Source organism: Sturnus vulgaris, chromosome 13 (genome assembly GCF_052056855.1).
Source record: "Sturnus vulgaris isolate bStuVul1 chromosome 13, bStuVul1.hap1, whole genome shotgun sequence".
Taxonomy (NCBI): domain Eukaryota; kingdom Metazoa; phylum Chordata; class Aves; order Passeriformes; family Sturnidae; genus Sturnus; species Sturnus vulgaris.
In genome coordinates, this window is record NC_142255.1 from 437498 (window position 1) to 498445 (window position 60948).

A 60948-nucleotide genomic window follows, 5' to 3' on the forward strand; every position below is an offset into this window, starting at 1 on the left:
ATCCCATCCCATCCCATCCCATCCCAGGGATCTCATCCCATCCCATCCCAGGGATCCCATCCCAGGGATCCCATCCCATCCCATCCCATCCCATCCCATCCGAGGGATCCCATCCCATCCCAGGGAGCAGCTAGAGCGAAGCGAGAAGGACGCGAGGAAGAAAAAAGCGTTCTTAAAGTAGTCCCCTGGCAGCAGCCCTGAAAGGGCACATAACACACGGCGTCTCGCTGCCCTCCGTTCTACATACTCGCGGCTCCCTTTGCCGAGTTGCAAAAGTTGCTACCAGAGCAGAGGCGGCCAGATAGAAGAGGCAGTGCCTAGGTTCACCTTCTCCTTACTGCACATAAGCCACGTCCAGCTCCTCGCTGCACTCTGGATTTCCCTTCTCCGAGGCACTTACCGTGGTGCTCTGTGTGTGCAACTCGGCGCCTAGAAGCGACCGCCAATGCTTTCCCAGCGGGCTGCAAGGGAACCGAGGAGCAGCACAAGCAGCAGTGCTTCAGCTTGCTCCTTCCGACTGCTAAGGGCACTTGGGAAGGCAAGCGAGAGTCAAGCACCTTCCTCTCCTCGTAGCCTGTAACGTGGTGCACACAAGCACGGCACTAGTGCCGCTTCGTTCACCGCCCTCGCCCAAGCGTGGAGCCGCTTTCACTTGCCGGCGGCCAGAAGCCGCTGCAAGGGCGCCACACAACCACAAGTGCGCCGGCAGCCAAGAGCTCGAGAACGCTGCTTCTGCCCAAGCCCGCCTAGGGCGTGCACCTTTGTTCTCAGAGCTCCGTGCAACAGTCTGCCTCTCTCGCAGTTCGAATGGAAAACGAAAGCTTTTCGCCTACGCCCTTCACAGAGATCCGTTGCCAGGACGAGAATGTCTTGTGGCCGGAGCTCGCCCCCGCCGCGAGGAAGCTGCTCTTAGCACCGCATTGCAGGGACACGTCTCGCTTCTTGACTTCGTGCTTAGCGCTCTCCGAATTCGCTGCTAGCTCCACGGTCCTTCTCAGCTGCAAGTAGCAGCGCTCGCAGTACATAGAGCTTCGCAAGGACCGAAGACCCGGAGGGACATATCGCACACGACAATGTGCCAGGACAGAGACGTATTCTACATTGTCCCTTTGCTGCCCGAAACCCCAAGTAAAACACAAACTAACAGAGTGTCAGTTTATGCGGTGCTTTATTCAGGGCCCGGGGACCTGCGGACTCGCGTCCCAAGTCAGGATCCCGCTGGTTCCCTTTTTAGTGGGTTTTTTTATACCCTTTTTACAAATGGTTTATGTGCAGAAGTACACATTCTTCTGTAGATACATTCACCTTGAAGATAGCATTTTGGCGTCATAAATCTTACATGGTTGCTTATCTTAGGACTATAGTGTTCTCCTCCTCAATCTCTCTCTGGCGCCACTGCCTTAGGACTATAGTGTTCTCCCCCTCAATCTCTCTCTTACGCCACTGCCCACCACCAGTACTTTATTTATGTTTATACTTTAACCTTATCACTAACGGTTCTGCATGCTCTTAGCACAGCACATTCCTAAGTTAGTTTCCCAGGGCCTACTCTGGGGACTGCAGTCTTCAAGCCTTAGCATTACTACTACTATTATGGTTTATACACTTTATATTCTAATATTCAGGATTTCTAGTCCATACGGTAACAACTCCCCCCTTTTGAGCATTCTTCAGAGTCTTCTGCAAGGATGCTCAATTCTTCCAAGTGATAGTTTCTAGATATGATGGTGGAGGGTTGTTTCAGGAAGTTGGTTGAATCACTTCTTTTCGAGTCAGGGCCTTCATGATTTGCCATGTGTGTGTTCCTTCTTTAGCAATTATTCCTAAAAGACATCTATACATAATCACAATTACTACAATGATTATTACAATCATTATTCCATTTTGAATAATTGAGGATAACCAACCAGAGACCTGGATTCCCAAAGAACTGAATAAAGCTCCAACCCAATTATGTTCTGCATCCTTTTGTACTTCATGTATGTTTAGTTCAATTCGCTCCAATTGACCTATATCCTTTTCTACTTCCTTCGTGACATTTGGGATATGTACACAACAGTGATCATCCCTTCCTTGTAAATATCCACAAACTTCGTGTTCCTTTAATAAGAGCAGATCTAATGCCATTCTATTCTGGATTGTCATCCTGGTTGTGGCTTGTAATTGTAGATTAAGGTCTCTAAATCCCTTTTTTGTTACTGCTGCCAATCTTTTTGTCTGCTCTAGTAATTTATATAACATGTCCCAGTTTCTATATGTAGATACAGGTGCAAATAAAGATTCAAGCATCCAACCGAATTTTACACTTTCCCCCGGCTCGTGCCATTCATTCTCTAGATTTACTGTTTCGACTGTCTCAGGGCTTAATCCTCTTTTCGTCCTTTTCTCTTGGTCTTCCTTGGTTAATTTGGACTGTTTCCAAAATGGACATAAGGTTGGTATCCCTAACGTTATTTGAGTAATCGGACCACCTATCGGTAGATGTGTAGTCCATTGGCCATGTCCCATTACCCAGACTGAATTTTCGGGGCTTCGTACTGTGGTTGATTGACAATCTTTTCGAGCTCCTTTTAATTCTCCCGTTATTGTATGGTTGTATCTCTGACATTCACATCCCCATTTCAACAACACCCGAACGGGTACCAATCCAATTTGGGATTCTGGGGTATCACAGGTTATGACTTTACTACAGTTTCAACCTGATATTTGGGCTAGTCTGTTGTGGTGCACTGTTTCAGCTTCGAGGGCCCCTGGATGTTCCTGTTTTCTTGACCACTCGATACACTAGTGTATTGATCCGATATAACTATAGGGTTCCAGTAGGCTAGGACCCCAAATTGCTTTCCATTGCTCCCACTCTTCTTTCCCTTCTTGACACACTATCTCATGATAATAATCTACTACAGGTTTTCTTCTTTTCTGATTTACTTCAAATGTGCACCACCCAACATTTTTGTATTGACCTATTTCAGTGAATACAGAATTTGGTAATTTTAAACATTCCGATCTTTGCCTTGGGGTTGACCATCGTCTTCCATAGGTATAAACCTCTTCTACTATTCTAGTGCGATTTCGTAGTTCTTTGTGGCATTTCCTCGTTCCATTTACTATTTTTGGGGGCATTTCTCCTAATGGGATGATTCCCCACGGTATAGGGTCACTTGCTGCCTTTGGCAAGGGCAAACACACTGTTATCGCTGTTACATTTTGCATTTTCCCAAAATCCCTAATTAATCCCACTACCAAATTCTCTTGCCCCAATTCCTGTTTCACATTTTCCATTTCTTTTGCTTGTTGGACCATTCTAGTTTCTCTCATCCTGCAAAGATTCCCTAATTTGAGAGTGCAATTGATTCTCAATGAAGGACCATCCCACATGTCAATTCTCATACTTGTGGGTGTTACTTGTATTGGATAAGAATACCCTTTTGTCTTAAAACCCTCCGTCAAAATTTTTACATCTAAGTTCCCATAATCGAAGCTTTCCCTGATCCATACCATGCATGAAAATTGACCAACCTGAGCTTTTTGCAAGTGTGAGATCATTAGGGTAGTATTACCTTTCTGCTGTTTCATATCCTAAATTGTCACAATCCCTTCTGAAAATACCTTATTTGTAGTGATCAATTTCCATTTCGTCTTTACTTCATCGAATCCAGCTCCCTGGTCATCAGAAAACAAACAGGTTAGATTTACATTTGCCCCTTGTGGTACAATCACTGTTGGTTTAGGAACAGTAACTTTAACAAAGGCATCTCCGATATGAGCAATGTTCAACATTAACATCGCAATCAAGGCCTTGCCCTGAATACCAGTTTTGTGTTGGTTAAAGGTTGGACTTCCCATCGTGACGGGACTTTCTTGATTCGGGTGTAGTGTATCCAATTGTCGATCCCTTGGACCTTTACGGCTGTGTATGTAGTCATAATCACTTGTCGGGGACCGTCCCATGTTTCTTTTAGTGGTTCCACATTCCAGTTTTTTATGTAGACTTGGTCTCCAGGCTGTATATCGTGGACGGGATTCTCCAGAGGCAAAGGTCGATTCCACTGCAACGCCCCCCGTAGTGCTGTAAGAGTCTAATTGAGAGACAAAATGTAATTTAACAGTACTTGATCTCCCACCACATTAGGGTCCCCTTTGTAAGTTGCAGCATGATAGGGTTTGCCGTATAAAATTTCATACGGACTTACTCCTACCTTGTCTCTAGGTTTGATCCTGACCCTTAACAGAGCTAAAGGTAATGTTTGAGGCCATTGTATCTTTGCTTCTTGGCAGATTTTCTTAATTTGGCCTTTTAGTGTCTGATTCATCTTTTCTACTTGTCCACTAGACTGAGGTCTCCAAGGTGTATGGAGATTCCATGTTATCCCAAGTACCTTAGCCACTTCTTGCACTATTCCTGCCACAAAATGAGGTCCCCTATCTGAGGACATCCCTAGTGGGATTCCAAACCTAGGGATGATCTCTCGAAGTAAAGTTTTAATCACTTTTTTTGCTTGGTTTGTTCTACATGGGAATGCCTCTGGCCAGCCTGAGAAGGTACATACATAGACTAAAACATACTTATAGCCCTGTGCTTTTGGTAATTCTGAAAAATCTATCTGCCAATAATCTCCTGGTTGTGGGCCTATTTGCAATTTTCCCATTTGCACTTGCCTACGTGTCATTGGGTTGTTCTTAATACAAACTGGACACATTGCATTGATCCTTTTGGCCATTGTTAACATCTGATTGGAGATTATTTCTTGTTTTAGAAATTGCACTAAAGCTTCTGCTCCCCAATGGCATTTGTTATGTTCAATTTCTAATATAATTCTCATTATTTTTGTTGGCAATATCACTTGTCCTATGGCAGTTACATACCATCCGGCCGCATTCTTCTTAGCTTGTACTAGCCGTGCTAATTTTTCGTCTTCTGGTAGGTATACTGGTACTTCGTCCATAAAAGCTTCTGCAGGGTTGGTACGTGCTGGTAGCAACGCCATTTGGATCCATACTTCACGAGCAGCCTGTCTGGCTGCTCTGTCAGCCAGACGATTTCCCTGGAATGCTCTTTCTTCTCCCTGCTGGTGTCCTTTTACATGCATTACTGCTACCGCCTGGGGTTTATGTACTGCTTCCAGTAGTTGCACAATTTGTTCTCGGTGTTTAATTGACGAACCCTGTGAATTTAATAGTCCTCTCTCCTTCCATAATGCCCCATGTACATGTATTACCCCAAATGCATATTTAGAATCAGTCCAAATATTTACTCTTTTCCCTTGACTTAATTCCAAGGCTCGGATGAGGGCTTGGATTTCAGCTTTTTGTGCTGATGTTCCGGGAGCCAAGGCTCTGGGTTCTATAACCTGTCTTAGAGTTACCACTGCATACCCAGCGTACCTGGTTCCATTCTCCACGAAACTAGATCCATCGGTATACAGCTCCCATTTGGGTTCGTCTAAGGGCTCATCCTTTAGATCCTTGCGGGTAGCGTATACCTGTTCGATGGTCTCCACACAGTCGTGTACCAGGTTGCCTTCTTCTTGGGTGGCTCTAAGAAATTCGGCTGGATTGAGATGGTTAGTTACCTTCATTTCAACATCATCATGTTCTCTAAGGATTGCCTGGTATTGCAGCATACGGCTGGAGGAGAGCCAATGCCCCCCTTTTTGTTCCAAAACTGCTATTACCATATGTGGGACAAACACTTCCATTTTTTGCCCCATAGTTAGTTTTCTAGCTTCTTGTATCAGAAGCACTGTTGCAGCAACAGCTCTAAGGCAGCCAGGCCATCCAGCGCTTACTGGATCCAGTTGTGTTGAGAAGTACCCCACCGGGCTCTTCCATGTTCTCAATTTTTGTGTCAACACCCCAATCCCCAGTCTTTGCCTCTCATTTACATATAGTTGAAAGGGTTTTGTGAGATCTGTCAACCCTAATGCAGGTGCCTCTTTTAGAGCTTGCTTCAAGTTCTGAAATGCCTTTTCTTGTATTTTATTCTATTTAAATTCAGGATTCTTGACTGCCTCATACAGAGGTTTTGCTTTTAGTCCAAATTTTGGAATCCACAACCGGCACCACCCTGCCATTCCTAAAAAGGACCTTAACTCTTGTGGATTTCGAGGTGTCGGTATAGCACATATTGCCTGGATCTGGTTCACCCCTAATTTCGGAACTCCTTGTGATATCTCGCATCCCAAATAAATGACTTGTGTTCTTACCAGCTGGGCCTTTTCTTTTGACACTCGGTATCCAGCTTGTCCGAGCATGTTGAGGAGTTCAATGCTGAGTCTTCGACAGATGTCTTCTTCTGTTGAGGCTAGAAAAATATCATCTACGTACTGTAAAAGAATAAATGAGGAAGGTGACTCCTTTACCTGGGTTAGTCTCCATTCTTCCAGTTCCCGGGCTAGTTGGTTTCCGAAGATGGTTGGAGAATTCTTGAATCCTTGTGGTAAACGTGTCCAGGTGAGCTGTCTTTTTCGTCCTGTGGCAGGGTTTTCCCATTCGAAAGCAAAAATTTTCCTACTTTCGAATGCCAAAAGGATACAGAAGAATGCATCTTTCAAGTCAATTACTGTGAACCATTTAAATTTCTCCGAGACAGCTGTTAGCAATGTATATGGATTTGCTACTACTGGATGAATATCCTTTGTTATATTATTAATTGCCCTCAGATCTTGAACTAACCTGTACTTACCATTGGACTTCTTTACCGGAAATATGGGGGTATTGAATTCTGATTCACATTCCTGTAATATCCCTAAACTAACAAACTGATCTATTAAGGGTGCTACTCCTTTCCGAGCCTCTAGTTTCAGAGGGTACTGCCTTATCCGTACGGGTTGTGCTCCTTCCTTCAATTCCGCAACTACCGGTTGTGCTGCTTTTGATTTTCCAGGAATCCCTGTTTCCCATACCCATGGTACCACAGCCTGTTCTATTTCTGTGGGGATTTCTGTTGCCTCTACTTCTTTCACTGTAAATAATTTGGCTATATTATCTTCTGGAATTTCTAATTTTACTCTTCCTTTTTCAAAGATTATTTTTGCCTCTAACAGTGATAACAAATCCCTCCCCATTAATGATTCTGGGCTATTTGGCATGTATAAAAATTGATGATCAAATTCTTTCCCCCCAAACTTTATATCCAATGGACGTAAAAATGCCCTTTCTTCCACCTGTCCTGTAACCCCTACCACCCGAATGGTAGAATCACTTAGAGGTCCTAATTTGGTGTTAATTGCAGAATATGTAGCCCCCGTATCTACTCTAAATTCCAGTGGTTCCCCGTCTACTTCTAAAACTACCTTCAGATCCCGATCTAGTCAGCTTTGATTCTGGTAGCTTCCCATCATAAAGGCTTGGGCGACACCTTGTGGCCCTCCCTGAACTGCACTTGAATTATTTATCAACCCCTCCCCGCTATTCAGCCCGAATCCCATACCTTGATTAAGTGGACATTCGTTTTTCCAGTGTCCTCTGTTCTTGCACAAGGCACACTGATCCAATCCCAATCTCATTTTTCCTTGTCCCATTTGTAATTGGTTTGGGAATCCCCTTCCACCCATCGAAATTCCTCCCCTAGCCATTCCTCGCCCCCGTCCGCGCCCCCGGCCACCTCTCCACATATCATTCCCCGTTATCTGCTGTAGTACTGCCAACATACTAGCTTGTTGCTTCTTAGCAGTCTCTTTTTCCCTATTATTATATACCTTCCACGCAACTTCTAAAAGTTTATCCAAATTCCGTGTATCTTCCCCTTCTAATTTCTGCAACTTTTTCCGAATATCCTCTTGGGATTGTCCCATAAAAATTAAAGCTAGCTGCAATTTCCCTGATTCCCCTTCAATTTCTAAACTGGTATATTTTCGAGCAGTTTCCTTAAGCCTTTCTAAGAAAGCTGACGGGGACTCATTTTTCTCCTGCCTTACTGAATACAGCTTGGACCAGTTTAACGTCTTAGGTATCCCGCTCCGTATTCCTTCTATCAACAATTCTTGATAAGCCTTAAGTCTATGGTAACCCCCTGTTGAATTAACATTCCACTCTGGATCCTCCCGCGGCACCAAATCATTTAATGTACCATCCGCTATTTGCAACCTAATCATTTCTCGTGCCTTTTCCCTCATAGCTTTAAACACCATCTCTTTCTCAGTAGAGTCCATTATTGTATCCAGTAAGACCTGTAAATCATTCCAGTCTGGATTCTGTGTTTTAATCACCATTTTCACTACCCTTGCCGCCCGTTCAGGATCCTCCCGATAAGCCCCCACAGACTGCTTCCAAATTAACAAATCATTAGGAGAAAAAGGAACTTTCACCATTACTCGTTCCCCGTGGGGTCCGACCGCTTCCCGCAACGGAGCCATCAATTGTGCACCCCTTTTCCCCTTCTTCTCCCGCCCGCTACGGGTCCGTTCACATAGAGGAGTACGCGGCTTATCAACGACTTTTCTTTTCTCTAAATCCCCCCCTTTTCTTCCTCATTCACCTCTTCGTCCGACTCACTCGATTCACTCTCTTCCGGGGGGGGGTGCACTAGGTGCTACCAACAGAGAAACATCCTCCTCAGGGTCTGACAACTTAACAGAATACTCCTTCCCTTTTTGCCACCCTTTGCAGCCCGCACAACCATCTGTTGCTGTTTTTAAGACCATAATGCCACACTCCTTCTGCCATTCTGGCTTATTTTTCAAATAATAAAACAAATCAAGATAAGGAATTTCTTCCCATTTCTCATTATTTTGTAAGAAATGCATAAGAGGAGTTATAATATCAGGATTTAGAGTACCATTTCGGGGCCATTGCATACCCTCAGGTTCGTATTGGGGCCACACATGATTACAAAAACCAATCAATTTCTTTTTACTCAGTTCTTGACCAAATTTCCCCACCTTCCAATGTTGCAACAAACAGCCCAAGGGTGAATCATTCGGAATTTCCATCCCCGAACTAGCCAGAACTTTAAAGGTTTTAAAAGGCATCATAACACTCACACTCACACACTTTACTATTATTTCCACACTCACACACCCTTTACCACAATTCTTGCCTTTCTCGTCGCCGCGAGTGGCAAGTGCTGGATCTGCGCAATCACTGTTGCGTCTGACGACCAGCGCCTTGGCTTCCTTTTCCACAACCTTTAAGACGTCCTTTGCCCCCGGTGCGGGATCACCGTCCCGTCTTAATCGGTGGGCTTTCCCTTTCAATAAAGAATAAAGCACCTTGCGGGCTTACCTCACAGTCGTCCGTCAGGCGGGGGGTCGGGCACGAGTTGATGTCTCCCCAGAAATCACCTGGTGCCGGCGTGGAGTAGATCAGCTCGCGAACCGCCCCTGCCGCCTCCGGAGTCCTGCCGCGGTCGCCAAAACTGCTGCCCGAAACCCCAAGTAAAACACAAACTAACAGAGTGTCAGTTTATGCGATGCTTTATTCAGGGCCCGGGGACCTGCGGACTCGCGTCCCAAGTCAGGATCCCGCTGGTTCCCTTTTTAGTGGGTTTTTTTATACCCTTTTTACAAATGGTTTATGTGCAGAAGTACACATTCTTCTGTAGATACATTCACCTTGAAGATAGCATTTTGGCGTCATAAATCTTACATGGTTGCTTATCTTAGGACTATAGTGTTCTCCTCCTCAATCTCTCTCTGGCGCCACTGCCTTAGGACTATAGTGTTCTCCCCCTCAATCTCTCTCTTACGCCACTGCCCACCACCAGTACTTTATTTATGTTTATACTTTAACCTTATCACTAACGGTTCTGCATGCTCTTAGCACAGCACATTCCTAAGTTAGTTTCCCAGGGCCTACTCTGGGGACTGCAGTCTTCAAGCCTTAGCATTACTACTACTATTATGGTTTATACACTTTATATTCTAATATTCAGGATTTCTAGTCCATACGGTAACACCTTCTCGTCATCCAGTTTGTGCCTCTGCTGCTTCTGCTGTTAGGAATCGCTCCTTGAAAGACGAGCGAGAGCGTCTTTCTGGGTGCAATGCACTGAGTGAGTGCTCGCTAGGGACTTTGCACTCGGAGCCAAGGCAACAGGGCGTGCTTGTCCGCAGAACTGAGAGCACGCTGTTGGGCAGAGCTGAAACTGACCACTGGAGTTCAGCTCTCTCCGGACGGCAGAAGGCGAAGAACGAAGCCGCTTGCGAGCGGCGCAGTGCAGCGAAGAGCACACGAGCAGCCAAAGAGCTCCTTCACAATCGCTTTCACTTCTCAGTGCTCTTGCTGCTTGGAAAAGCAGCACACAGCCGTTGCGCGCCAGGGCAAATGTTGGGGCTGTGCCCGTCCTCACGCCTTCGCTGTGCTGTACTCCATGCAGCTAAAGCGAAGCGAGAAGGACGCGAGGAAGAAGAAGGCGTTCTTAAAGTAGCCCCCTGTCAGCAGCCCTGAAAGGGCGCATAACACACGGCGTCTCGCTGCCCTCCGTTCTACATACTCGCGGCTCCCTTTGCCGAGTTGCAAAAGTTGCTACCAGAGCAGAGGCGGCCAGATAGAAGAGGCAGTGCCTAGGTTCACCTTCTACTTACTGCACGTAAACCACGTCCAGCTCCTCGCTGCACTCTGGATTTCCCTTCTCCGAGGCACTTACCGTGGTGCTCTGTGTGTGCAACTCGGCGCCTAGAAGCGACCGCCAATGCTTTCCCAGCGGGCTGCAAGGGAACCAAGGAGCAGCACAAGCAGCAGTGCTTCAGCTTGCTCCTTCCGACTGCTAAGGGCACTTGGGAAGGCAAGCGAGAGTCAAGCACCTTCCTCTCCTAGTAGCCTCTAACGTGGTGCACACAAGCACGGGACTTGTGCCGCTTCGTTCACTGCCCTCGCCCAAGCGTGGAGCCGCTTTCACTTGCCGGCGGCCAGAAGCCGCTGCAAGGGCTCCACACAACCAGCAGTGTGCCGGCAGCCAAGAGCAAGAGAACGCTGCTTCTGCCCAAGCCCGCCTAGGGCGTGCACCTTTGTTCTCAGAGCTCCGTGCAACAGTCTGCCTCTCTCGCAGTTCGAATGGAAAACGAAAGCTTTTCGCCTACGCCCTTCACAGAGATCCGTTGCCAGGACGAGAATGTCTTGTGGCCGGAGCTCGCCCCCGCCGCGAGGAGGCTGCTATTAGGACCGCATTGCAGGGACACGTCTCGCTTCTTGACTTCGTGCTTATCGCTCTCCGAATTCGCTGCTAGCTCCACGGTCCTTCTCAGCTGCAAGTAGCAGCGCTCGCAGTACATAGAGCTTCGCAAGGACCGAAGACCCGGAGGGAAGTATCGCACACGAAAATGTGCCAGGACAGAGACGTGTTCTACATTGTCCCTTCTCGTCATCCAGTTTGTGCCTCTGCTGCTTCTGCTGTTAGGAATCGCTCCTTGAAAGACGAGCGAGAGCGTCTTTCTGGGTGCATTGCACTGAGTTGAGTGCTCGCTAGGGACTTCGCACTCGGAGCCAAGGCAACAGGGCGTGCTTGTCCGCAGAACTGAGAACACGCTGTTGGGCAGAGCTGCAACTGACCGCTGGAGTTCAGCTCTCTCCGGACGGCAGAAGGCGAAGAACGAAGCCGCTTGCGAGCGGCGCAGTGCAGCGAAGAGCACACGAGCAGCCAAAGAGCTCCTTCACAATCGCTTTCACTTCTCAGTGCTCTTGCTGCTTGGAAAAGCAGCACACAGCCGTTGCACGCCAGGGCAAAAGCTGGGGCAGTGCCCGTCCTCACTCCTTCGCTGTGCTGTACTCCATGCAGCTAGAGCGAAGCGAGAAGGACGCGAGGAAGAAAAAGGCGTTCTTAAAGTAGCCCCCTGTCAGCAGCCCTGAAAGGGCGCATAACACACGGCGTCTCGCTGCCCTCCGTTCTACATACTCGCGGCTCCCTTTGTCGACTTGCCTAAGCTGCTACCAGAGCAGTGGCGGCCAGATTGAAGAGGCAGTGCTTAGGTTCACCTTCTCCTTACTGCACGTAAGCCACGTCCAGCTCCTCGCTGCACTCTGGATTTCCCTTCTCCGAGGCACTTACCGTGGTGCTGTGTGCAACTCGGCTCCTAGAAGTGACCGCCAGTGTCTCCACATTTCCATGGATCCAAGGGAACAGGTAACAGGTCTGCTTGGCTTGGCCTGACTGGTCCAACTGCCCTTGGCATGTCAAGGGTCTCTTCCCATGTGTCCCTGCAACATTGGACCTCTGGGCTTTCCATAAAATTGAAAAGACCTGTCCTTCTCCTCCAGGTGCCTATGGCCAAAATGGGATTCTGCCTCCAAAATTCTCTATATTCAGAGATTGTTCCTAAACCAGAGCTGCCGTTACAAACAAGTCTGGCTGCCCTTGGCTTCCTGAGAGCCAGCTCTCACCTGCCTTCACACACTGGGGCCATGGTCTGTCCTTCCTATGGAAAAGAACTGTCCTTCCTGCTCAGATATCCTTGGCAAAATTGGAACTTCTCCTCCAAAATTCCCTATATGCAAGAGTTTCTCCCAGATGGAAAAAGCTTCCAGGACAGACAGGCTTGTCTGGCCTTGGCCTCTGGTGGGCACCTCTAATTTGCCCTGAAATACTGGATCTCTGTTCTTTCCTTCCTATGGGAAAAAAACTGGGATTCTGCCCCCAAAATTCCGTATATCCATGGGTTGCTCCTAGATGAAAGCTTGACAGGACAGATGGATCTGGTTGGCCTTGGTCTCTGGTGAGTGTAGTTCATCAGCCCCTGTAATACTGGGGCTCTGTGATTTCCGTCGTGTGGAGACCATGGTGACACTGTGGGGCCTTCTGAAATGAAGAGGCCATTGGGGATCCCGTGGAACCAAGGACATCGTTGTGGCCCTGCTGGGCCGCATGGTCCCAAGGGCCCAGTGTGAAGCAGCAGGGCTTTGTGGAACCAAGAGGCCATTGTCGCATTATAGGGCCTCGTGCAGCCCAAGGGCCGTTGTGGTCCTTCAGGGCACCGTGGATCCGTGGAGATATTGTGGCAATGTAAGGTCCCATGGAATCATGGAGACCATTGTGACACTGTGGGGCTCCTCAGAACCAAAGGGCCATTGTGACCCTGCAGGGCCTCATGAAAGCAAGGGGCCATTGTGACTGCAGAAGAAAAGAGAACATTGTGACACTGTGGGGCCAAGGGGACATGGAACAGATCTTGCTGATTTTGCTTCCCAGGGGTCACCTGACAGGTCCAGCAGACTTTGGCATGTCAAGGGCTGCCTCTCAGCCTCATCAGCCCCTGAAAAACTGGGGGTCTGTGCTTTCCTTGCTGTGGAAAAGACCTGTCTTTCCAGGTGCCCATGGCTGAAATTGGTACTGTGTTAAAAAGTTCCTGATATGCAAGGTTTCTCTCAGACAAAAGCTGCCTGGACAATCTGGTCTGCCTGGCCTTGGCCTCTTGTCATCTACCCAAGAAACAACGGGGCTTTGTTCCTTCCTTCCTTCCTATGGAAAAGAACCAGTCTTCTCATCCAGGGGCCGTGGCCAAAATTGGGATTTGGCCTCCCAAATTCTATCTACCCAAGGATTGCTCCCAGACAAAAGTAGCCAGGACAGACAGGTCTTGCTAGCGTTGTTACTCTGCTGGTTTCATAGACTATGAGCAGAATGTTTTCATTTGACAACACCTTGCAGTGGGCCCAGAGATCTCCCAAGTTGGGGTTTGGATGCTGCAAGCACATGAATACTCTATAGGAATAAAGGATCTCTGTGCTCAGTGGAGTGGAGACTGAGGACAGCAGATGAGAACCCTGAGAGGGATTGAAGGGTGGTTTCAGAGATAGTGGATCCTTCTGATACAGTAGAGAACAGTTGGAGAATAAAATAATTAATGCCAAGAGCAGCTGGGGAGGCCCAGACTGGATACAAGGAGAAAGGAATTTCTCTCTCAGGGCAGGACTGTGGTGCGACATGTACCCCAGAAGGAGTCTGGGTCAGCTCAAGGCTCTGTGTGCCCAGGCAGAGGCAGGCAGGAGGCAGAGCTGTCAGCAAAGGAAGGGGCCAGCAAGGTGGGGCAGCCGGGGGATGACAACAGCCTGCAGGGACAGAGGCGCAGGGCATGGACACCGTAGGACAGCCTGGGCTGCAGAGGGCACAGGGATGGGCAGCAGCTGAAAGGCCCTGACAGAGCCAACTCTTGCAGCACTTAGGCCATGCAGGCTGGCCCTGGGCCTGAGGCCAGCAGGGGACAAGTGAGCCTTGCTGTGCTGGGGCCTCATTGCCTCCTTGTCCCTGCTCAGCAGCCTGGCAGGGGCCGCCCCATGGTGCTGCCCTTGGCATTGCACATCCCCCGAGCCCAGTGTCCCTGGAAGAGCCCTGACCAATGAGGGAGGGACAGGATCTGCCTTGCCAGGGGCTGGGGCTCAGCCCTTGGCCCTTTGCATTCCTGAAACACATCCAGGTTTGCTCAGCATCAGAGACACCTTTCCCTAGTTTGTCCCCACCTGTCATCAGTGCCTCCAATGCTCTGCTCTCACAGGAACCTGTGGATACTTTCTCAGTTGTGTCCCTCATTGGGACCCAATAAAACTTAGAAACTTTGGAGTTTGAATCTGACTTTGAGTCCTCGAGAAGTTTTTTAAACACTCTCTTAGGGACTGAGTCTGATATAAACAGCACCAAAGCCCTGAGAGGATCATTACAGTCCTTATGCTGGGTCTGTGCTGAGCTGGGCTGGGCTCCTGGCACAGAGGCTGCTCCCAAGGTAAACCAAGAAGAGCTTCAAAAAGATATTTCTGCTGATGAGCAGTTCCTCTCCCAGCCCAGCAGGGCTGAGGGCACTGCCTGCAGGCACTGAGGGGACAGGAGCCAGGCACAGTCAGGCTAAAGGCAATCAGGACTGGGAAGACATTGAGCTGAGACTTCACTTGGGGAAACATCTTCACAGCCCTGGACATGGTGAGTGTGTGGGTGCAGGGCAATGTCCCCTGTGCTCCTGGAGGGAACTCCTGGAGCCAGCACAGCCCACAGCCTGGGGGATGTGTCAGGAGGAATCTCCCAGTTTATCTGAGGCAGAGGAGGAGGAGGAGGAGGAGGAGGAGGAGGAGGAGGAGGAGGAGAAGGAGGAGGAGGAGGAGGAGGAGGAGGAGGAGGAGGAGGAGGAGGAGGAGGAGGAGGTGGAGGAGGAGGAGGAGGAGGAGGAGGAGGAGGAGGAGGAGGAGGAGGAGGAGGAGGAGGAGGAGGAGGAGGAGGAGGAGGAGGATGTGATGCAGAGCAGGGCTGCCCTGGGCGCTGTCAGAGGGACAGGGCAGGACGGCTCCTGCTGCCAGGGACAGCTGCAGGGGCTGAAGCTGGGGCTGCAGCCAGGGCTGCCCAGGGCTGTCCTGCAGAGAGCTCCTGCAGCCCTCAGGGCTCTTGGACAGCCCAGGGGATGTGCCACCTGCCAGGGGCAGCTCTCAGCCTGCCTGGGAGCTCCCCATAGACTGTGGGGAGAAGTTGGAGGTGGAAGGAGCGACCCCCATGAGGGAAGATTCCTCCTGCTGTGGAGATGATGCTGCATGGCCAGGGCTGCTCTCAGCTTTCTTCCCAAGGGAAGGGAAAGGGGCTGTCAGGTGTGTCTGTGTCACTGAGACTCCTGCACTGTCCCACTGGGCTTCAGCAGATCTGCCTCACATCTCGCTCACAAAGTGCCTCCTCACCCTCCTCTGCCTACAGTCAACAGCAGCAGCAGCACCTTGGCTTGCAGCATCTCTGTCTGAGCTGCCCTTAAGGCCCTGCTGCCAGGGAGATGCTGCTGGGCAGTGCCTTGTGCTGGAAGGGGTCTGCAGGGCAGAGCTGAGCCCCCAGGGCTGGTCTGGGCTCCAGCAGCACTGGCAGGGACAAGACTTGGATAGAGAGAAAGAGCTCCCAGTAGGCACAACTCCAGGCAGTAGAGAGCCAAACCAACCCTGGATAGCCCTCCTTGTCCACCTGTACAGGGAAGGAGGGGAGGGTTTAGAGAGATTGTATTTTAGACTGGAGCCTCAAAAGGTGCACTTCATTTTTCAAGCATGTGTTATGTTCAGCAACACTGAAATAGATGGAAGTGAAATGAGCAAAGGGCACCTGTGTGGGACCAGGAGGTCTGACTGCACTGGGACATAGGGAGCCTTGTTTTTCCTCTGGGCTCCCCAGCATTCGGGTTGGCAACAATGCCAAAGATGAAGCAAGAAGTCAGCAGCAGCACTAACCTGCACTCAGAAATAAAAATCTTTAGTGAAATTTTCCCACAGCAAGAATTTTGAGAGGATTCCTAAACTAGTTCCAGAGAACTGAATCAAAGAGGTTGGTCGCAGCTTGTCAATTTCTTCTTTCAACAGTCCACTAGGCTGAGAGACAGCAAATGTCCAACAGCAGCTCCATCAGCCACTTCTTCCTGCTGGCATTGGCAGACACGCAGCAACTGCAGCTCCTGCACTTCTGCCTCTTCCTGGCCATCTCCTTGGCTGCCCTCCTGGCCAACGGCCTCATCATCAGCGCCGTAGCCTGCGGCCACCACCTGCACACCCCCATGTTCTTCTTCCTGCTCAACCTGGCCCTCACTGACCTGGGCTCCATCTGCACCACTGTCCCCAAAGCCATGCACAATTCCCTCTGGGACACCAGGAACATCTCCTACTCTGGACGTGCTGCACAAGTTTTCTTATTTCTTTTCTTTATGTCAGCAGAGTATTTCCTCCTGACCATCATGTGCTACAACCGCTACGTGTCCATCTGCAAACCTCTGCACTACAGGACCCTCCTGGGTAGCAGAGCTTGTGCCCACATGGCAGCAGCTGCCTGGGCCAGTGGGTTTCTTAATGCTCTGCTGCACACGGCCAATACATTTTCCGTGCCCCTGTGCCAGGGCAATGCTCTGGGCCAGTTCTTCTGTGAAATTCCACAGATCCTCAAGCTTTCCTGCTCCAAATCCTACCTCAGGGAACTTGGGCTCATTGCAGTTAGTGCCTGTTTAACACTCGGCTGTTTTGTGTTCATAGTTTTCTCCTATGTGCAGATCTTCAGGGCTGTGCTGAGGATCCCCTCTGAGCAGGGACGGCACAAAGCCTTTTCCACCTGCCTCCCTCACCTGGCTGTGCTCTCCCTGTTCCTCAGCCCTGCAGCATTTGTTCACCTGAAGTCCCCCTCCATCTCCTCCCCATCCCTGGATCTGGCACCGTCAGTTCTGTCCTCAGTGGTGCCTCCAGTCCTAACCCACTCATCTACAGCCTGAGGAACCAGGAGCTCAAGGCTGCAGTGCAGAGAATGATCACTGGATGGTTTCAGGAATGTTAAACTGCTTTCCAGTTTCTGCAAATCACTTGTAATAAAAGTCGACTTTGATAGTTCTTTTTGGTTTCATTTCTGAGGTTTTTTTCTTTATTTCACTTTTTTAATATTGTCCACAAAAAAAATGTACCAATATGTATCAATTTGTAAAAAATTGTAACAATTCTTGTTTTGTTTCTCTCCACGTTTACTGTGACACACAGACTCTGTCAATGAGGAGCTGCGCTCTTGGTGGCTTTAAATGAACCAGAGGATCTCATTCCCAGCAAAATTTTCTCCAGAGATGCCCCTTTTGTTCCCTTCTCTGGAGCTGCAGCAGCAAGGTCTGTGTGCAGAGCTGGGGGCAGATCAGGGCTGGCACAGAAGCTGTGCCCAGCAGCAGCAGCATTTGGTGTTGCCAGTGCTGCTCCTGTGCCACTGCCCCGCTGCCCTCCTGTCCCTCGTGTTGCTGCAGGGCCTGAGTGCTCTTGGGGCTGGGCACAGCCCCGGGGGTGGCAGTGCCAGGGCTGCAGCAGGGACAGGCCATGGGCACTGCTGGGGCAGCGCTGATGCCTCAGGGCATCAATGCTGAGCAGAGAAAACCCCCGTGAGCAGCCACAGGCTGGCCATGGGCAGGCTGGGGCCAAACAGCATGGCTGGTGCTCTGCAAGGTCCCTGCAAGGAGGAGACCCTGGCAAGGAGCAGCAGAGAAGGGGCTGATCCATTCCCACTGTGCTGGACACCCCAGGGCAGCGTCCCAGAGCGTCCTCATGCACCTGCCAACAACATCCCCCCTCTGCAGCCCTGGCCTCTCCCACAGCTCACGCATGAGCCACATCCTTGCAGGCACAGGCACGGCAGCACTCGCCCAGGAGCCCCTGTTTGCATTGCACACAGCAGGAGTCAGCCCCCCCATGGTGCTGCTGGGGGGACATGGAGCTGAGTGAGCACAAATGCCATCAGCCCCTGGGGCCCGCAAGGGCTGGGGACGGCAGGGAAACCACTCAGCTTTGTCATGGCCTCTGAAGTCAGCCAGAAAGTTTGTTCCCATGAGCTGTGAGTTTCCTGTGCTACTGCAGATGTTGTTGGTCAGAGCCAGGGCTCCCAGTAGCCACCCCCAAAATCTTCCTGAGCATTTCCTTTGCTTCACCTTTGCTTTCTTCATTCTTCCTTGTCCAGATTTCTTCCTCTTGCCCATCCTTTTTTCCCTCCCCTACAAACAGCCCATCCCTGTTTGCCCTTTCCTCTCTGGACCCACTCTGCATTTCAGTGCCTCATCTGACACCATGGGAACTTCCCTTGGGGAGCAGGATCATCCTATATGTGCTTCAGGACTTGTCTGCAGGGACTGGCAGGGTCTCGTGCTGCTCCCTTGCCAGAGGCACCACAGGCCAGGGGGGCACATCTGGGCTGGTATGTCTCGGTGTGGGGCTCCCTGTTCTGGGCAATGAGGAGGGCTGGAGAGGCTCTGCAGGACTGACAGGATTGGCTTTGGGGCCTATGTGAAGAAGCTGAGGCACCCGGGCTGCTGGACCTTGTGAAGAAGAGGCCCAGGGCTCATCCTGCAACTGTTCTAGGGGTGTTTCCAGGGAATCAGCAAGGTGGGAAAAGACCTTGGAGATCATCAAGTCCAACCTGTGCCCTGACACTGCCTTGTATCCCCTGAGCCTCCTCTTCTCCAGGATAAACAAGCCCAGCTCCCCCAGCCACTCCTCACAGGTCTTGTGCTCCAGATCCCTCACCAGCCTTGTTGTCGTTCTCTGGACACGCTCCAGCCTCTCCATGTTCTTCCCAAACTGGGGGCCCAGAACTGGACATAGCACTCGAGGTGCTGCTCAATCAGTGCCAAGCACAGGGGAAGAATCACTGCCCTGCTCCTGCTGGCCACACCATTCCTGATCCAGGCCAGGTGCCATTGGCCTTCTTGGCCACCTGGGCACTCTGCTGGCTCATGTCCAGCCTGTTGTCCGTCAGTGCCCCCAGGTCCCTTTCTGCCTGGCCACTATCCAGCCACTCTGTCCCCAGCCTGTAGCACTGCAGGATCCAGCACTTGGTCTTATTAAACCTCACCTTGTTGGCTTTGCACCCTGGATTCAGCCTGTCAAGGTCCTTCTGCAGAGCCCTTCTACCCTTCAGCACATCCATTACTTGCATTCAGCTTGGTGTCAGCAAATTTGCTAATGCTGCAATGCTAATGCACTCAATTCCCTTCTCCTGATCATCAATAAAGATGTTAAACAGGACTGGGCCCATGCTGATCCCTGCAGGACACCACTGCACACACACACTGGATGTGGCACCGTTCCCCACCACTCTCTGGGCCCGGACATCCAGCCTCTTCTTAGCTCAGGGAAGGGTGAACCCAGGGAAGGGTGAAGCCACAAACTTCAGCTTTTCCAGGGAATGCTGTGGTACATTGTGGTGTCAAAGACTGAAGTTCTGGTAGACAACTGCCAAAGCCCTCCTCAGATCCACCAGGCCCTGGCAAAAAACTCTTGGTGGGCAGGAGCTGGGCAGGAGGCAGCCGTGTGCCCTGGCAGCCAGGCAGGCCAGGAGCACCCTGGGCTGTGTGACCAGGACATCAAGGACATGGATTATACAGGTCACCGGGGCCTGGTTTGGGTTCCCCAGGGCAGGAAAGATGTCTGGCAGCTGGAGCAGTGTCAGAGTGCAAGCTGGCTAGTACTGGGCAGTTAATCTGGACACTGATAAGAGAAGAGGCCTGGCTTAATAGAGAGGCCCTCAGGGAACAGAGATAGGACAGAATTGGACACAGACAAGGATGTGATCCAATGAGTTCCAGCCCTAGCTGCAGAGGCTATTAGCCAGAGAGCTGAGCAGCCTGAACTTTGAACCGATCACAGGCGCTTACCCGGGAACATTAAAAAGGGTATTTAAGGTGAAGTCGGGGGGAATAAAGGGCTTTTTTGTCACATAGATCACAGAGTGCAGTGTCTTCTGTCTCAGGCACTGCGCCAGTCACAGCGACTGAGCAGGGTGAGGGAAGGGCCTCCAAGGTGGGGCTGGAGCCCTTTGGCTGTTAGGAGAGGCTGAGAGAGCTGAGCTTGTCTAGCCCAGAGCAGGGAAGGTTGTGGGGCTCGTCATCCCAGCCTGGCAGTGCCACTCAGGAGCTGATGGAGAACACAGAGCCCCTGTGTGTCTTGGGCAGCTCCTTCTCCAAGGAAAGCAAGTGGGAGTGGTGCCAAGGAGTTGAAAGCTGCGGGCACAGTATGGAGTGCAGGAAGCTCAGATTTGCACAAGGCTGCTCTGAGTCCCAGGGTTTGGATGGAGGAAATGGTGGGATGGGGATATGGACAGAGTCTGATTGATTGTCAACCATAAAGGGTCTTGATTTTCATCTCTGTTCAGACTGCATTAGGAGGGCCTGGGGATCAACGTCAACTGGAGATTGCTGATATCAATCTATAAACAGGAAAACAAAACTGAATAGGATAGAAAAAACTCCCTGCATTTTTTAAAGATCTAGTCTATTCACTTTGAGTACCCTTCTAATACCTGTCTAATTAACCACAAAAGAGTTGAAGATTTTAAATGGAATTTTTCCCAGGGGCTTGTTTGGTTAGGGTGATTTGAAGTATTAATGAGCCTTTGTCACTGAATTCCTGAACTGAAGATCTGAAGACTGAACAAGTCCCTGGAGAACTACAGCTCATCAGGGAACCACCAAGTTGCTGAGGATCCATCCTCAGCAGAGCAGGAATGAACAGATTCCAGGGGTTTCCAGGCTGCTGTGAGCTCACCTGCAGGCACAGAGGCTCCAGGGGGACGTCTGAGGGGTCTCTGGGCTCCCAAAGATCTGTTTGGGCACACTCAGTCACAGGGTCTCCATGGGGACATCCCAAGGGTCCTTAATCTTCCTAAGGGTCATGAGGTGACAGTCACAGGGCTCCACAGTGACAACAGAGGTGTCTCTGCACTGCCAAGGAGCCAATTTGTCACAGGCAGGAGTGCAGTGGGACATCCCAGTGCTCCTAAAGAACAGTGAGGTCACAGACACTCATAGGGGTTCCACGGTGACATCCCAGGTGTCCCCAGGATGCCAAAGAGCTGGGATGTCACAGACACTCACAGGGGTTCCACGGTGACATTCCAGGAGTCCCCAGGATGCCAAAGAGCCGGGATGTCACAGACACAGGGGTTCATGTCATGGGCACAGTGGGAGCTTCAGGCAAAGTTTATTACAGATGCTCCTGTTGGTCATGAGGTGCAGAAAGGACACACAACACCCCAGTTACACCCCCAAGCTCCGCCAAAGCAGGACCCCCAGGGTTTCTAAACTCCGTCTGTAAGAGGAGCTTGGGAGTGCCTGGATCCAATCGCAGTGCCAGATTTTGTCAAGGATTTATGTGTAAATCATTAGACAGGTGGAATTGAAACTTTGTACAACTTTGTCCCTCAGCATTAAGGATGGAAAAGCAGAAGTATTTATATGCATAGAGATATGGTTGATTATGATCAAGATTAGACAGAAAGGTCTTAATCACAATTATTTACTCCACAGTATAGGAGCTGTAACATCGATTTAAATATAGTGCTCTAGGAAGCAATTTTGAAGCAATTTTATCAAAGCAGAACTAAGTAGGGATGGGTGTCACTCCCCCAGACCAATGACCCTGAACAAATCTCTTTAGCTCAGCCTCAAGCTGTGACCTTGACAGGTGTCTCCACTCCAGGGAGGAATCTGCACACCCCCCAAGAAGGGAAATGTCAGGAGATGCTGCCACTAAAATTTGGGACGGGGCTTTTCTAGTCTGAAATGCTGCCCTGTCAGTCAGATGTGCCCAGGCTGTGTCAGCTCAGCAGCTCTGCACAAGTTCTCAGTGATGTCACTTGGTTGTCCCTTTCTCTGAGGATTTTACCAGCTCTGCCACAGCTTCAGCTCCCTCTCAGGATGTTGAACTTTGGGATGGAGGAGTCAGGCTGATTTCAGCATTATTCACCCCAAAATCAACATGACCCCTCTCCTTCATTACCCACTGGGCCTTTGCAAACTGGGCCTTGTTGGAGTTGTTTGAGCCCATTCCAGGCGGAGCCTCGTGCTCCAGCAGGAACTGCCTTTCCTGTGCCATGGCCAGGCCAGGTCCTGGTGAAGGAAAAGCCCCAGGCTAGCCCCAGCCCAGGGAAGTGCTTAGGCACAAGAGCAGAGTGCCATGGTGGGACCTGTGCCAGGGAGAGCCTGAGGCACCAAAGACACCTTGGCAGCAGCAGCTCCCTGCAGGCCATGGCCAGAAGCCTCCCTTGGCAAGCTGGCCTGGTGGCCACCACTGCAGACCTGCTGGGTCAGGGGGGGATTTGTGGCTGGGCTCTGCCCCAGCCTACAGAGTGTTACCTCAGTCCTGGCTCTGGCACAGCCCTTGAGCCTGGGCCCTGCAAAGCCCAAAGGTCACCTGTGCCACCCTGGTGCCCATCCCTGGCTCTGGGACTGTCAGTTCTGTACACGGTGCTGCCACCAGCACTGCACCCCTCATCTACAGCCTGAGGAACCAGGAGCTTGAGGATGCCCTGAGGAATATGACCACTCTCTGCTTTCCAGAAACAATATAGTGCCTGTCTGCATAACATTAAAAATGGAACTCATTACAGGCTGCCCAGACTGCTTTGTGTCATGTATCTTTTTTTGCTATTCTAATTGGTGTGTTCTACTTTTCCCTTTTTTTTTAAACTTTGGATAATATTTTCCATAAAGGGATGCCATTAGTCACAGTATTGCTACATCACTATCTACTGTGCTTGTGTTAAGCAGAGACAGTAAGGAGCCATCATCACTGTGCAATGAGGTAAAATAAAGCGTCCTTCTCTGCCATGTGTGACCCAGGTGCTTCCTGAGCCCTTCTCTGTTTCTGCAGGGGCAGTGCCTGTGATCAGAGGTGGAGGGAAGAGACTCCCAGCACAGCAGCACAGATGTAGCTGGCTGTCAACTCCACTACCTGCTTAGAAATCCTAAAACTGCTTCTAAATGCCTCTCCCTTCAGCTCTTGGACACCTACTCACACAGAGCTGGGAAAAAAATCCTCTGGCTGCTGCCTTACAAGGTGAGTCATGCCAAAGTTAGAGCTCTGTGGGAAATCTCTATCCATCCCTATCCTTTTAATATATCCATACGTGGAGGTGTGCATGGATGTGTCTTGTATAGAAAGGAAGGAGTGTGCAAGCAATGTGACTGACACTTTCACTCTCTGTGGTTATTCCATACCCACGGGTACAAAGACATTATGGAAACCCTTGAACAGGAAGACTCTTCTACCCATGGATACAGAGACATCCAAGAGCCCCTGGCACAAACAGACCCTTCTGTCCATGGATACAGAGACATCCAAGAGCCCCTGCACAGACAGATCCTTCTGTCCATGGATACAGAGAGATCCAAGAGCCCCTTGCACAGACTGACCCTTCTGCCCATGGGTGAGGGAGGGCAGTGGGGTGAGCGGGAAGTGCGTCCCAAACGGGAACCAGACCCAGCTCCAGTCATGCCAGACCCTACCAAGGCTCAATGCTGGCTCCTCTGGAATGGGAAAGCCCTTCAGCCTTGTCCCTGCCCAGAGGGGCAGTGCTGACCTGCAGCACAGGTTGTTTTCCCCACAGGCTGCAGGAGATGAGAACACAACACTTGCAAACACTGCCTGCAAGCCACAGCTCTGGGTGCTCCCCATGAACCTCAGCCCTGGGACCACCGTCTGCCCCAAGCTTCAGGGGATGCAGTGGGAGCCTGGCTGGGCTCTGCCCTGGGGCCATCCTGCAGTGACAGCTGCAAACAGGGAGCATTCAGCTGCCACAAACAGCCAAGCCAGGGCTGGAGGGGAGCTGGTCCAGCCCAGATCGCACTGTTGTGTGCTGTGCTCTGGGGCTGGGGCTCCCTGCAGAGGGGACTGGACTGAAGTGCCAGAGGAAACAAAGAAGCTTCAGCTTAAGACTAACTGAGTTGGGTGGGTGGGCTGGGAGGGGCGGGGAGGCTCAAGGGGAGTCACAGAGCTCATCCTGCTGGAAGGATGAGGAAAAGGGAGTGGGAACTCAGCAGTGAGGAGAGCTGAGGGCTGGAGAGCAGCTCTGAATGACACTAAAATCTCATCAGGCCTCTGAGACATTGCTGCTCTTCAGCCAGTGTCAGGATGTGTCCCTAAGCCTGGGGCTCGGCCTTCCTCGTGGTGAGGGGCATCAAGGAAGGCACCAGTGTGATGGAGACTGCAATGGGCTGGGAGCTCACTGGGGGAAAGGAGGGAGCAGTTGTGAAGTAAAAGGCAGGTGGGGGGGAGAACTGTTCAGAGAAGGGCTGAGCTACAGCTTGAGCAAGCTGAAAAATGTCATTTGGGGTCATCCCAGATTGATTTCATTTCAGAAGGTATTGAACAAGTTTAATTTTTGGGGGGTGTCATGTTTTCCCCTGCAGGTGTACACTCTGCAAACTTGAGCAGCATTGCTGAAATGCTCAAGCAAGTCTCTGCTGCAGGTCACACCATTTCTCCTTTGGCTGATTCCGGCCCGGTGCTGAGTTGCAGCTGAGCCCTGGCAGAGCCCAAAGCAGCCTCAGCACCTGCAGAGTCCGTCTGAAAGGAGAGAAACCAGAAACCGCCCATCAGCTGAAGGCTCCTGTCCCCCTTGTCCCAGCTCCCGCGGTGCCCAGGCTGTGCTGGCCATGCCCAGAGCGGTGCCCAAAGCTGCCCATCATTGCTGCCTTGGGCACAGAGCAGGAGGGCAGGACTGTGCCCCAGCCTGCAGCCAGCCATGGCACATCCACCTCCTCAGCAGCTGCCACAGCAGGATGCTCCTGTGCTCACTGCCATCTCCCAAAAGCTCTTATCTCACCATGTCAAGGAGACGGGGACCATCACCGCCAGAAGAAAAGCTGGTCCCAAACGATGTCCTCAGCCTTCTCCAAGGACACGGCCCATCCATGCTGCAGATGGGCCCAAGCACTTCCTGATCCACACTGGACCCCACCTAGAATGCCTCCTTTAGAGAAACAAACGACAAGTGAATGAAAATAGATTACAGACAAAAAGGGAGACACGAGAAAAGGTAAGGGGCTTGAGGAAGGCCCAACCTCTACATGCCAGGGAAAAATTCACCCAGGGATGAGGGAAGCCCATGGTTTTTCCCTTTCCCCCTGCACTGCCCCCAAAAGTAATGGTGATCTCAAAGCAAACAAGGGCAGTGGAGCAGCCCAAGCCCTTCCTTGCCTGGAAAGCTGTCTTGAGTTTGAGTTGCCAATTTGAATAAACTTATTTTTCTTGTTGTGAGACAGAACCAGGAGCAAAAGAGCAAGGCAGGCCTAAAACTTGAGAGAGTATAAAAGAAAATTTATTAACTACACAAACAAAAAGAGAGGGAAAAAAGAATTTCAGAATAAGATTTTTTAGATCACTCCTTCCCTCCCTCTCCCAATCTTCATAACAACAAAACAAACATGTAACAAATACTTCGGTCAGTGCCCAATTTAGTCTTTCTCAGTTCACTCCTGGAGAGAGAAGCTTCTTCTTGTTGAAGTTGTAGGGATTTCTCCCACAAGAAGGAAAAAAACAGTTCTCTTGTGGTTTTATTTTTCACGATTTGCATCCGCCCGGGAACCTGCAACCGTGACGCTCCTCCCAACTCTACAGCCGTCCCAAAGCTGTAGATGTGGGCCATGTCTGTCTCATGGGGTATTACTTTTAAGAATGAAATGTTCAACCGCAAAGATTCTCTCTGTCTCCTTTTTCTCTGCTCAGGCTTCATCTTCAGAAAACCAAAATCCCCTTCTCTTCTCAGGACAGAAATTCTCAACACAGGTGCTCTTTAGTCAAATCATCTATTAAATGGAACATTTCCATCCCCCCATGTCTCTTTCCATGGTTTATAGGAATATTCAGTACATCAGTTCATTCCTACAATTTCACAAAAAGATTTTCAGCCCTTTCAGCATCTTCTCATTCTCTTTCCATCTTAAAAACTTAGCTCTTACATCACTGACTTCAGAAATCTTCTTATTCCCTTTCATATTCAAAGGAAAGGCTGGAGGCTTTGCAAATCTTATCTGAGCACTAAAGAGTTAAAGTTTAACACAACTACTAAAGTTGGGCCAGGCTCAGGCCGTGCTGGGGGCGCAGCTGAGGTATCAATCAGCCTTTCTGGGGCTGGGCTGCAGCCCCCACACTGCTCATGGCCACCCGGGCAGGCCAGGCCCGGCCGGCAGCAGCAAGAGTCGGCCTCCCCCCACGCCAGAGCCACAGGCCCGTGGAGGAGGAAGCTGTGAAGGTCTTATCACACAACTTTTTCTCCCTCCGGCCATCGGGTCCCCCTCGTTGGCAAACGGGGCCCAAGCGGCCTCCCGAGCCTCCTCCCCGCATGGGGGAGAGGGAAGCTCGGGTTGATGTTACCTGCTCAACTGCCGGAAGACAAAGAGGGTCAGTTCCGGATTACCTTCCTCAAAATGTGTGTTCGCGGAGCGAACTAACTTTCTCTAATTGGCTGTTGCAGGTATCCCAACCCCCACAGAGGAAATTCCCTTAGGAAGAATCTCTTCTGAGTTTCTTCTTCCTAAGTCAACCTATCACAAAAGCAAAGCAGCCATGCACAGTTCTGGAGTCCCACCTCTGCTCCTGCCATGGGGTTTGTTTGTGTCAGGGTGGCTGCCCCAGCCACAGCCCTAGCCCCAGCCCAGGGCACAGTGGGCACTGGGGGCTGTTGGCAGGGTCAGGAGCCAACTCCCATTTCGTACCCACCCCAGCCCATGCCCCCAGCCCTGCCAAAAAGCAGCTTGGCAGCTAACTGAAGAATCCATTTTATCCTCCCCAACAAAGAGGGAACCTTTGGTTCCCAGCCAAGCTGTGCAATGCCCAAATCTGGGAGCATCCCCCTGGGTCTGGACTCATCTGCAAATTCACTGTGGAGCCTGGCTTTGAAGAAGGTGCCAGAATCCAAGTCCATCATCTTCAGCTTGCCAGTGGCCAGGTAGAGGAAGAGGTTGTCATTCGTGATGTCTTCTTTGCTGTCCCCAGCAGCAGCAGCCCCACCTGGTACAGCTGCTCCAGGAGCTCCTTCTGCTTTCCTGGGGGTGAGACCAGGCTGTCAGTGTTCTGCCCAGGGCCCCAGCTGTCAGTGAACCAGGACAAGCCAAACCAGCTCAGATGGTGGCCACCATTGCTGGGCAGAGCAGCTGAGCTCCAGCACAAGGGCTGCGTGTTCCCATCTGATGACCCCCGTGCAGTGACACAGGCAGGACAAAAAAGTCTGGGGTTCTTTGCTTCTGATTGCCAGGGCATGGGTGGAGCTGTAACTTACCAGGACCCTGCATCAAAGCATGCCTGTGGTTCTCTCCCTTCTTCTACGGCTGATGAATATTCTGCATCCAAGGATCACTGATCAGATCTTCTAATGAGGACCTTTCCATGTCGAGCATGGATAAACACCACCTGATCAGGTGGATCTGGGGAGAGAAACCAGAAACTGCCGGTCAGTTGGAGAAGTCTCCAGTCCCTTTGCCCCACTGTTCCCATGCCCAGACCATGCTGCCTGTGCTCAGAGCTGGGCCTAAACCTTCCCATCAGTTCTCTGTCTTGGAGGAGACCAGGAGCAGGAGATGTGCCACCCCCTCAGCAGCTGCCAGAGCAGGATGCTCACGAGCCTGCTGCTGTCTCCCAGCACTGGTATTCCCCCCATGCCCAGAGATGCGGGTCCACCTTGAGAGAGCCGTTGTGGCAGCGAGAGCTGATGGTCCCAGCTGATGTTCTGGCCCCTCCTGAAAGGGTGCTCCCCGCAGACCATCTGGTGCAGCAGGATGCCCAGGGACCAGATGGTAGCTGGCTTGCCATAGTACCAGCCAAACTTGGTCCATTCTGGGGGGCTGTAGGACTGTGTTCCTATGGAATACAGATGGCATTCATTAGGGGATGCTGCTGCTCCCAGAGCCTGGCCCCAGCAACCTGGGGAGGGCTGCCCCAGTGGCACATGGTGTGACCCGCTGCCCTCTCACCAGCACCTGGGACTTGTGTACAAACATGGGGTTGGAAAAGAAGCCACTGGTATTGGAAGAGGGCAGTGGAAGCCCTTGCAAGGCCTGACCATGACAAGGAAAAACCCACTCAGTGGTGGGAAAATCCATGTTTTCATTCTCCCTGTCTGCATGGCCCAAAAAACATTATGAGGCCACGGAAAATAAGGCTAGCACAGCACTCCAAGCCCTTTCTCATCTGCACATCAAACCAGCTGGTGCACAGGTTCTGGCCCCATCTCTCTGCCTACCCCCACCCACAAGTGTTTCTGTCAGGCTGGGTGCCCCAGCCCCAGCCCCAGTCCTGGGCAGAGTGGCTTGCAAAGGCTGCCAGCAAGGCTGGAAGCCAGCCCCCCACCTGCCCCAACTCAAAAGCAACTCGGCTGAAGGCTCAGTGCCATGACTGGCAGCAAACGAGAGAATCCCCACTACCACACCCAGGCTGGGCCAGGAGATGTTGGGCCAGGAGATGCCGGGACCGGGAGCACACCGCTGTGTGGGCTTACCTGCAAAGTGAGTGTAGGCTGTAACCTGCAGGTAGGTGCCACAGCCAAAATCAATCAATTTTGCCTGCCCGGTGGCAACCAGGTCAACCGGGATGTTCTCTGGTTTGATGTCCCTGTGCAGGACCCCGCAGCTGGTGCAGTGCCGCACGGCCTCCAGCACCTGGCGGAACAGCTCCCGCGCCACCTCCTCGGACCTGAACCCCCACGCCCGAATGAAATGATGAAGGTCCTGGCACCGCTCCGGGTGCTCTTGCACCATCACGATGCTGTTGGGGAGCTCAAGCCACTCCAGCAGCCGGATGACACCAGGGAAGCCGGTGGACACCTTGTCCAGCAGCACGATCTCCAGCGGTGCGCTGGTGCCGTCGGGCTGCGGGAAGACCACGATGCCGTCAGCGGGGCTGATGCCATGCCAGGGCTCGGGAAGCCCTCATGCAGCCCGGGATGCTCAGCTGGCCCCACGCCCGCTCTTCCTCAAGGGTCCTGGTGGCTTCCACCGTACCGGGCCTCGGCTCATCCCCGCCCGGCACGCCTCGCCTTCTCCCGCTGGCCCCGCTCACTCACCAGCTCGTCCCAGTGCCGGACGCGGCTCCGTGGCACCATTTTGATGACCACTTGTAAGCCAAGGGCAGCAGCGGGCTGAGCTCGCCTCCCGCTCTGCCGAGCCCCATCCTCCTCCTCCCGCGCCCCCTCCTCCTGTGCCCGCCGCCGGCTCCGCCACTCACCGGGGCGCCGTCCGAGAGCCGCGTCGCCGCCCAGACGCTGCCAAAGCCGCCGCGCCCCAGCAGCGAACCCACCCGGTACCGCTCCTTCAGGCCCTGCTGCGCCTTTCCCTACCGGCGAGACGCGGCTGTCAGCGCTCGGCCCGGGGCCAGGAACGGCCCCCGAGCGCCCCTCAGCCGCCCCGGGCCGGGCAGCCCCAGGCGTTCGCTCTGTGGAACGGGAAGGCGGCAGCTCGGGGCCGGCGGCCGCGCTGCCGAGCGGTGGAGCTCGGGCCGGGGGAGCCGCAGCGTAGGCGGCGGGAGCGGCCGCGACGCGTGTGTCCTCCGCGGGCCCCGGGAGGAGCCAGGGCTGGGGCTGGGGCCGGGCTCGGGCCAGGTGGAGCCAAAGGCGGCGATGCCGCCCCAGCCACTGATGCCCGCCCATTAGCGCCACCGCCAGCACGCCCAGAGGCGGGCGGAGGCGAGACCGCAGCGGGACGCCCGGGGCCGGAGCCGGGGCAGCCGGGGCCGGGGCAGCCGGGGCCGGGGCAGCCGGGGCCGGGGCAGCCGGGGCCGGGGCAGCCGGGGCCGGGGCAGCCGGGGCCGCCGGGGCCGGGGCAGCCGGGGCCGGGGCAGCCCCGCCCGGGGCAGCCCCGCCCGGGGCCGGGGGCGGGCCGGGGGCATGGCCCGGCCTGGAACGGGGAGAGGGAGACGGAGACTAGGAGACGGGGGGGACACTGGGAAAGGGAGAGCGAGAGAGGGTGCGGGACTGCGGGAGAGGGTGTGGGACAGCAGGAGAGGGACAGGGGAAACAGAGTCGACAAAATTGTTTGTTTTGCTGCTGCTGCTGCTGCTGCTGCTGCTGCTGCAGCTGAAGCCCTGGAGCCGTTTGTCCCCGTGTCCGTTTTTCCCTTCCCTGCTTGCCCCCGTGCCAAGCCCCGCATGCCCCAGAGGCAGCACCTGAACCTTCTCTTCCCATGGAAAAACATCTTTCAAGTGCAGGCATCCACGGCCAAAACTGGGAGTCTGCCTCCAAAATTCCATATATATGCAAGGATAGCTCCCAGACAAAAGCTGCCAGGACTGTGTAGGTTCCCTTGGCTTACTGAGGGCCTGTTCTCATCTGCCTTTGAAACACGGGGGCTCCCTACTTTCCTTCCTATGGAAAAGAACTATCCTTCTTGTCCTGACACCCATGGACAGAACGGGGATTTGGCCTCCCATATTCCGTGTATCCAAGGATTGCTTCCAGACAAAGACAAACAGGTCAAGCTTGCCTTGGCCTCTGGTGACTGCCTCTCATCTGCCTTCAAAACCCTGGGCTTCTGTGCTTTCCTTCCTACAGACAACTGTCATACAGTCCAGGTGCCCATGGCCTCAAGCACATGACCACTTTACAGTGGTCAAAGGAGCTCTGTGCTCAGTGGGCTGGAGACTGAGGACAGCAGAGGAGAGCCCTGAGAGGGATTGATGGGCAGTTTCAGAGATCCTTTCAGATCCTTTTGGCATAGTAGAGAATATCCAGAGAAAGAAACAATTAATACAGTTGGGCAGGCCCAGACTGCAAACAAGGAGAAATGAATCTCTCTCCCAGGGAAGAGCTTTGGTACAACACGTCCCCCAGAAGGAGTCTGGGCAAGCCCAAGGCACAGGGATGTGCAGCAGCTGAAAGATTCTTCTGAATTGGACTCCTGGAAGGGTTTGTGCAATCTCCTCTTAGTCCCTGAGGTTCAAGGACTCAGCACCAAATGCACCACAGGTCTTATTGGGGTCAAGCAACTCCTGACAAACCATGGCTCTGTCTTGATTTCCCTCTGGTCTGGTGCAGTTCATGAGGAAGGTTTCTTGCTATAGTTATGGAGAAATATTTAAAAGACCGTGTAAGAAATATCCATTCCAGTTTTTAAGGGTGTATTTTATTACTGCTCATTTTAGAGCAGAGGTGATTGCAGCATTCTGTGGTTGATATTGATGCAGGGTCTGTCCTCAGGAGGTCTGGCCTGCTCAGAGAAGCTGTGCCTTGAGATCTGAGCCAGTGTGGACAGCCTTGCTCCACATTCCCCAACCCCATCCTGTCTGTCCTCACTTACCTGGGACCTGCTTTGCTTGGAGAACTGGCTGCAGTCAGGCAAAGAGATGTTTTTCCTTCTTTTTCTTTTTTAAGCAATGCAAAACTCCTAATTTTCCCCACTGCAAACACACTCCTCAGGTGTGTGCCAGCCCAAGGTGCCACCAAAAGCACTCCAGAGCTGCCCTGGGCCAGCTGTGAGGGTGGATCATCATCCCAAACTGCACTGGGCTACTGCCACGGGCTGTAGCCATGGCCACTGCACTGACCCCACTGCTGGGATTGGGTGAAACGACAACTGTGAGAAGTTCAAGTTTCCTTGGAAACACTGGGGAGGACTGGGACACATTGGGGAACACTGGGAATGCTGTGGGATATGCTGGGTCATACTGGGAGTGATACTGGGAACGATTGGGACAACCTGGGAACACAGGGAATGCTGAGGGAGAATCTGGGTGGACTGGAATGGACTGTGGGGGCGCACTGAAAAATACTGGGACATATTGGGATTGATACTTGGAAATACTGGGACAGAGTGCGGACACTAGGAACTCTGCGGGGAAGACTAGGGGGACACTGGGGCGTACTATGGATGACACTGGGAGGAACTGGAAGGGACTGGGAATGAACTCAGGTGTATTGGGTGGGACTGGGGTGTACTGGGACGGCCAGGAGGGGCAGTGGGGTTGTACTGGGCCGTACTGTAGATGGACTGGGCTGTACTGGGAAGGACTGGAGGGGTGGAATGGGCTGTTCCTGCCTCCGCTGCCTCCCATTTGCCGAGACTCCCGCCCATCACCACCCACAGCCAATCAGTGCTGGGGTTCGGGCCTTTGGGGGCGGTGCCTGGTGTCGGCGCCATCTTTTCTCTTCTTGCCTATAACTCCCATCAAGTCCCGCGGCCCAATTGAGCCCCAGTGGGGCCGGGACTACAACGCCCGTCATACCTCGTGCTCCACAGAACCCCAGTGTCCATCCCCCACACGTTGCATAAGTGTCCCCCAGTCCCTCCAGGATCCCTAAGTGCCCCCTCAGCACCCGTTTTGGACCCCCCAAAAACATCCCTGGACCCCCAATTACTCCCATCCCCATATATGCCCATTACAGCCACTTCTGGCAATTCATTTCCTGTCATCCCCTGCAGCCTCAGAGCCCCTCAGAAAACAGCTCCCCACCTAAAACTCCTGCCGTGCCCCGCGCCCTAAAGAACCCGGTTAGAGCTCCCCAAGCTCCCCCCAAGTGCTCCTGAACTGTATAGGTTCTCCCCCGTGCACCTCAAGTCACCGTTCAGACGCAAAAGTGTCCCCAAAGTGCCTTCCCAGACCCCCAAATGCCCTGTCCAAGCCACTTCCGGGACTACAGGTCCCATCATGCTCTGCGGTTCCCATAGAGTGCTATTCCAGCCGTGACTTCATCTCCCACCGTGCCCCACACCCAACTGAGAGACATTGTAGCTGTGCCTAGAACTCCCGTAATCCAAGTGTCGGCCTCACCTGGGAGAGAAGAAGGTGTGGCCAGGTGAGAAAAGGGCATGGCCAGTTGAGGAAAGTGTGTGACCAGCTGAAAAAAGGGTGTGGCCAGCTGAGGAAGGGGCGTGACAAGGTGAGAAAAGAGTGTGGCTAAAAGTGGGCAGGGCTGAAGTGAGCGTGCGCTCACCTGGTAGGAGTGTCACCTCATGGAGGACAGAGCCAGCTGCCCAGGTGACCTCCAGGTGGGCAGGGCAGTCAGAGGGTGGGGCAGGGAGGTTGCAGAACTCATGTTGCCCATCAAGGTGTGCCAGGGGTGTGGTGGCCACGGCCCACCCCAAGACACGCCCACCCGGACCCCACCCTCCTGCCTTCAGGGGGAGGATAGCCAAGTGTGGCAGGGGCATGGCCACCCCTTCCCTGAGCACCACAGCTCAGCCAGGGTGGAGCTGTCCAGCATCGCTGTCATTCTGGGCCCTCCGAGGTCATCTGTGGGAGAAATGAAACAAAAGTTTGGGCTTTTTCCCACCAAAAATTGGGAATTTCCAGCCCTGAAATTGGCATTTTTAACCCCAAAACTTCTTGGACATCAGGTCTACTCATTAGAAGGAATTGGGGTTTTCTTGGAAATCTTTGAAATCTATAGGAATTTTTTAGAGACTCCAGGTCTAGCCAAATAAATGCAACAGGGATTTAGGGACACCAGGTCTACCCTATTGAAGTGAATAATGGTTTCGGGACACCACATCTGTCCATTAAAGTCAATGGGCATTTTGCAGAAATTTGGGGCTAAAATGGGGAAATTTGGGTACATTTGAGGGAAATCTTGGGTTGAATTCCTGGAATTTCTGCTTCAGGATTGCAGTACTGACGCTCTGGAAGTCCTGGATGAATTCCTGGAAGCCAATCTGGAATCCCTGATCCCATACCTGTGGCCTGGGGTGGAGCTGTTGCCTCCAGATAAGCCAAAAAATCTCTGTTTTCAGCCCAAAATGTGGGAATTCCGAGTCTAAAAGTGGGATTTTTAGCACCAAGAATTTTGAGACACCAGGTTTGCACACTGAAGTCAAAGGGGATTTAGGAACACCAGGTCTACCCCTTATTAGGGCTTGATTGGGAAGGATTGCTCATTAAACTGGGAGCACTGGGAAGAGCTAAGGGGGAGCACTGGGAGGGAACTGGAAGCACTGGAAGGGAGGAAAGAGGGAAACTGGGCAGAATGGGAGCACTGAGAGGGGTTACTGGGAGATCTGGGAGGGCAAACTAATCAAACAGGGAGCTATTCCTGGGAGCACTGGAACATAACTGGGACCACTGTTAAGGATTAATGGTGATAAATGTAGATAAACAAGATACCAGGTCTACCCCCTTGAAGCCAATTGAAATCAAAGGACACCAGGTCTACCCAATGAAGTCAAAAGGGATTTTTAGGGACACCAGGTCTCCCCAGTCAAAGCAATGAGGATTTAAGTACATCAGTTTTGGGGGGCCCCAGGGGTTTTGCGTGATCCAGGTGTCCAAGGGGTACCCAGGTGATTTTTTGGAGATACTCAAGCCATTTTTGGGGATACTCGGGTGATTTTGGGGGATATCCAGGTGATTTTTGGGACACCCATGTGCCCCAACTCACCCTGTTGGATTGGGAGAAGATAACGGCCACCTCCTGGTTGTCCTCCTGGTCAACGTGTACACAGATGACCCTCGGTGGCCAGAGGGCTATCAGGGGGCACCCCAGCATTCAGGGGGCACCCCAAAACTCCAGGTGAGGGCCCCAGGGGTGGGTGGGAGCCTCGAGTTATCTCTGGAAAGGGTGCAGCACAGGTACACACAGATGCTTTGGTCCATGGGATCAGTGAAGACAGCGTTCTGCACCAGCTCCAGCTCTGGGAGAGGCAACGGAGGCACCTCAAAATCTCAGAGAGGCAGCAGGGTCACCCCAATATCTGAATGGGGGCACCCAGGTGTGGTGAGTGGAAATTCAGGTCTACCCATTAAAGTCAATGGAGATTTAGGGACACCTGGTCTACTCATTGAATGGCACCCTGAAACCTGTATAAACCAGTATAAACCGGTACAGACCAGAACGGACCAGTATAAGTTAGACAAACTAGTAAAAAACAGTAAAAACCTGTGTAAGGCAAACCAGTATAGACTACTATAGGCCATTATAGACCAGTGCATACCAGTATAACCCAGAATTGACCGCTACAAACCAGTATAAGTAGTGAAAACCAGTAAAAACCAGTGTAATACAAACCAGTAGAGACCAGTAAAAAGCAGTATGGATCAGTAAAAAGCAGTATGGACTGCTGCAAAACAGTAACAGTGGCAAAAAACTGTACAAAGCAGTGAAAGCCAGCATAAAACAGTAAAAAAAAAGGCAAACCAGTATAGACCAGTATAGCCCAACATAAACCACTATAAACCAGTACAAATCAGTACAAACCATTAAAACCAGGAACAACCAGTAAAAACCAATATAAATCAATAAAAATAAGTATAAGGCAAACCAGTATAGGCCAGTATAACCCAGCATAAAGCAGTAAAAACCAGTACAGACCACTATGGACCAGAACAGACCAGTAAGGGCTCTCCCACTCCCTCCCAGTTCCCCTTTAACCTTTCCCAGTGCCCTCCCAGTATAAACCAGTTATAAACCAGTATAAACCAGTAACCACAGACTCCTTTTTAACCCTTTTTTACCCTCTCTAGACCCCTCCCAGTGCCCTCCCAGTCCCAACCAGTGCCCTTCCAGCCCCTCCCAGTCAAAACCCGTATAAACCAGTACAAATTAGTATAAACCAGTACACACCAGACCCTTCCCACTGCTCCCCGTGCACGTCTCTGCAGGTTCCAGTAGGTGCCCACGTTGGGACTGGCCACCAGGACTGACCCTGTGAGGGACAGCACCTGGGTGGGCAGTGCTCCCTGCTAGCCAGGTGAATCCCAGTATAAAACAGTATGAACCAGTATAAATCAGTAAATCCCAGTTTCTTCCCAGTAACTTCCAGTTCCATTCAGAGATAACACCTGGGCATGAGGTGCCCCCTGCTGGCCGGGTAAATCCCAATTCAAACCAGTATAAACCAGTATGAACCAGTATAGCCCCAGTAAATCCCAGTGCCCTTCCAATCCCCTCCCAGTCCCTCCCAATATATCCCAATAACGCCCCCCAGGGACTTCTCAGTTCATCCCCATAACTCCCACTGACCTCCCAGTATGGCCCAGTCACCCTCCCAGTTCAAACCAGTTCCCTCTCAGTAACCCCCAGTTCAAACCAGTGACTCTGCAGAAAGGCCCAGTGACCTCCCAGAGATCTCCCAGTGTAAACCAGTATAAACCAGTGACCTCCCAGTCCCCCCAATCCCCTCCCAGTTTGTCACAGTCCATCCCAATCCCTCCTAGTACAAACCAGTCCCAAAACAGTACAAAACCAGTACAAACCAGTATAAGCCACTACAAAAATCACCCTTTAACCAAGAGTTCCCCCTCTTCTTAACCCTTTAATCCCATCCCAGTTCCTCCCAGTCCCCTCCCAGTAAAAACCAGTACCCCCAGTAAGGTGTCTATGGCCTCCCAGTCCTGCCTCAGTTTCTCCTCCTGTTGCCTGCACTAGGCTGGTTCCATGAGTTTCCATTCCATCAGGATGATCTCCTGCATTCCATGAGGCCCTGCAGTGTCATTATGGAGCCTTTGTTCCATGTGTTCCCATTGTGACACAATGGTCTCCAGCGCTCTGTGAGGCTGAGCCCTGAAACCGTGGACACTTGGTTCCATGAGATTCCATGTTGTCACCGTCAGGAAAATCCGTAAATGCCAGAGGTTTATGTCCAAAAAGGAAATTTCAACTTTATTTGAATAAAAAGAGAGAGTTCACCAGGTCACAAGTCCCTGGGGTTTTCTCTCTCCAGGTTCCAGAAGGCTCAGCCTCCTTTTATCCTAAACTCCCGGCCGCATGTTGCCCTCTTCCATTCCCCACTGGCTGAGGCACTAGGAAGGGACAGCCTTCCTGACCCACCTACCCCATATCCTCCCTTGAACCTGGCATTTCCCCCAAAGTTCAAAGTTCAGACTTGTGCAGACCCTTGTCTGTGTCAGGAGCCAAGCTGGCTGGGCCCGGTAACAAAACTGCTGCCCAAAGTCAGTAGAAATTTTTCGACCCATTTCCAACACCTTAACACCCATCTTTTCACACATCAAGTGATTTGTAAAGACATGAGCACACATCTTTCCTCTTAGATTGATGTTTCCTGTGCTGGTGACAGTCTTTTAAACCCAGCCTTCAGCCTGAGCTCTCTGCTGTTGCAGTTCCATGCACAGAGGTTGTTGTCTCTCAGCCCTTCCATGGGCAGGCCGGTGTTCAGCCATCTCCAGGACAGCAGGGCCCCACCCCACGTCACTGTGCCCTGGGAAGACAAAAACCATCACTCCAAATGTCCCCCCTTTTCCTTCTTCCCAGGCATTTGGCCCTGCCAGTGGGGTTTGCTGCTGGTTGCCCAGGGAAAAGGAGACCACTGTGACACTGTGGGGTACATGGAAACAAACATCCATGGTGACACTAGAGAACCTTACAGAACTAAGACTGCATGGTGACACAGTGGGCCCCATGGATCCAAACATCCATTGTGACATTACAGAACCTTCCAGAACCAAAAGTCCATGGTGACACAACAAGGCTTTGTGGAATCAAGCAGTCCAAAGGTCTAAAACAGTTCTTGCATGGCTCTGCCTTGGGAAGAGAAACCTCCTTGGTGTACCTTAGGCTGGCACACACTAAGGGAAGGTGTATGTTTGTAATGGGGAAAATTAGAAGTTCTAGATTGCTTAAAAAAAATTAAAAAGGAAAAAAACTCCCTTTGGCTGTGTGCAGCCAGTTCTCCAAGCAAAGCAGATCCCAGGTGAGTGAGGACAGACAGGATGGGATTGGGGAATGTGGAACAAGGTTGTCTACACTGGGTCAAGACCTCAAGGCACAGCTTCTCTGACCTGGCCAGACCTCCTGAGGAGAGTTGCTGGATCAATATAAATCACAAAATGTTGCAACCACCTCCTCCCTAAAGAGACCAGTAGTAAAATACACACATTAAAATATGAATACGTATTTCTTAGAAGCTCTTTGAAATATTTCTCCCTGACTGCAGCAGTGCAGTGAGCTGCACCAGACCAGAGGGAAATCAAGATTTGTCAGGACTTGCTTGATCCCAATGAGCCTCGTGCTGCAATTGTAGCTGAGCCCTTGAACCTCAGGGCCTGAAAGGAGATTGCACAAACCTTCCCAGGAGTCCAAGTCAGAAGAAAAACTCAAAATGTCTCAAAGCATTAATGGGTCCCACTGAGGTCCATCCTCCACACAGGCTCCTCATGGACTCCTTGAAGAAGAGAATGGGAGGCCAGGATTGCACAAGAACCTCTCAGAGTCTTGGTGTCAAAAGGAAAATCCAAAGTACCTTAAAAAAACATGAGTATCTCTAAGAATTAATGAGCCCCACTGAGTGTCAAAGCATAGTCTTTCAAGAGACTAATTAAAGCAGAAAATTGGAGGCCACGATTGCACAAAGCTCTCAAAGACTCCAAGACTAAAGCAATACTCAAAGTCCTTTGAGAAACATGCAATCCCTGGGAGCATTAAACAGCCCCCAAGGGCCATTCCTGACCAAGGCTCCCCAGGGACTCGTCCCAGCAGATCCGTGAGGCCACTGGGATGTGGGGTAGGGAAGGGATGAGGGCAGGACAAGGGAGTGACAGTGGCCAGCCTTGTTGGGACTGTGCCAGGAGGCCCCAGTGGCTCAGGACAAGGTGTCTCCTCACAGCCCTTGGTGGCACAGACCCTGCTGTGCCCGAGGGAACCACAACTTGGCTTCTCTTTGTCCCCACCTGTCATCACTGCCTCCAATTCCCTGCTCTGATTAGGGCCTGGGGACACTTTCTCAGTTGTGTCCCTCAGTGGGACCCATTAAAACGTCAAGAAATTTTGGAGTTTGATTCTGACTTGGAGTTCTTGAGAGGTTTTTGCAGTTCCTTCTCAGGGACTAATGTTCAGGACGACAGCACCAAAGCCCCAAGAGGGTCATTAAAGTCCTTGTGCTGAGTCTGTGCTGCTGAGCTGGGCCTAGCTCCTGGCACAGAGGCAGCTCCTGGCAAGGGCAGCGCTGCAGAGGAACAGCTCTGCCCAGGTGCAGCTCCTGTGCACAGCCCAGCAGGGCTGGGGCTCTGCCTTCAGCCACCCTGGGCACAGCACAGAGGCACAGAGAGCTTCAATCAGTCAGGGCTGGGAAGATGCTGAGAAGTGCCTGGGGCAGAATCACTCCCAGCCCTTGGCACAGGAAGCTTCGGGCTGCAGGACAAGGCAGCTGCAGCTCCTGGAGTGATCTCCTAAAGCTGGAACATCCCAATGCCTACAGACTCTGTGAGTACAACTCTGAGTATTTCTGGTGTAGGGGAGGTGAAATGCTCCTGAAGGTCTGACATGCTGAGGGTTTCTGATCAGTCATAGAGTATTTCTGAAACAAGGATTTTTATTAAAATTAGGACATTTCTTAAGACTTTTTATTAAATTTCCTACTACTGGAGAATGGCAGGGACGTGGGGATGAATATTAAAGGTATTAGGAATTTTGACAAGCGCCTGTGACATCTGAATTGTTACTTTTAGTGATCAGAATGTTCACAGGAGATTCCTAATGTACTTCCAGCCACTCTACACATGGACAACGTGAGCATCCCCTTTGCTGGACCCATCTGGCTTAGTCTAACCTTTCCTTTCTCCAAGCTGCAAACGGAACCTGCCCCAGCCAGTGCCCTGCAAACAGGCAGGGTTCTGTAGGGCCAAGGAGAGTGCACAGAGATTTGAGGTCTGTGAGTGCTGGCAGGGAAACATCAGCCACAGGGTAACACCTCCAGGGGGAAAATCTCCTGGAAGCAGAGGCAAGAACAGAAAATGAGAGAAAACAAAACCCAGAAATGTTGTGGCAGGAAGAGTTTAGAGATCTCCATAGGATCCCCTGCAGTGCAGCCCCTCCCTCTGATCAAGCCCCTTCCCTCCTGTCCCCAGACAAGCCTCTGTCCTCAGGGCTGGGGGTCCAAGGTGTGAAGCCCCTCCTGTGCAGGCAGAGCTTCAGCAGAGCCGTGGGGCAGCTCTACAGCCCCGGGCCCAGTTCCCTCTGCAGAGCACAGGGCTGGGAGCAGCTGCCTGGCACTGGGGGCTCTGGGAGGGGGCACAGCTGGCTCAGGGTGACAATGGTGACTGCGGGCAATGCTGTCAGTGCAGCCAGGGAAGGAGCTGTATCTCCCTTACTGCAATTCCAACATAAGGACACTTCGAAGTTTCCCTGAGATTTCCTTCCAAGCTGGGAGCTTCAATCCAGGATGCAAAGCTGTCCTAGAGTGCTGTGATCTTCCCAGAGAAGATTCTTTAGAAAGATGTCTTAGGGGCACAGGTAACTCTTGGCCACACTGAGTGATTTCAGCTCTTGGGGTGATTTCAGCCTTGAGCAATGCAGAAGGAAGGGATGGACTCTTCATGTGATGGTTCCATGGAAAGTCTTTATTGAGCTCTTGCAGCAAAGGGGTCCAGGGATGAAGAACTCTCCCAGGCAGAGAGAGCAGGGGTTTATATAGGGATAGCGAGGTGCAAGGTAGAACATCAGAATGAATGAGATGAGTGCACAAGGGCATAACGAAGGGGAAGGGCCAATGGGTACATAGAATGAACATATGGCAAGAATGCATTCTGGGGAAAGCTTTTTTCCCTGGCCTTGACCTCAGAGGTTGTTGCTCAAGGGTTGTCCCTCCAGGGGAGTGTGGCAAACTTATCCTCTGCTGGCTTACCAGCCTCCACAACTCCCCCTTCTTTATTTATTAAAAAAAATTCTCCCAGAACTCTTTTGAAGCATCACAAAAAACATTAAAACATAAGTAAGAAGACAACAAGTCTATAAAACATCCTTGACTAAGGGAAATGCCCTACTTTTGAGTCCCCATTGTCCAAAGAGTTCATTAATGGCATTGGTGGTCTTTGTTGTTTGTTCAGTTTGGATTTGCTGAACTTGCTCCTTTAACAACTGGATGCTTTTTGAGATGGATTCAGAATGGGATGTTGAATTAAAACAGCAGAAGCCCTCAATGTCCTGGCATCCATGTCCATGGACAAGAAGTAGAAAGTCAATTGCCGCTAAGTTTGGCAGACTGGCATGTGCAGGAACAAAGGACTTCTGAAGGACAAATCAATGTCATTATGTTGAAGCCCATTTATTGTTTACCTTATACCCTACCTATACATTCTAAAATTACTATCCACACAATTACACATTTTTGATTGGTGCCTTTATCTTGTCCACACACTCTGCACACACCTTGAAGGAAATATGATTGGTTACAGTCCAGCGCTTCACCACCCACCTTTATCTTGATTCTTCTAATCTTGGTATTCTGTTTTTCAGCTTCTTCTCTCCCAATTTAGCACAATTTCTGTTTCAGTAGCTTTGACGAATTCCAGAGTGTTTCATAAAACACCAGAAAAACAGCTAAAAATGAAAAACAGGTAAAAATGGCTCGGCTGGTGCATCTGGTATAAACTATGGCCTAAACTATTCAAATACATTGCTACAATTCCCCCTTCTTCTTCTTCTTGCACCAATCAGACATTTTCACTGTATTTTCTATCAAATCACCAGTTTTATTATGCATGGAACAACACAAAGCAATACAATAATAACTAATAGGAATACCAAAGGCCCCTTCTTAATATCTCTCAACCATCCAGTTATTCCCCATCCCTCAAACCATTCATCTAAACCCCAGTCATTCACAGTCAACTTCTTCATCTTATCTTGCAGTTGTCTGAGCCTCTTGTAAATGGATGCAGAATGGTCATTGAAGTTAATGCAAAAAAATCAAAATCCTCACTCCCATGTGCCAATAATAAAAAATCTATAGTAGCTCTATTCTGCAGTGTGCTGTGTCTAATATTATCTACATCAGTGAGCATCTGTTTCAAAATAGATGAAGTTATGTTGAGTTGTTTCTTCATCCAGCATCCCAGCTTATTAAGCGTAGCCACAGCCTGAGCAGCAGCAACATCTGGAGAAAGAATTGATGCTATTTATCATGCTGGAACACTCCAAAACTCCATGTAATCATGGCAATCGGGTCCCAAATCTGTGATTTCTCTTTTAGTTCTCTTGCTGTGTCCCACACTCCAAATGGTCTGATTCATCATTTCACGCATGCTAGGAGCAAACATGGTTAGTTTTTCTAAATAACAAGGCCCACCAAAAAACTACTTGGAATTGTGGGCCATGCCCTATCCCCACAGATTAAAAAGACACCTGGAGGAAGCGTTCTTACAGTCGCATTTTCACCGCACTTCCAGGATAAGTCCAATTGTGGCAATATTTAATCACATTCTTATACCATGGTGAGTTAGAATTAAGGATGACACTATTATTTTTAGGATGTGGAACTAGGACATTGTTCATATCAGCTGATCTTGGATTTAAAAAGTAGTTTAAAAACAAGCAATAACTCCCAGGTATCGACCCTAACAGGGTCTAACTTTGTTTTAATTAAATAGTCGGATTTCCCTGGTCCACACCGGTTCTAAGCTGGCTGCTAGACGCCAGTCAAGGTGGGGCGCCAGCCTGGAGACCCCCACTGGGACCCTCTCCAGTGCATACCGCTCGGCCACGGCATAGAGGATGGCAGGCGGGGGGGGGGGGGGGGAGGGCAAGTGGCACCCACTGCAGATGGGGTGATCCATGGGAAGGGCCCAGCACATGTCCAGAGTTGCCACTGTGTGCGCACACCCCAGCACCCGGGCGGGCCACACAGAGCACACTCACCTGCACCTCACAGCGCTGCATCCAGCCACAGCACATGGCCAGCCCCACTTCACGCCCCAGCCTGACCCCAGCCCTTAGAGCCAATCCTTATCCCAAAGTTACAGATCCAGCTTGTTGACTTCCCTTACCTACCTGGTTCCAACATGCCAGAGGCTGTTCACCTTGGAGACCTGCTGCGGATATGGGTACAGCTGGGCTTGAGACCTCTCCCCTGAATTTTCACAGGCCAGCGAGAGCTCACCAGATGCTGCCGGAACCGCCACTCTTTCCAAGGTACGGGCCCCTCTCTTGGGGGCAAACCCATTCCAGGGTGCCCAGCCTTTCACAAAAGAAACAGAACTCTCCCCGGGGCTCCCACTGGCTTCTCCGGGATTGGTTTCATCACCGCACTGGGCGCCTCACAGCGCCTTTCACTGCCACTCCAGATTTGGGGATCTGAACCTGACTCCCTTTCAATCGGCTGAGGGCAACGGAGGCCATTGCCTGCCCTTTCAGAACGGCGCTCTCCTATCACTTAGAACTGTCTTACCCATGTTCATCTGCAGGCCACCTGCTGTTCTGGAGAGGGCAACGGGGTCACGCGTCCGATTGAAGAGACACAGAGCCATCGCTCAGCAGCCAGGCAGCAAGGCTGGCCGACAACAACAGATCTATCCTGTCATTGACTGCCAGAGACTAAGAACGGCGGAGGATAACAGGTCTACCTAGATATTGGCTAGACTAAAATAAGCAGAGGGCAACAGGTCTACCCAGCAATAGTCTGTCAGAGACTAAGAGAGACTAAGGCCAGCGGAGGACAACAGGTCTACTCTTAAACAGGCCACCAAATACCAAGGTTGGTGGAGGGAAACACGTCTACGTCACTACAGGCTGCCAAAGACTAAGACTGGCTGGCAGCAACAGGTCTACCCTCTTTCCTTTCACCAGGTGGCCAAGTCCAGTTCAGGGGCCTGGTCTATCCAGATCCCACCAGGATGGGAAGGCATCAGACAGGACACTGCACACAACCCTCTAGGCCTTCCAAATGCCCACCAATGATACTTGCTGACACAGCACAAGAGGCACAAAGTGCAGCTGCCTGGCCCAGCGCCAAGAGGCACCAGGTCTACCTTCCCACCCCGAGACAGCAGCGGACAGATCCCCTCACACCACACACACGCACGGTGAAGGTAAACCCACTGCCACTCGCACACCGCTGCAGGGGCGCTGCAGTATCACTACGTCTAGGCGGGATTCTGACTTAGAGGCGTTTAGTCATAAGCCTGCAGATGGTAGCCTTGTGCCAGTGGCTCCTCAACCAAGCACACACATGACAGGTCTGAACCTGCAGTCCCTCTCATACTGAGCAGGATTACTATTGCAACACATCATCAGTAGGGTAAAACTAACCTGTCTCACAATAGTCTAAACCAAGCTCATGTTCCCTATCAGTGGGTGAAAAATCCAAAGCCTCACGCATCTATCGCCTTTCCTTACAAAAAAAGCCAATGAACAGAAACAACAAAAAAAAAAATTAAAAGCACAGCGAAGCACATGACCTGTGCTAGCCACAGGGGTCATGGGCCAGGGGTAGAGGCAAGGCCCACTCCTCCCAATCCCCCCAACTGCTCCACAGATGCCTCTCTCTGCCTTCTGCCCTCATCTTTGCTTTCATGACTCGTGACCCTTTGTCATTGTGCTTCTCAGTACCACAGCTTAGGGTTGCAAGAGAAAAACAAAAAGAGCAGTGGTCATAGCGGGTGACCACACTCCACCCCGCACATTGGCACGCCTGAAAAAGCAGAGCCGCTTGCAACCCAACCCAGCCTGCCAGTAACCACAGCAGCTGAGGCAGGCCAGATACCACAGGCCGCCTGGCACAGTGGCTCGATCGCACTGGCCAGTAGCGAGAAAGGGTGAGGTGCTTCCGCCTCACCCACAACATTCTCGGAGGATCTCCGGCAGGTTCAGGCCACCACCAACCCTGAAAAATTCCACTCACTACGCAGGTCCCCGGCTTAGGAACAAGGAAGGGGGATGACTTCAACAACACACAGCGGGGATGGGGTGCTGCCCCCCTGACCCTCAAACTTCATCGGGTGATTCCCATCACCAAGCCCCTCAGGCAAGTGGGCAAAGCTGAGGCGAGGCCACACGCCCCACTGCACGTCCCCGCTTCCCTTCTGACACGGACACTCTGGTAAACAGGTCGGGAGCAAGGAACAAGGTGCAGCCACCTCAGCCAAGCAAGCCATGCTCAGGGGCTCTTGGGGAAGGGGCCAGGGAAAGCCTCGGTGGGCTCAACACAACCCTGGCCACAGTCCAGTCCCAGCTGCCGGCCACCAGTCACCGGTCACCACACCAGACCAACAGCTGAAAACACCACACCCACCAAGTGGGTGGGCCTCAGCTTAAGACCAGGCAGAAAAGAGATGAGGTGCGGCCACCTTGCCTGCCACCATCCCCGAGGAGGAGCGAGCGGACGCCTGCCCCCCCTTCACAAAGCCAGCAGTGGCCAGGCCAGAGCGGGATACACTTGCAGGTTCCCTCTCTCCCCCCCCCCCGCCTCAACACCTCACCTCGGCTGGGTAGCAGCTCTTGCATCACCTCTCGACTAATCTGTCCCAGTAAGCTAGGTAAGACAGGAACCCAGACAAAGTCACATGACTTATGCCACATTGGTGGTACTTTTCTTGCTCCAGAGACCACATGCGTGGCCCCCTTCTCCACCTTGGACACAGGCACGGTAACAGCCTACGGGGATGCAACTCACCACCTGCTCCCATAATACGGACAGATGAGCCCGAGGCTGCAGATGCCTCCAAGAGAACCAATTGTACATGACCAAGAGGGCACAGTGGCGCACACCGCCTACTACGATGACACAGCTGGAGGCAGCCAGAAACAATGACCCCTTGGTGAACTTCCAGGCCTGGTGGGGACAACAGGTCTACCCAGACCCTACTGAAAGTTGCCTAAGTCCCGCCGGAGGAGGGTAGACCTGTCCACCCCAAGAATCCTGCCACCATGGTGCCTTTTCCAGTGGTGACTGGCAGACGCCACAAGCCCCAGTGCAGGGTAGACCTGGCCTTCTTCAACTGCTTTGCAGCAGGGTAGATCTGCTCACCCCAGTATCGCCCACTGCTGCAGCACCATCTCCAGCGGCAGCTGGCGGACAGTGCCAGGTAGACCTGGTCTCCAGCAGCCGCTTTGTAGCAAGGTAGACCTGGTCTGACAAGGCCATTTTCTAATGAGATAGACCAGGTCATTGACTACTGTTATGAAACTGGGTAGACCTGTTACCTCTTCTTCCAACCACGGTTTCAGTGTCACAATGATTTCTCTGTGTTTGTTTGGTGGCCACCTGTCACAATCCACTATTAATACAGAGCAGGGGTCATGATGGTTCATTTGATCTCAGAGGTGCAAACAGGCAAATAGCAGGGGACAAAATCAGTTCATTCAACAGCAATGCATTTTTATTAATGCCAACAACTCACTTGCAATAGACGGGTGATATATAGGAAACGGAGGATAGAAAGAGAGAGAGAAAAAGAGAGGAATGAGAAAATAGCTACCAACAGATGAGACAGACGTCCTCATGGGCCAGCCAATGGACAGATCTTCATCCATGGGGAGTACTCAAGGGTCTTCTCCAGAGGGCTGCTCTTTTAGTCCTTTTCCAAAGCGAGTGGCTTCTGGCCAAGAGGTGAGGAGATTTATGGACTATTGTGAGGGTTGCTCCAAGAAACAGGTGTACAGAACCTGCCACTCCAACTAGTGCTTGCTCAAGAGCAGTGTACTATGAAGCACAGCGAGCACCTGCAAACAGTCCCTTGGAAGCATCCACGTTGGTCAGGCCAGAAACCATTGTCCAGAGTCAACCTGGGTGGGGGGGGTCCTCAGGATCTTCTTGCAACGGTTGTGAGGCAAAAACGAATAAAACTGGACTGACCCTTACATCACCAGAGGACCTGGAGCAGAGTCAACCTACCCACCGAGCCTTGCTCTGCATATCAGGATTCTCAAGTCTACCCGGCCATGAGTAGACCTGGCCACCAACCGCCCTTTCAGAGCCAAGTAGACCTGGCAGTCAACTGACCCTTAGATTAGGGTAGACCTGTTCACCCTTTCCCCACACACCCCTGGGTTCACATGCTGATTTGTGTGGGCATGGCTCACAGCTGCTCCCGACTTCAAAGTGAGGTCTACTAGGGCCACTCTGGAGCTGGATACACCTGGCCACCGAGGAACCCATCTAAGCCAGGAAGATCTTTCTTCCTCATTCTAACCTGCCCCCAGGGGAAACCCTCAGTCCTGTAGTACCCCAGAGTCGGGTAGACCTAGCAGCCCCATACCGGCCAAGAACCCGATTTCAAAATCAATAAATACTTCAGTCATGAAACAAAATATAGGAAAAAAACCACAATTTTTTTCTTGCTGTTAGAACAAGAAATACATCCAAGAGAAATCTTATTACTTATTCTTCTGCATCCAGACCACTCCCTGCCACGCTCCTGAGGGCCTTGAACCTTTACTCAGCCTGCCGCACACTCACCCACTTAAACTGCCCACAGTCAGGTCTCACTCAATTTCCAAAACACCAAACTTCTCAGGGGAAAGCAGAGAGGAACCATGTAAAGTGGAGGAACTCCTTACAGAGCCACCAGTCCCCAGCCTGACTTTCCCGGCACGAGGATTGCTCTTTTTGTGTCGCTGGGCGCAGGGAACGCACAGGGGCAGCAGAGGACAGCCAAATCCCACCCCTGGGACACACAGAGATGTTCACAGAGAAACAGACAGAGATAGAGATAAATGGACAGAGAAACACACGCACAAACATGGAGACACAACATAGCTTTGCTGAAGAAGTTCATTGATCATTTAAGGGAAATGGCCCTGGGCTCCAAGGGGATCGTGGGCAGCCTCCAGGGATGATCATCTCCTCATGCTGCTGGAGAGGGGCAGGACATGAGAGTCACCAAGACTTCCAATCCTAAAAGACAGGGTCAAACATGACCCTCCTGTGTCCACTAGACATGTGAAAATCCTTATTTCCACCACTCTCTGCAGGCACTGCTCACCTAGCCATCCACAGAGGCAACCAGGCACTTCTCCTGCACAAGACAGAGCATCAGTAGGGGTGCACTGGGCTGTGCTGGGACAAACTGGGATGGACTGGAGTGTGGTGGCCATGTAGGGGCAGGGTCTGAGGCCAGAAGAATACACTGTACACACAGCAGTGTTTTCAGGATCTCAACATCTCAATCTCCAGAGGGATCAGAAGACCTTGCAGGTCCCTGGGATGTCCCTAGTGCCAGCAAGGGACAATAGGACCAAACTGCCCCCCCCAATTCCCAGAGAGGATGCCCTCCAATCCCAGCACCCCACTCACCTCCCAGAGATAATTTTCAGTCTCTTGCAGAAGTGCCTGGAAAGGATAGCAAAAGTTTGGTCTGGATTGGACTTTGTGGGGCTCTGGGGGAAAAGGGTGCAGGGATCAGGGTGGAGGTGGAGACAATGGGATAGGAATTCAGGGCCTCAAAGGAAGACCAAAGACACCGAACTGAATGGCCCAAGGGTCTGGGCTGAGGGTGGGGAAGGGGCCCTGTTGAATGCAGGGGAGAAGACAGGAATTCCATTGTAGGGACATGGGATTGCAAGGAAGTGGCTGGATGGCAACTGAAGAAACAGGACGGATGAGGAGAAAACCAACGGGACTTGGAGATGGTTTAGGAGGAGGCGATGAGTCCAGGAATGGCATCAAGAGAGCCCTGTGTGGCCAGGGAGAAAGGCAAAGGACTGAAAGGAAAAGAGAGAAAAAGAAATTAGGAATGATCAGTGGGAGGGCATTTGAGCAATACAACAAAGATGAAAACCTGGGGAAGACATGTCTGAGGAAGCCAAAACAATAGGATGGGAGGCTACAGGGCAAGATCATCATATTGGGCCTCACCTTGGTCTGTACTGGGGGCACAGTGGGATGGAGAAGGGCAGGATCAGGCTGAGCATAGCCACCTTCATCTTCCTCTCGCACTGGGCAGCACTCCCTAAGGCTGCACCAGGACAGGAGCGCTTTCACCCCTGCCAGGACTCCTCCCTGCCCCCTTCCCAACAGACCCCAGGCTAAAGCCCAGCCTAGCACTGACCCTAGCCCTGGCTACGAGCCCAGCCCTGGCACAGAGTCCATCTGACCTGCAGCACAGATCCAGCTCCTTCCCTGGCATCTCTCCAACTTCCTTCATAGGGCATCTGCCCCTGCAAGGGCCTGAGTACCTCCGGGGGCCAAGGGCTTGGGCAGGGAGCCAAAGGCAAGCGTATCCCTATTCCAACACATTCCATGCTCCAACAGTGCCCCAGAGCCAGATCCCTGCATCTCCCAGTGCTCCTCCCCTCCTGGAGCTTTCCCTGTAGGACACTCTAGAGCTGACCCCAGCCCCAAATAGGGCACATGGGAGAACAGTGGGGTCATGGGCAATAGGATCAGCTACATAGCTCGGATCTCCAGGCAGTGGGGGATGGTGATCACCTGCAGACAAGGATGAGGCTTCGGGAATTGTTGTAGCACTTCCCACATCCACAGCAGCGCATATCCTAACCCTCCAAACTGGTCCTGTGTCCAGCCCCACAGTAGAGTCCAGAGGGAAATATGCCCTGCCTCTCACCCTGTCACACCTGCAGCCACTCTGCCCTCCCAGAGCACCTGGTCCCTCTCTGCACAGCTGCCCCACACAAAGAGTCCCATGGATCCCATCCCCAACAAGGCTCCAACGCCACCACTGCTCCAGGCTGGGACCTGGCCACTGCTCCCCAAGGTCCCTTGTCCCTACAGACGGTCTCTGCAATGCCCTGGCCAGTGAAATACCAGGACAGTAGAAATCCAGAGACATAGATACACACACATGCACACAGCTATAGGTTTGCTGAAGGGGTTTATCGATCATTCAAGAGAAATGTCTCTGGGCTCAAGGGAAAACAGAGGAGTCATTCAGGGATGATCATCCCCTGATGCTTCTGGAGCTAGTTGGATATGGATGTAACCAACTCTTGCGATCCTAAAACAGAGCCCCAGAATGTGACACACCAGGACCCAAGGGGACAGGAGAGGAGCCCTGTCCCCACTCCCCTCTCTGTAGCAGTGCTCACCTTCCCATGGAGAGCAAGAGGCAGGTGCTTCTGCTGCAAAGGACTCACTAGCTTTTAAGCCACAGGGGGCTGGGGACAAAAATTACTCATTACAGACACACTGGGGGCACTGGGCTGGACCGGGAGGAAAGGGAAAAGTGGGAAGATCCTTGGGGAAAGGGCCTGTGGGCAACAATGAGGTACAGAAGCTGCTGTGCTCCTGCCCAGAAGCACTGGGGTCCTGGCCAAGAGGCACAGCTGGGCCAAGGGCTGCATCCTGGGTCATCCAGGGGGGTCCTGGGGTGACAGGGATGGGAAAGCAATGGGGGCCCTGGTCAAGGGGTTTCCCTGGAAAAATTCCAAAAGGCAGGGGTGTTGTCTGGGGCATCAGTAGGGGTACACTGGGCAGTGCTGGGACAAACTGGGATGGACTGGAGTGCAGTGGCCATGCAAGAGAAGGGTCTGGCACTGGCAGAACTTGTGGTACCCACCACTGGCCTCTTCAGAATTGTGACATTGTCTAAATCCATCTGCAGAGAAATCGGGAGACCTCCCTGGCCACTGGGATGCCCCTGGTGCCAGCAAGAAACAGGGGTACTAAACTGTCCCCCAATTCCCTGAGGGGATGCCCTCCAATCCTACCCCCCAGCCACTTCCCAGAGATCATCTTCAGTTCCTGGTAGGAGTGTCTGGGAAGGGAGAACAAACCATGGTTCTGGATTGGAACATGTAGGGCTACGGGGTAACAGGGGTGCAGGGACCAAAGAGCGGGGGCAAAGGGATGGGAATTCAGGGCCTCCGAGGAGGTTGTGGTAGGAGGGACCCAAAGACACTGAGCTGGAGTGAACTGGGGAGGCGAAGGGACTGGGCTGGGGATGTGGAAGGGGCCCTGTATGGGATGCAGGGGAGAAAGGAATTCCAGTGTAGGGACATGGGGGTGAAACAGAGGGGGTTGGAGTGGGCAGAAGAAATGGATGGATGAGGAGAAAACTACAAGACAGGGAGAGGGTTTGGTAGTGGCAGGTGAATCCAGGAATGATGCCAGGAGACACCACTGCAGTGGCCAGGGAAAAAAGCAAGGGATTGAGGGGAAAAACGGGAAAGGAATTGGGAATGATCAGTGGAAGGGCATTAATAGACACCAGGCAGGACAAAGAAGAGATCCCAGAGAGAAGATTTCAGAAGAAACCAAGAGGATGGGATGAGAGACTGCCAAGGGCAGGATGTGGGGAGACCATGACATCGGGGCCTCAGCCTTGGCCTGTGCCAGGGGGCACAGCAGGATGGAGAAGAGCAGGGCCACGCTGAGCACAGCCACTTTCATCTTCCCCTTGCACTGGCAATGCTGGTAGAGGCAGCACCAGGTGAGGAGCACTTTTATCCCTTCCAGGACTCTCCCTGACAACCCTCAGGCCAAAGCCTGGCTTGACACAGCTCCCACCCATGGCCACATGCCCAGTCCTGGCACAGAGTTCATCCCACCTGTGGCACAGATCCAGCCCCCTTGTCCATCATCCCTCCAGCTTCCTGCATGGTGCAGCTGCCCCTGAAAGGGCCCTGGCACCTGGGGGAAGGGAACTGGAGACAGGTGAATCCCTACTCCAACACAATCCATTTTCCATTAGTCCCCCAGAGTGCTGGGGGATGGTGATCACCTGCAGACAAGGATGAGGCTTGGGGAATTACTCAGTTGTAGCACTTTCCACATCCATAGCACCCCTTTTCCTAAGCCTGCAGGCACCAAACTGGTCCAGTTTCCAGCTCCAGAGCAGATTCTAGAGGGGAATATCTCCTGCCCTGACCTTTGCCCTGTCACACTTGTGGCCACTGTTCCATCCCAGAGTACCTGGGTCCCACTCTGCACAGCTGCTCTACATGGGGCTTGCCAGGGACCCCATCCCCAACAAGGTTCCCACTCCAGCACTGTCCCTGCCTGGGACTTGTCCACAGCTCCCCAAGGCCCTTGTCCCCACACAGGGTCTCTGCCCCTGGCCCTGGGCTCAAGCCAGTGCACACCCACAGCAGGATGTGCCCATCCCGAGGGATATGGGGGAGAAGGTGTTTATCACCAGGCAGCCAAGGGGATCAAACTGGGCAAACAGAGGTGCCCAGTCAGGGGGAGGGATGTTGGTCCCCTGTCTGCATCTCTGATAAGCCCTGTTTACTCAGGGCCTGAGGCACCAGGAGGACATTCAGGATTCAGGGGTGTCCAAGAAATGAAAACCCTCTGAGAAGTGGTACCCGAGAGGTGTCCATGGCTTCAAGTTTTGTTTGACATGTCACAATAGTAGTGAAGGCTTCTGCTTCTCTCTTTCCTCAGGGACACTGCAGATGCAGCAGAAGTATGTTGTGGGCCAGTTGGGAAAACATTTCAGTTCACTGCATTTCTGGAACTTGCCAGAGGAGCTGCAGGGCCCAGGAAGATTTTCTTGTGGAGTGCCCCAGGTATGAGAGACCAGAGTGTCCCTGGGGAGAATTCTTGACCAGATGGACAACTACTGTGATGTCATTGGTGTGCTGATGTGGTCATGGAATGGAATTGAGGAAGTGTCCACATTGTCCACAATTGCAGAAGTTTGGCTGAGGAGAGGTCCAGGCTTCCTTGGAGATCAGTTCCGGTCGGGGGGATGGAATTGGACAGCCATTGACCATGTGTCAACTGCCCAGGGAGAACAAACTCCACATGCACAGAGGCTCCCAGTGTGACCAGATTGGCCTTGCAGCTTCAGGGACATTACGGGAATGTCCTTGCCTCCCTTGGGGCTGTGTCTGAGCTGAGCAGAAGCTGTATCTACAGCTGCTACCAGCATTTTCAGCATTGAGGTATTTCTCCTCTTTGATTGACTGGTAGGTCTGTGTAAAAAATTTACAGCACAGTCCTCAGCACAAGAAAGACTCAGACTTCATGAAGCAGTTCCAGAGGAGGCTGAGATGCTCCAAGTGTTGGAGTACCTCTGTGCCAGAGACAGGCTGGGAGAGTCGGGGCTGTTCAGCCTAGAGTAGAAAAGGCCGTGGGGAGACCCCAGTGTGACCTTGCAGGTCTTCAAGGCACCTCACAGGAAACAAGGGGAGAAATATTTTAGTAGGGCCTGTTGAAATTGGAGAAGGGGAAATGGTTTTCAGCTAAAGCAGGATTAGTTCAGACTGGACCCAAGGAAGAAATTTTTGATGCTGAGGGTGATGGAACACTGGCACAGGTTTCCCAGAGAGCTAGTTGATGCTCCATTCCTGGAAATATTCCAGGCCAGGTTGGACAGGCTCTGAGCAACACGATGGAGTGGAAAATGTCTCTGCTCCCACCCCACAGGAGGCACTGTGGTGGTTGGTGTCTCGTGAAGGATGCAATTCCACACAAGAGCAGAGAGTACACACAGCACCACTGTTGCCAGGAATGTCCTCTCAAAGACATGGGAATGTTCTGGATCAACAGGCTCAGGCTGCCCTGTTTTGCCTCTTTGTAGGTGGACGCTCGTGTCAGAAGAGACTGAGAACCAGGAGTTCACAGAGTGCCTCTGAGACCACTTGGTTTCCTGAGTGCCTATTGTATTACAGGTTCCCTTTGGTTCCATGAGGCCCCACAATGTCACAAGGATCCCTGGACACCCCAAGGCCCCCTTATCCCAATGGATCCTTGGTTCCAAGTGGCCTCGCTGTGTCACAAGGGCCTCTGGATTCCATGAGACCCCACAGTGTCACTGTGTCACCCTGTTTCCGCAAGCCACAGTGTCACAATGTCCCCTTGGTTTCTGCAGTGTCACAATGATTCCTGGGAACCATGAGACCCTGAGGTATCCCAATGGATGGTTCCATGAAGCCTCACAGTTTCACAGTCTCCTCTTGGTTCCATGAGGGCCCATGGCCCCAAAGGGGCCTCTGGATTCTACAAGACCCCGGAGTGTCACAGAGCCCCTGTGATCCCATGGGTCCCTGCAGTGTCACAATGTCCCCAGGAGGCCCCACAGTGTCACAGATGAGCAGCACAGGGTGGGCACAGCACCAGGGGAGGTTTGGCAGCAGCACCAGAACAAGAGCAGCAGCCACAGTGGAACAACAGGGGAGCAGGGGAGGAGTGGATAAGGAGCAGTAGAACAGTGACAGATGAGGAGTGTTGGAGCAGCAGTGGAGTAATGGTGGAACAGTGGTGGGGGACCAGAGAAACTGTGCTAGAACAGCACCAGAGCAGCCCTGGAGCAGCCCTTGAGCAGCAGTGGAGTAACCATGGCAAAGGTGGAACAGAGGTAGAACAGGAACCACAGCCATGGGACAGTGGTGGCACAGGCCTGGCAGCCGTGGAGGGACAGAGGAGATGCCAAAGCTGCGGGACACAGAGGGGCTCCGAGCGCTGTGTCCTGCAGGAGCCAGCCCTGCACACCAGAGCGATGCCTGTCAGGCTGTCCCAGAGCAGGGGCAGAACAGGAATTGCTGCTGGGCTCTGGGAGGTGCGGATGAGTGCATTTAATGGTGACTTGGGGGTATGATCCTTGTCACTGCAGCCACGTTTGGCAGTGCCAGGACCCTTCCAGTTCATCTGAAGTCATGAACTCAGGAGAAACTTAGGATAAAAGGAATGCCTTCTCTACTGCAGGGAAACCCATCTTGGGAGAAGTTTAATGATTTCTGATTTAGGAACCAAAGTGGGTCAATTATTGGCCTCTGGTTTCTTTCTAAACCAGGGAGAGTTTCCAAATTACTGTAATTTAGTGAGAAAAACAAGGAACGTGCCTCACCATTGGGATGTTGCAAAGTGAGCGAAGATTTTTTGTCATAATGATCAAGAAAACAATGGGAATTTTTTTCCCTCCTTCCCTCTTTCTTCCTCTCTCTGGGAATGAGTCTCCAACACTTCCTGCAGTTCTGTTTTCCATAATCTGCTTCAGGGCTGGAATGTGCCAAATGAACAGTGGCAAGACAGAGAATAATGGACTAGCAAAACTTCCAACTTTCTTGTTGTAGCCTCTGAAATTCAAGGATTTTGAAACCTCTGGTTTTTGAAGTATTCACCACATCCCACTCTTCTAAATTTGCCCTGGCACAAAACCCTCCTGTTGCCCTCTTTGGGAACTGACCCTCAAAATTGAGATGAACCCCAGTGGCGATCAAAGGTTTGGGTTCATTGCTGTGCTGACATCACCTTGGAGAGGGACTGAGGAAGTGTCTCAGGGTTCTAATTGAAGAACACTGGCTGAGGAGAGGTCCAAGCTTCCTTGGAGATCAGTGCCAGTCAGGGGGATGGAATTGGACAGCAACTGACCACTTGCCAACAGCCTGGGGAGAATGAGCTGGACACGCCCAGAGGCTCCCAGTGCAGTTGGATTGGTCCCCAGCTTTGGAGACCCCATGAGAAGGTCCCTGCTTCCCTAAGGGCTGTGTCTGAACTGTGCAGAAACCGTCCCTACATGTGCTCCAGTGTGGAGGGAGCAGAGACCATCTCTGAAGAAAAGGCAAACTCCTAAGAGAGGCCCCCATGGAACATGATACCTTAGATAAGAAGTTGATGAATTAGAATGACTAATACTAGAAATATTCCCCTCTTTGCTAACCTTCTCTTTTATCTATTAGCCATTTAATTGGTCCTTTTTCTGATTGTCCAAATAATTGGTTCACTTAATCTAGAGGCTGCTGTAGTTGATTAACTTTTCAATCCTTTATGTTATTGGTTATTTGAAAGATCCCTTAACCCTATAAAAGTCCCCTTAGAACCCCATCCAGAAGATTTGCTGGACAGGACCCCCTTCATAGAAGAAATAAAGATTTTATGGAATCTCCTTGTTGGCATTTCTCAATCTCTTTCTTTGCTGGCTAAGAAGGTACTTGCAAGCCTGATTTCACAAAACAACTGAAAACCAACTCCGGGCATTGCTTGCATTTGTACCTTGTAGCAGAAAACTGCCTGGGACTCCAGGGGAAGCTGTCCCTTGCGGGATAACTGACTCTGGCTCGAATTTGCAGTCTGGGGTCTACCAAAGACCCCCACCGGCTACAAGTGGTGCCCAAACAGCGTGTCTGAAACTCCGCCAGCGCATCTGTAAGCAGTGTTCTCCTCCAAACTGTTACTGCTTTCAATACGTCACCACCTCAGCAGGTAGCATTTTGCTTTAAAAATAGTTACTCCCTGCTGAGGAGAGTCCAACACTCTCCAGAACTGGACCAGAGACTGGAAGACAGCTAGCACCAGTCAGCAGACCCCAACCCACTTCGGCTGATATTTTTTGAGTATATCAGCCTTTCTAAGCGTGTCTTTCACTTTTGGGTCACCTGTGTTTTGGTTTTTTTCTTATTCTCCTTTTTCTGCTGGTTTGGCAGAGAGCTTATTATGGGAAAAATCCTCACTAAAACCCAATTATCCCATAATGAAAGAGATCTATATTCCCAAATCCTACTAATTCTATCCTCTAACAATTTCACTTTCTCAAAAGGCATTCATTCTAAAACTACTTTGAAAAAACTCATAAAACGGATTTCTTCTCAATTTTCCAACTTCAATAGCCAAACTGTCCTTTTAGATTCTTTTTATGATTCTGTGGGGACAAAGATATACAAATGCCAAGCAAACGGAGATTTTTTTGTCACCTCTTTCATGCCTCTTTTCCAAGATATGAGATCAAGAGGAAAAGTTAAAAAACCTACTTCTCCTAAGCCTCCACCATCCCCCCCACTTTTATCCCCTCCACCTTCTCCCAGTTTAAACTTAGACCCTGTCCCGCTCCCCTCCCTTGCACAGACAATGCACACACTGTCTTCCCCGCCCCGCGCCCAGCGCCCGACCCCCACCATCACCTACCCCTGACCCGCCCCCCACTCCACCCTCCTCTCTGAGCCCTGCGTCACTCCTAAAATGCAACCCTCTCATGCTGCCCCAGAAAGCCAGACTGCTGGGCACAGGCCCACTGCTTCGTCTTCGGTAACGCCTCCCACCCCCACAGCCCCGCAAGAATTGCTGGCCTTTGTTCGACCGTCCCCATCACCCTCTAACACCCAGCATATCATTCCCAGCCCTACCCCTCTCTCTCCTACATTTCTCAACCCAGTCATTTTATCATTAGTAGTCCCCTCCCCCTCTCACACTCCGTCGCCGCCCCAGGCATCCCCCCTGCCCTGGCCCCAACCCCAGCTGCACCAGCTGCCACATCACACATCCCCTCCCCACCCCCCCTTCCCCTCCGAGCACCGCCCTCCTCTTAGTCCCAGCTTCGGTCTCCCCTCCCACGCATACGCAGTACCCTGCCGACCCCCACCCGATAGCACCATCAGCCCTCCCTTCACTCACGCCCACTCTCCCACCCCCTCCTGCCACCGAAACTGCTGCCTTTGTATCCCTCAGCACCCAGCTTCCCCCAAGCTACACAAACACATTTTAACACTATCCTCCCTGCACCTGTGTTTTCCCTCGCCACCCCGCTCCCAGCCTCCACTCCAGGAAACCCACCCACCTCAGTTCCCAGCGTCTCTCCCACTCCAGCTCCCACTCCCAGAACTGTTTTCTCATCCCCTATCACAGCTCCTGCGGTTCCCGCTCCGTCGGTGTCACTGGCATCGCTTCTCCATTCACCCTCCCCTGCTCCAATCCCTGTCTCCATAGTAACTAGCTCTACCGCGGTTTACCCGACTCCTACCCTGCCCACCCAAACTCCGGTAAGCCCTCCCGGTCCGATTAATGCAACCTCCACAAATCTTACTAATCATGCAACCCTCGTCGTACCTCCATCCGTGGCGCTCGCAGCAAACTCCACTCCTACGTTGCCTTCCGTTCTAAATTCCGTACCTCCAATCTCCCCATTCCCTGCGTGGCGCCGCCGCCCTCACCCATGTCCAGACAGGTATCAAGTTTCTACCATCCTGCCTATTGTCCTCCCCAGATTCATTTTAGGTTCACAGCCGGCACCACCGCGATCTCTGCTGCACTGGCGCCACCCTGTGGCCAAGCCATACAGGGCACCCACTCACAGCCCTCTGCTCCTCCTGCCCCCTCCCAAGCCACAGCCGCTCCTCCCCAAGCCCCTAACTCACACTCTAAAAAACGCCGCACACGACAAAGATACTCCAGCTCCACTGAATACAGCAGTTGTGATTCAGCTGCCTCTGATTCAGATGATATTCACCCCCGGGCAAAAACAAAGCTTCAAGCAACCCAAGAGGGTGACTGGCAATTAGCTCAAAAAATCTCTGCCTTTCCTGTGATTTATAAAAGAGGCCACAGAGGAGGAGCCACAAACAGATCAGAATGGGAATCAATCAACACTAAACAATTAACAGAATTGTCAAAAATCGCAAAAGACCATGGCAGATTAGCTCACATTTTTGGAAACTTTTTAGAAGCATTGTTTTCTGCTCATGTTTTAGTTCTACATGATGTCAGAAATCTTGCAAATTGTCTCCTATCCTCAGCCGAATATATGTTATGGGAAAGGCATTGCAAAAAAAAACAATTGAAAACACTATCTGATAAATATTCCAAAGATTCAAATTGACAGAATTTTACTGTCGAACAGCTAGCAGGAGAAGGTGATTTTTCTAAACCCTCCAAACAAGCTAGCATTTTACATGAGGAAATGCTGCAAGACATTGCTAATGCAGCAAGAACATCCTGATGACTCTATTCCTACCCTGCATTTCTCTAATATCAAACAACGGGTAGATGAGACTTTTATAAAATTTGTAGACAGGCTCAAAGATGCTTTTGAAAAACAAATAGAAAGTACTGAGACACAAAAGGAACATCTAAGGAAACTTACTATGAGCAACGCTAACGAACAATGTAAAGCTATTCTTAGAGCTTTACCAATAGACACAGAACCAACCATCGAGCAGATGGTGGAAAGCTGTACACGCCACATGTCCACTGAAAACACAGTCACCAAAGCAGTTGCTAAGGACATTGCAGAAGGGGTCTCTGGTGCATTTGCAGTGATAGCCTCCAAAGAAAATGCTCGTTGTTTTTACTGTGGGGAACTTGGACACTTTATAAAAAACTGCCTGGACAAACCACCCACCAAAATCTCAACAATTACCAGAAACCCCAAAAGCAGAAAAAACACCAACAGCATTCAAAAAACTTCCAACACACCTCGGTTACAGCTCAGAGCTCAGACAACAAATCAAAAGCTGTTTTCCACCCAGTCCCACCTGTGAAAAACGAGGGACATCACAGTCCAGCTTTCTCAAAAATTCCAGACTACATCAAACAGATACAACTCAGAGCGCTACAGGTGCCAGTTGATGAATTTATTGTCTTTAAACTTTACAGCTGAGAAATTTTATTGTGTTCCCACAGGAAAGCATGGACCACAGATGGTCCTTAGGACATTTTAATCCTTGGTGATACTTTCCATGGTCCAACACAAATTTTTGTTTTGCCAGAAATACAAACTGTGTCATCTGGGCAAGAAATCTTTGTCCAACTGTGCTGCACGGACACTCCCTTTTATCTTCCGCAGGAAACACCAATTGCACAAACCTTCTTGCTCCTGAAAAAACACATGGAACAGATCCCCCTCAACCGCACAATAATGTGGGCACAAGTCATGGGTCCAAATGAACCAGTCCTCGAAAGCAGCCTTTTCTGCTACAGGGAAAAAATCCAAAAACCAGGAATGGTAGACACTGGTGACATGACCATCATTGCCCGTTCAGAATGGCCAGCACACTGGGAACTTCAACCGGTAGCAGGTATGATTTCCAGAATTGGTGGAGTCGCAGTCTCCATGCGAAGCAGACGAAACATCATTGTCAAAGGGCCTGAAGGCAAGCTAGCAACCATCCGACCATTCGTGGTAAGGGCGCCCATCACCTTATGGGGCAGAGATGCCCTATCCCAATGGGGGCTTCCATCCAAGTTCAAAGCCAAGGTTTCTGACTGGCGCCATTGACAATTGCACAGTTCCACATACACCTCGACTCACCTGGAAAAGAGAGGATGCCATCTGGATTGAACAATGGCCCTTTCAAAGGTCAAACTGCATGCACTGCAAGCCTTGGTAGAAGAACAGCTAGCCAAAGGCCACATCGTTGAAACCACTAGCCTGTGGAACTCGCCAGTCTTCATCCTGCGAAAATCTGGGACAGACAGGTGGAGGCTCCTCCATGACCTTCACAAAATCAACAACATCATTGAGGACATGGGTCCCCTCCAGCCTGGCCTGCCCTCACCATCAACGCTGCCTCGAGACTGGACACTTGCCATCATTGACATCAAAGACTGTTTCTTCAGCATCCCATTGCATCCCCAAAAAGCACCATGGTTTGCCTTTTCTGTCCCCTCTTTCAACAGAGAAGCTCTCCTCAAAAGATATCATTGGCTTTTTCTTCCTCAAGGACTTTAAAACTCTCCAACCATTTGCCAGTGGTATGTTGCTTACATCTGTTCTCCTGTTCGAGATGCATTCCCAGATGCAATCATTCACCACTACATGGATGACATCCTAGTTTGTGCATCAGAAAAGACCTAGAAAAAGCACTTGAAACAACCATTAAAACCATAGAAAAAGCAGGATTCGAAATTCATGAAGACAAAGTATAGTACACCAGCCCATGGAATTATCTTGGACTTCATATCTGTGAAAGAACCATCATACCCCAGCAGCTCTCCATACAAGACGATCCAAAGACTCTAAGAGACCTAAACGGCCTGTGTTGATCCATCAACTGGATACACCTCCTACTGGGAATCCTAACAGAAGACCTCGCCACCCCCTGTTCAACCTCCTCCGTGGCAACAGAGACCTGGACTCCCCAGGCACACTCACCCCAGAAGCCCAACAAGCCATCACCAAAGTCCAAGAAGCCCTGTCTTCACATCAAGCACACAGATTTGATCCCAACCTGCCTTTGCAGCTTGTCATTTTAGGAAAGGCCCCTCATTCTATGAACTGATTTTCCAATGGGGCCCTCAACTCACAGACCCTCTGTTGATCCTTGAATGAATTTTTACAAGCAATCAACCCACAAAGACAATTACCACATTTCAAGAAATTATGGCACATCTGATAAAAAAGGCCAGAACTTGCCTCCGCTTTCTTTCAGGGTGTGAATTCACATGCATTTACTTGCCTCTGACCACTGGAGACCTGGAGCACTTGCTCCAAACCAATTAAAACCTTCAATTTGCTCTA

General features: G+C 51.5%; 1 protein-coding gene and 1 long non-coding RNA gene across 18 annotated transcripts; both read right to left on the minus strand.

The window, feature by feature from the left end:
* Window positions 1-25467: 25467 nt before the first annotated feature.
* LOC106861546 (serine/threonine-protein kinase pim-1-like) lies at window positions 25468-34636 on the minus strand. Its single transcript, XM_088172266.1, has 6 exons — window positions 34529-34636; window positions 33089-33269; window positions 28664-29092; window positions 27847-28026; window positions 27449-27593; window positions 25468-27215 (listed from the first exon to the last, which is right to left on the minus strand). Exons 1-5 carry the CDS (start codon window positions 34634-34636, stop codon window positions 27523-27525), a joined length of 969 nt encoding a protein of 322 aa, XP_088028392.1. The 3' UTR covers window positions 25468-27215; window positions 27449-27522.
* On the minus strand, window positions 32301-58266 carry LOC148222200 (uncharacterized). Of its 17 annotated transcripts, none has more exons than XR_015806429.1 (5): window positions 57271-57509; window positions 48672-48771; window positions 48111-48146; window positions 41295-41419; window positions 32301-33387 (listed from the first exon to the last, which is right to left on the minus strand). It is a non-coding gene; the product is annotated as an uncharacterized LOC148222200 (long non-coding RNA). The 17 variants fall into 17 exon arrangements; XR_015806426.1 differs by lacking the exon at window positions 32301-33387 and adding an exon at window positions 35117-37304; XR_015806427.1 differs by lacking the exon at window positions 32301-33387 and adding an exon at window positions 37311-38345.
* Between the last annotated feature and the right edge of the window lie 2682 nt (window positions 58267-60948).

Excerpts from the sequence above, each read along its gene's own strand:
- LOC106861546 (XM_088172266.1), bottom strand. The coding sequence starts at position 34,636 with ATGCTGGGGTGCCCCCTGATAGCCCTCTGGCCACCGAGGGTCATCTGT. Across the intron at positions 29,093-33,088 it reads TGAGGTGACACTCCTACCAG|GGCTTCCCGAGCCCTGGCAT; the intron begins GTGAGCGCACGC and ends GGGCTGCATGAG. Across the intron at positions 28,027-28,663 it reads AGCCTACACTCACTTTGCAG|GAACACAGTCCTACAGCCCC; the intron begins GTAAGCCCACAC and ends TGTATTCCATAG.